The sequence below is a fragment of the Poeciliopsis prolifica genome, unplaced genomic scaffold, assembly GCF_027474105.1.
Source record: "Poeciliopsis prolifica strain line A6 unplaced genomic scaffold, Auburn_PproV2 SCAFFOLD007, whole genome shotgun sequence".
Classification (NCBI taxonomy): Eukaryota; Metazoa; Chordata; class Actinopteri; order Cyprinodontiformes; family Poeciliidae; genus Poeciliopsis; species Poeciliopsis prolifica.
The window spans coordinates 7,785,348-7,846,295 of NW_026562382.1; the positions used below are offsets into that span (position 1 = coordinate 7,785,348).

The 60,948-nt window shown below is 36.0% G+C and overlaps 6 protein-coding genes across 6 annotated transcripts; 2 read left to right on the top strand and 4 right to left on the bottom strand.

Annotated features, from left to right (window-relative positions):
* Positions 1 to 1,529: 1,529 nt before the first annotated feature.
* Positions 1,530 to 21,931, bottom strand: cckbrb (cholecystokinin B receptor b). The gene is made up of 5 exons (XM_055031542.1): positions 21,463 to 21,931; positions 10,500 to 10,751; positions 6,851 to 7,112; positions 5,421 to 5,548; positions 1,530 to 3,036 (listed from the first exon to the last, which is right to left on the bottom strand). Exons 1-5 carry the CDS (start codon positions 21,614 to 21,616, stop codon positions 2,498 to 2,500), a joined length of 1,335 nt encoding a protein of 444 aa, XP_054887517.1. The 5' UTR covers positions 21,617 to 21,931; the 3' UTR covers positions 1,530 to 2,497.
* Positions 21,932 to 27,422: 5,491 nt separating this feature from the next.
* Positions 27,423 to 33,613, top strand: pdzk1 (PDZ domain containing 1). Its single transcript, XM_055031538.1, has 8 exons — positions 27,423 to 27,488; positions 28,917 to 29,125; positions 29,249 to 29,462; positions 30,938 to 31,270; positions 31,352 to 31,548; positions 31,634 to 31,858; positions 31,934 to 32,269; positions 32,974 to 33,613. Exons 2-8 carry the CDS (start codon positions 28,919 to 28,921, stop codon positions 33,025 to 33,027), a joined length of 1,566 nt encoding a protein of 521 aa, XP_054887513.1. The 5' UTR covers positions 27,423 to 27,488; positions 28,917 to 28,918; the 3' UTR covers positions 33,028 to 33,613.
* Positions 33,614 to 33,707: 94 nt separating this feature from the next.
* Positions 33,708 to 38,899, bottom strand: si:ch73-390b10.2 (Golgi pH regulator). The gene is made up of 14 exons (XM_055031541.1): positions 38,687 to 38,899; positions 38,274 to 38,333; positions 37,992 to 38,095; positions 37,808 to 37,914; positions 37,610 to 37,711; positions 36,538 to 36,658; positions 36,373 to 36,453; positions 36,173 to 36,282; positions 35,994 to 36,082; positions 35,470 to 35,562; positions 35,247 to 35,342; positions 34,770 to 34,859; positions 34,501 to 34,566; positions 33,708 to 34,412 (listed from the first exon to the last, which is right to left on the bottom strand). Exons 1-14 carry the CDS (start codon positions 38,726 to 38,728, stop codon positions 34,206 to 34,208), a joined length of 1,368 nt encoding a protein of 455 aa, XP_054887516.1. The 5' UTR covers positions 38,729 to 38,899; the 3' UTR covers positions 33,708 to 34,205.
* A 967-nt stretch (positions 38,900 to 39,866) lies between these two features.
* Positions 39,867 to 50,240, top strand: zgc:113337 (uncharacterized protein LOC503741 homolog). The gene is made up of 7 exons (XM_055031543.1): positions 39,867 to 40,003; positions 40,711 to 40,791; positions 40,881 to 41,201; positions 42,369 to 42,698; positions 45,930 to 46,214; positions 47,114 to 47,215; positions 48,575 to 50,240. The coding sequence occupies exons 2-7, from the start codon at positions 40,719 to 40,721 to the stop codon at positions 48,580 to 48,582; spliced, it is 1,119 nt and encodes a 372-aa protein (XP_054887518.1). The 5' UTR covers positions 39,867 to 40,003; positions 40,711 to 40,718; the 3' UTR covers positions 48,583 to 50,240.
* A 1,653-nt stretch (positions 50,241 to 51,893) lies between these two features.
* si:ch211-214p13.8 (B- and T-lymphocyte attenuator) lies at positions 51,894 to 55,597 on the bottom strand. The gene is made up of 6 exons (XM_055031545.1): positions 55,526 to 55,597; positions 54,161 to 54,484; positions 54,039 to 54,077; positions 53,849 to 53,971; positions 53,733 to 53,764; positions 51,894 to 52,335 (listed from the first exon to the last, which is right to left on the bottom strand). The coding sequence occupies exons 1-6, from the start codon at positions 55,581 to 55,583 to the stop codon at positions 52,030 to 52,032; spliced, it is 882 nt and encodes a 293-aa protein (XP_054887520.1). The 5' UTR covers positions 55,584 to 55,597; the 3' UTR covers positions 51,894 to 52,029.
* A 2,077-nt stretch (positions 55,598 to 57,674) lies between these two features.
* LOC129361207 (B- and T-lymphocyte attenuator-like) lies at positions 57,675 to 60,471 on the bottom strand. Its single transcript, XM_055031954.1, has 7 exons — positions 60,465 to 60,471; positions 59,782 to 60,105; positions 59,660 to 59,698; positions 59,469 to 59,582; positions 59,338 to 59,369; positions 58,390 to 58,536; positions 57,675 to 57,710 (listed from the first exon to the last, which is right to left on the bottom strand). Exons 1-7 carry the CDS (start codon positions 60,469 to 60,471, stop codon positions 57,675 to 57,677), a joined length of 699 nt encoding a protein of 232 aa, XP_054887929.1.
* Positions 60,472 to 60,948: the final 477 nt, after the last annotated feature.

Consider the following 60,948-nt stretch of genomic DNA (forward strand, 5'->3'; position numbering starts at 1 on the left):
AAGGGAAGAAATCCAGACAATTTAACAAAGCTCTGAAATGAAGTCTTTGTTGTATTCAGAAACATGTCCCATACTCAAAAATCCCTATGTCTAAATTTAAAATAGAGGTTTCTACTTTTCCTTTGGCTTAATTTATGATTGGATGTTCTATAGCAGGACTGTCTTTTTCTTTAAGATGAGAAAGCTTCACAGAGGGCCTTAATTTCTGACTTTAGAGGAGTACTAGTCAATTTTGGTATTTTTCTACCCATCTTTTTGCATACCTGGTATTGGACATTTCATATAGATCAATTTGAATCCTTCTTTGGAGATGCTTTTTCACAGAATTGTCTACCAATGATTTGAGACATTTTTAATATTTTAATTGTATCCCACAAGAACCATGGTTATGTGACTCCAACAAGTTATATCAGTCAGAAGGAGGTCAGTCAGTATGAAAAGATTATTTATCGGGACGGAATAGAAATAATGTTGGTCAAAACTGTGACACTAAATATGAAATTGTGGTAGGATTTGGTTAAAAAACAAACTGACAGTCACTCAATCATTATGTCTCATTCTCCTAATTAGCTCTATTCTATTATATGGAACAAAATAAATTGTTTGCTTTGTCTTGCTGACTGGTATTTTTATTTTATTTACATTCAAGAGTCATGATCAGGCAATTAAACCTCCTGGTTATTTCGGAAAAAATTACTGTTGGACTAGCAACTTTTTTTAAAGAGTGAGCACTGGGTGACTCAGCTGGTGGAGATTTTCTTTCCTCCATGTTTTCTGTCTACTTACGATTCAATAGAGGCCAATTGTGCAAAAACAATCTCTAAAATAAAGTGATCTTTCCTCAAGGTGCATCGATAAATTGAAATGTTTTAAACAGTTTTATGACTATTTTTACAAGTAACATGATTCTCACTTTCTGCTTACAATGCAAGCACTAGTCAAAAAACTTGCTTCAACTCTTGAAAAATAATTAAAGGGATAGTTCACATTGTTTACAGACATCTGGAAACTGTCACAGTGAATTTGTCTGAATGAAGAAATCATTGGAGTGGTGAAATATTTATAGCTAGTCTACTTGGCTTTATTATAAAATAAAAAAAAACTGAAAAGTTATGCGGCACAGTTTAGGTTAATATTTCAGATCACATTTGTGATTGTTTTCTCAACTACACATAAGTGAGACTTTGCTTGAATTAAGTTGGCCAACTTAATAATAACCAGGTCAGGAAGTATGGAGGAAACTTTTGAAATTGAGGATAAGTGGTATATTTTTCCAGATCAGAAAAGTTGATCTGTCCCATAATATTAACATAACAACACAGATTATTAAGACAGCAGTGACAGAGACAACAGTGTCTCTAGTAAAAGTGTACATACTGAGTTGTATTGCACAAATATTAAGATTTTTCAGCTTGAAATGCTACCAATTGTTGAAACTTGCCAAAAAGAGATGTCAACTTAACTTTCACATCTCTGTCTTTACTTTTCTAAGAAGTCGCTTGATGAGAATCTGTTAAGAATCTTGTAAAAATCTGAACTATAACCTTCAAAGCAATAGTGGCATTTTTCCATCTAAATTTTCCTTTTCTTGTCCAAGTTGCAGCATGAAAACCAACATTTATTTTTATTTTATAATACACGATACATCAGAAATGAAAAAGGCCCAGTTAAATTATGCTCTTTCATTTAATATGTTCATTGAAATACTAATGTTTTTACACAAGACATATTCTATAGAAACAGAATATGTGGCACAGATTGGGTTATATAGTTTTTCTTACACCGTAGCAACAACAAAATAATAGAAGAGATTAAAAGTTTCTATTCCTAACATATTTTCACAGAAGAACTGTACAATATAAAGTTTATATAATATTTCCAAGTGGCCAACATTGCTCTGCATGTTTTTGAACATTCAACCTACTTCATCAGCTCTAATAAGCACATTTTATAACTTGAAGTATTTTTTTTCAGTTCAACTCCACATCTAAACTCTTAAACTTTCCATCTTCCTGCTACTATGACGCCAGTAATAAATGAGGCAGATCGACACAAAACGAAAGCAGCATTGTTTTCATAAGCAGGCACTTACGCCACAAGGCAATTAAAGTACCATCATTAACACATTCAGTTTTACTCTGACAGCAGAATATAAAACACAGTTTTTAAGAAGATTGACCTTCTGTAGCTACATAATGACATGTAACTAACAGCCTTCCTCTGTCATATATAATATAGTTTTACTCCTTTTCTTGAGTTTAAACCACAGCTATAAACCCACATGCACCACTGCAAAGATTTAAGCTAATAATTTGCCTTCAGCCACTCTGATAAGAAATAACTACAAACTGCATTTTTGTGCTTTTTTTGTAGCTCTATAAGGGTATTCACACTGTATGATTGCGTTTCATTTCATGTGTTCTACGATTGCACCTATGATTATAGCAATGGTCTAAAAACAAAGGACGTGGGTATTGTGTTGCTGTAGAAACTGGCTTCAGCAGGTTCCCATGGTACTGACTATGGTGTAACTGAACCTGGACATGGACGCCCCGGCTGCCAAACCGTCCTCCTCGTTGTCACTCGGCTTACAGCGGCGGCAATGTTGACAGCAAGGCGCAAAGCAGCAAGAGAAAGTGCCGAGCAGGGCCTTACGGAAACGCATGTTCATGAAGCAGTAGATGATTGGGTTGACGCAAGCAGATGTGTAGCTCAGCAAATGGATGAATGCAATGGGCGTCCCAGAGAGGGCACGTTCGGCGGAGACGTTATCAAAAGCCCGCCAGGTGTTCACACAGTACAGAGGCATCCAGCAGAGAAAGAACAAAACAACGATGACCACTAGCATACGTATGACTCGCTTCTTGGCCTCCAGATTGGCTCCCGATGTGTTGCTGCGGGGTCTGTGTATCTTCATGGATTGGGTTGATGTAGACATGGGGTTCATCTCCATTGAGCTTGGGCGCACACTAACATAGCAACCATCTTCATCATCAGGATTATTCGGCCCACAGGAAGCAAGCCCATTCTTCACATCTGCAGGAGGACAGCAGTGTAAGAAGTTTAGGTATTTGTATGGTTATTAAATGCAGTGAACTGCTTTATTTTGAATTTGATACACTAACAAGCAGAAGAAATTTTACTTTTATTAAACATAATGGTTTTGCTCTACGAGGAAGAGAACTTTACCACACTCCTCAACACTCCTGTTGAGCACCGTGCTGAAACCTAAGGTGTGTTATAAAAGGTGTAAATACTGAGAAATATATAGATAATATAACCTACATAGTTTTTACAGGAAATGTCTTTAACCCTATGACAGGATAGAGAGAAAAAATGGTTTTCAATATGCATTAATTCATGTTAAATTTAGTTGTGTTTATTCAAATGATGTAAAAGTTTATTTTTAAGCTTGACCAAAGTGCTTTAGTACTTTAAATCTCTGAAGGAAAAGTCCAATTCAGACTACACATTTTATGTTTATTATATTCCACAGAAAGTTTTTGTGCACTTGAGAATATTAAACATTAAGACAAATAATCTTATGACAAATATGGAGGGGAAAAAGCTCAATATCAACATCTAATATTACTATTTTGTATTCAAAAAGGCAGATAAAGACTTTGGTTAAGTTAGAATGAAGCATTTGAAACATAATGTATTTTGAGTTTGCAAGATTATACATGTAAAATTATATAATTTGGTAGTTTGACCCTAATGACCAAACTGTCCTTAATAGTGTAGCAGCAAAATATAATTTACTTAATAAAATGCTTTGAAAATTAAGCAATGCCTGTTTGTTTGTTTTTTTTACTGTGAAACAAATGTTTTCTTCCACTGGTTTAAGAATACCTTGAACTGGTAATTATTATAATTGTCCCTTTTCCCTCTAGCTGGCTGATTGATCTTTGTGGAGACACATGCACCTATTTGTATGGTTTATTATGAATGAGTCATGGTTCTTTAAAAACCAGCTGCTCAGCTTAATGAAACAAAAATAAACTTGCATTTTCTGCTGAATGCAGTAATCACTCATCAGAGGATTTTGAAATATCGGTAATATTTAGTAATAATGTTTCTTCAACAAAGAGAAAAGCCCAACAATAACATTTGGAGAGCCGCAAGCTTACAATTTACTAACAAAAGATGTTCGTTTGGAACGTAGATGAATGTTTTTCCAATTACTACATTGTACTGTTCCCGTTTCCTTCTTATTTGTCTGTAATATGTTTGTAGAAGAAAAAAGAATGCAAATACTCCAAGCCCACAGTTTTACAAGAAAATTGAACTATATAACCCCGCATTTCCTTGAACTCTCCCCTCTGGCTATTATTACCAGAAATACTTGTTTATCTGAAAAAAGTTTGAACTATATGTAACACAATGATGAACTGTTTTTACATTATTAAAAATGATTCATAATTACTAAAATAAGCAATTCCACTATATCTCTTGAAAGGGGTCACTGGGTAATAGTGCAGGTGAAAGACACAAAATTATTCTATTGCCAAAATATATTTAGAATCAACTAATCTCAAATAAGTGGAATTATATACTTAAAAAACATAGTTTTATGTTTAAAAATTCATAAATTATAAAACATATACAGAAACTAAACCCTGTTAAAACAACAAATTACATATTTTACTTACAAAGCACCATTTTACAATTGAAAAAACTTGTTTGAAGACTGTATTAGCTTAACACAACAAATCCGTTCAAATATAATATTAAGACTCCCGCGGTCTTAGCACTACGCTCAGTTGGAGCGCAGACAGCTCGGAAGTGTCCTGTCAGAATGTCAATTCTTGAAACCACACAGAAAAACCTCAGAATGACACACCTGAGGTCAGTGCAGCCCCGCTGGGCTGTGCATGGGGTAAAAAGCTTGCAGTGATAAATCTATAATCTAGAATAAAAATAATTCAATAACTGCCACAAGCTTTAACTTCAGGAGGACTATGCTTGCAACAGTAGTTCTAATTATCAGAACTAAACAAATAATCATTCAATTTATTTACTTGATTTTTTTCATTCCTCTAAAGGTTTGTGCTTTCAAAAACAAATGCAAGCTTGATAGTATGCGCAAATCCAATCTACAAACAGCACACCAGCAGGATTGTGTCAGCAAAATGAGGAGAGCATAAATAAATAACTGCCATCATGAATATCATGAATATGAGAGACACATTCTGATTATCAGAAAGCCCAAAATTCTGGCAGGAGGATTTAAAATGTAATGACTGATGTAATGACCCCAATGTGATTTACCAAACCTGTGACCATATCGCAGGTGCTGCTTTTTACTTGTATGTGCAGCACATTTGAAAAACAGGCACAAATGCTAACCTAAAATTGTCTGAAGTCACTGTGCCGAAGAGGAAGCATCAATAAAATCAATGTAATAAATAGTAAATTACCAGTAGATTCTTTGTTGAGGGCGGTCTCGGATCGGATGCCTCGATAAAGCTTCCTGGAGATCAGTCCATAGGCAACAATCATCACCACTCCTGGAATCGCGAACAGCACAAGCAGAAGAAGAACATACCTACAGGGGACACATTTGGAAAAGTTGACAAACAACTAAGAGTGAATAAGTCCGCTGCTCTTGTAGTTTAGGTTTGTGCTGATTTCTGTGCATTGGAGAGGTGCTTGTGCTCTTGCAAGTCAGGTGCAGTCATAGTTTTGTGTCGGATCTTTATTTTTTCGACATCTGCTGGTGTCAGCCAGCGGGTGACCCGTCAGCTGTTTGGTTCGCGAAACCACGAAAAAAGTGAATAAACTGGTGCTCATTTCCATCAGAAATAAATTAAAACTCTTCAGCTGTCTTGCAGTTGCTCTATAGGCTGAGAGACCAACATTGCTTTTGAGTGTGTGGCCACTTGCTCGCACCCCCTGACTGGTAAAGACTTTAACCAGTCAGAAGTCTGACTTTTAAGACAATTAAGACTTTCAGAAACTTATCTGCTGTTGTTCTATCTCACAACGGCTATAATAGGATGCAAAGTTCTGGATAATTCAGAGTTAGTTGGTTTTAGTGAAGTGATCAAAGGCACGCATCATTTCTAATTACATCTCATTACTCCAGCAGTATTATAAACACAGCAGAACACCCAAACATCAATCTGCATGCACCTGCATGCATGTGTGCTGTAAGTATTCTCTCATTTTGACGTTGTTTGTTTATGTCCTCCCTTCTTATTGATTTGTCTCTGAACAATTTAAAATGGGTTCAACAAAAGATAAACAAAACGTGTAGCACTGTAAACAGAGTTGGAAGCAATCATTTTGGTCCCTTTTGCTTTATCTCAAAACAAATTACTGGAGATGATCAATTGGAATAAATCATAAAGAAATCTAGAAAAATGTATTTCCAGTTTAAATTACTATAAAAATAACCATGGACTCTTAGAAATTTCTGTAAATTTACAGGATTATTTCTTAGAGTGTGGGTGAACTTGTGAATAGGAACATAATCAGGTACATTTTAATATTTTACTGCTCACATGGTTTAGTTCTTTCTGAAATAATTGGTATTGTTTTACCACAATTGAAAGCCAATAAATAAACTTTTGTTTCACTTTCTTTCTTTTTTTTTTTTTTTACAAACCTTAGATTTTAATTGATTATTCACCTCCATGAATAATCAATCCAGAGCTAATTGAAGTCTGGACTGAAGTTCTTTTATCACCAACATGTTTTTTGTACATGTGTTGTTAACAGAATCATGTCATGTAAATATAAAAGTTGCTAAACAAGTTGAATCTTCAAAAAGTTGCAGATTTTCCCAGTTGGCTTTCATCTCCACAAGAGCCTACCGAATAAAAACAACTTAGAACAAAACACTCACCAGGTCTGCTCTGCCGTTGCGACAGGCCACTTGTGGCGACATTGGTGTGCTGTGGTGTTGTCAGAACGCTTGAATGGCCTGAGGTGACTGATGATCGGGTAGGGGATCATGATGATGAAGGCCAGCACCCATGTAACAGCAATCACACGGTAGGCATGGGACTGGGTCTGCCACGCCCGGGACTTCAGAGGCTTGCAGATGGCACTGTAGCGCTCAAGGGCTATGGCAACTAGGTTAAATGTGGAGATGCTCACTGATGTGCCTGCAGGAGAACAAAGCGGGTCATCTAAAGGGCTGAGAAAAGATTCATCTCACCACATAAACAGATATTTTCTCATTTTAATGAAATAAAATCACTGCAAGTCAGAATAGGTAAGAAAATGTGGTTAATGTTAAAATAATATCTGAACCTACAACCAGGCTTGATGCTGTGCAGCCAACATGTGGAGAAGAACAGTGTTGAGGTAAATAAATTGGGCAGATATATGAATGTCATGGTGAAGGAAATCATGTGACTCTCTGCCAGCGATATGATCATTCATCTACCCCCTAAAAGGACAAGACAGGAAATTATTCTTTACCTCCTTTATCCATGTCCTCTGTGACAATATAAGCTTCATACGCAGAGGACAGGAAGATGGTGGGTAGAAAGAAGACTCAGAGGTGCTTGTTTAAATCTTCAAATGATGGTTTACAACACCAGATTGTTTTGCCTTTCTTTTTCCTTCTACTTACTTCGTTGCGTTTTATGACAAACCAACTCTTAATGTCTGTTAATGGGGAATTTTGGCAGACTAACAAATTATCAGACAGTTTAATACTTTCTAATTATAAAAATCTGAAAAATTAGCTGTGCATTTGTATTTGGCCTTGTTTACTTTGACACTCATGAAGATTTCAGACATCATGAGACCAGGCCGTTTTTACAAACTGAGTGACCGTGCAAGAAGGAGACTGGAGAGAGAAATCACCTATGACTACACTGAAACGTTATAAGCTGCAGAAGCTGAGACAAAGGGGATGTTTTAATTCTTTTACTTTTTATGGGCACTATGTTTCTCTTCATAAAAATATTCTCTACAATTAGAGTAGAACAACGTAGTACTAACACTAAGAATCGTCATCATGCATAGGTAACTTAGTTTCCAGCAGTCTCTTCTTCAGATGCATAGACAGTCATCACTCATTTGCAACTCAATCACATTACTCAAATGTCAAATAAATTCTTCATGCAAAGCGACAGTCCTAATAGCCTTTTAAATTTTGGGCTTTCCAATAAAAAGAATAAAAAAAACAATCTGACCAACTCAAATGTTTTCCCATCCAGTCTGTACGGGAATATAATTAGAGACTTCTTCATGACAATAAGAATACTGTCGCAGTAAAAGAAAAAAAAACTCATTACACATCTTGACTACTGGAAAATTACCACTTAGGAACTCCAAATTGAAGCTACAGAAAATATATATCAATGAACCTCCCACAATTGGAAAAGGTGATGAAAATAGTCAGTGGATGTGCAGCCACTCAATAGTGATCGACCTCTTTTGTAATTTGATTGACGTCAGGTCAGGAAACGTGCCACCTTCCTGATTACAGGAGCTGCATTTATCTGGAGTTTTATTGTAGCAAGACAATGATGGGCTACAATGTCTGAAGATGGTTTTGTTCTCTATTCATTTTCTGCTAGAAGCAAGTCAGTTGCTGCTAACGGCAGTATTATAGTTTAGAAAGAGTCATTTTCTTGTATAAAAAAAGGACTGTTACTAAATTAGACAGGGGAAGTTTCCTTTTCCTTTTTCCATTGTGGTTTCAAAGAACTCTACAGTAGATTTTCAAAGTAAAAAATTACACATTTTGTTTTATGCAAAAATTGAGAAAAGATGTCTTTCCCACATTCCGAGACCTTGGAACAGCTCTACATGTAAACGACCACAGGAAAAAAACACGACACTTACAATGGGAATTTCTACCTTTCTGATTCTGGACATCAGTGGACATTTTTTTAAAAATATTTTAGGTAGGCTGTACTTTGTTTTTAGATAATGAGTTGATAAAATTTTACTTTTCTAGTAGGCAGTGGGTTCTGTCCAAATTTAGGATAAAAATAAAATTATACATATTTGTCTTCCTTGGCCTTTTGACCAACCCAAACCAGGTTTGGTGAAAAGAATATAAAGTTAATCCTTTTCACCATTAACTTTATATCAGATTATTGATGTTGGTCTTTGTCCATTTTATAGCCAGGCAAAGTTTAAATGCTTCACCTTGGCAGGTGAAGTTATTTTGATTAATAAACATACTTCTACTGCTGCAACAATGTTTCATTACCGGCTGCACCATTTCTATGACAGATTTAATGCCAACACATTGGGACTGCTGGAACAGAGCATGAATATTGAGTGGTTGCCATTGGTCAGAGCTACAAACTACATCATAGTCATAATCATGACACTCAAGCCTGGCATGACTTCTCCCCCAGTAACAGAGGGCTCTCCTAGCAGTGGTCAGTAAGATTACAGGAGACATTTTTTAAGTTTTCTATTTACAATGTAATGTGAAAGTCCACAGATCCAGATTTACTCTATTTACAAGGAAAAGTTTAACGTTTATAGGTATGCATTACTCTAGTGTAGATTCTCAGTTATCCAAAATGTGACAATCAAAAGTGCTTAAGCAAAAGGCACTTTTGATTTGGACGTCACTTGTGTGAAGACAAGAAAGAGTTGTGACATCGTACCAAGAAATCTTCACGAAATAAAAAAGTTTAGTTGCCATTTCTTGGGACTGCAAAGAGAATGAGTGTCTAAAGCTGATCTGCAATATGTTATTAAGCGTTATCGAGTTTGAAACAAAAAGTATTCAAGGATTAAAAAGGCTCTCATTGTACTAAGAGCAATTTATTTGTAGATGTAAGGAGTACATTGATGACTAAGAGCAAATTTGTGACTTATCTTCCAATGTCCTCTATTTATTGCTGGAAAAGAAGATAAAAATATTTCAGCAATTTGGAGTTTGAACATTTTTCTTTGAGCATCATTCCGAATATGGTAATTTATGCAAAATCTTGATAGAAATAGCTTATAGTGGAGTCATTTTTGAATCTCTGTTAGGAGGCAAATGACCCTTCATCTGCAAGTGCTCATCCCAAGGTATTTTACCACAGTGTTTAAAATTCAGTGAGATCTGATATAAATGACTTTTCAAAGTACATTCAAATAAAAATGATTCAGATATGAAGAGAAGGTTACAAGGTGAACATTTTGCTCATTACAAGCAAAGGACATATAACTTTGCAATTGAAAAAAAAAATAAAATAATAATTAATCCAGGGTTTACCACATGTATACCTCGGTACAGGAATGTCACTGCATAGTGAATGGTAAGACACGTTTTCAAAGTTTGTTTTACAAAGAAAAATCTGAGCACCCATTACTCTGATCTCCATAAATAAAATGCAACCAATAGCTTTCAAAAGTTACCTACTATATTCAATTGTGTGTAATTTTGTAGAAAGAAAGAGGGTGTGTGTGAGTTTGAATTGTCTTAAGAGAACAACTTAACATAATTTAGACTCCTGCCCGTACTCTCCTTGATGCTAATGGTCCAATTGAACTTCCCCTTTACCCTCAAGCTCCTTGTTACTCACCCATAAGATAGGTCACTATCTTGCACATCAGAGCTCCAAAGACAAAGTCCTTGAGAATGCTGGGGATCAAGTTGAAAGGCATGCAGAATATGGCCATCATCAGGTCGCTCATGGCGAGAGACAACAGGAAGGTGTTGGTGATAGTGCGCATGTTCTTATTGAATGTGAGCACCACGATGATCAGCAGGTTGCCAGAAACACTTGAGAAGAAGATGAGCGAGTAGAGCAGGATCCGGAGTGTGTGGTCCTCCTCTGCACAAGAAGAACACGGGACATTAAAGAGTGCAGGTCTGAATGAAAATGATATATCTTATGTTTTACATGTTGAAATTCAATTTGTTTTATCGAACAGCCTGGTATCAAGACTTGTGTGTGTGCAACTTCACAGCTTATTGTTTCTGTTTCCTTGAATGGGTGTTAATGAACAGACCATATTAATTATCCTGCTAAGTCTTTGTAAAGGAGAGTTTGTTATTGGAGTGGTGGCTCCAATATCACTCCTAATCAGAAATGATATACACCTAAATATGTTTATAACTATCACAGTATGGCCAAAGCTGCAGTGAATGTATCATTAAATGTATCATGAAAACACAACTCACTGATGCTTTTGAAAAATTCAGGATCATAAAATCTAGCGGGGACCATCACAGAGGAGATCGTATTTCCTCAGTAATAGTTTCCTTTTATTGGTTTCTCAATAATTAAATATAAAGTCCTTCTTGTAACATTAAGCCCTGTGCTCAATCACATCTTGAAGATTTCATAGTTTCACTTCTACCCAAGCAAGCACTTTGCTCCCAGGCTTGGGGTTTATTTGTGGTTTCCCAACTTTTTAAAAAGTAGAATGAAGCATTGACCTTTCAACATTCAGGCTCCTCTCAGGGTGAGCGGCTCCAAGTTTTGGACTTAGCGGCAGACATTCTGTCTGTCTTCAAGATTAGGCTCAACAAGTCATAAATAAAAAAGACAGTACATGACTGGCTCTTAAGACTATTATTTGTCTCTGTAGTTATTACACCATAGAGTCAATATTCTGATCTCCACTTTGTATATATATGGTCATATTGAATTAGAATATTAGTAACTTAATCCACACATTATGAAACACATTAAACACATTATGAAGCTCACAGACATTTGTTTTCAAGTTTGTATTTTTGTTAATTCTGATAATCTTCTGCTTACAACAAATAAAAACAACATTTAGGATCAGAATATTGCATCAAATCAATAAAAAAATAATAATTATACAGAATTTGGGCAAATAAAAAATATGGAACGGTTGTTATTCCCAGAAAGTACTTTTGTTCTGACAAATGAGCATCATCAGATCGCCAATACAAATGAACAAACTCTTATATATAGAAAAGTTTGTTCATTTGAATTTGTTGTGCTTTGTGTCTTTTTGCTGATATAGTTGATTGGGTTTTTTGTTTCTTTGGATTTGTGCTTTTTTGTGTCTCTATCCACTTTACAACTCCATGTTTATGTATCTCCTGAACTTCTCCATTGCTCTGCTGCTCTGATAAACCAAACTGAAGGCTTGATGCAGTCAGGTTGTTTCCTTAGCGTTTAGAGTAAGTATAATCATTATAACTCTGTATTTGTGGCATTGCATTTAATATATTGATCTTTTTCTCACATCTAAAAGAATGGGAATTTGTGTCTGTATTCACTTTGATAAATGGAAATGTGATTATTTCATGATTTTAATTAATTCACAAGACATTAAAGTGTTAAAAATCCATTTACTTTTCTAAACTTTTATGGGTTTTTTTGTTTGTTTGTTTGTTGTTTTACTTTTACCTAGTGCGGTTTTGGAAAAATATTTAGTTTATTTTGTGTTTTCGAAAATGGTCACTAAAGTAGTTTCTCCCTTGAATACAAATAATGTAACATACAAAAATTCAATCTGAAGCCTGATGGAGTATCATTGTATCATATCCTCTAAAGTCTACATTATTTGCTTTTGCCTTCAGTTCGATACTTGCTTGGCCAAAACACACTTTGTAAAGGTTATCCACCGTGTCTGTATCCAGGGGGATAAGAAATCCCTGTGTGCACCACCTCAGCAGGACACCACACACATGAGCTGCAATTTCCACACATGCACAGGTAGCAACATGTGCAAACACACACAGGACTACAATTCCAACATTTCCACAATAAAATCAGGTTAATTACATTTGCCAAAATATGCAGCCTTCTCAAATTCCTATCCAAAATATATTGCTATCATCACATTCAATATGTTACCATTTCTATGAAGGGTACTCATGCAACCTAAAACACCTGATATTTGATCCAGACACTCTCTCCAAAGGTGCAGTGATCTTCAATGGGTATAGTCTGGTGGCGTTATTTTCATAAAACATATGCAGCATCATTCAATGCAGGCAAAGTTTTCCCTAAACTTCTATTTGCAGAAAACAAAAAGCACAATTTCCACCCTCATCCACTTTTAAAACCATAGGGTTTGGATATCGTAAAGGACTTTTCATCTGCATTTGATCCGTAAAAAGACATTGGTTGGGGATTAATCCATATTTAATTTGCTGGTTGCAATCCTTTCCCACCGACAGGCTGCAGCTGGTCAGCGATGATAACACCTCCTCCCCAGTGATGGCAGCTACTTGTGGCGATACACAAAGACATGTTAGCTCTCCACCACTGCTTGGCATTTACACTAATGACTCTGTTTCTACAGTGCCAATCCATGACTTCATCAAATATTATGACAGAAAAGGTCTGATTGAACTCATGACAGAAACTTTGCCTGCATTGAAAGATACTGTTTCTCTGAAGGGTACTCATGCAACCAAAAACACCTGATGTTTGATCCAAAAGCTCTCTCCAAAGGTGCAATGATCATCAATGGGAAGAGACAATACTCCGGGGTGCTGAGCTACATACCAGCAGGCCACATTACACAAAAAAGCTCTGACAGCCAGAAATGTCAACAAGTTAGTCTATCTAAGTGACTGGTTGAAGGTACTGTAGATTAAATATGACAGCAGATATGTCAGAAAAGCATTTGAAGTGTAGGAATATAGTTTATTTTCTATGGCTATATTTTAATATACCGGTTTGTTGAATTTAGACAGACATAAGACCAGAGCTGCTTTGCTGTTCACATTTTTAATCACATACATGACACCTAATGAGACATTTGAGTTAACATCTCTAAAGTAATATTTGAAACCAGACTTTTAAACCTTTCTGAAACAAGGTTTTAAAACTGAGAATCTTCAAATGAAAAGTTAAACGTAGTGATTAATCATTTTCCCAGAGTGTGAATAATCTGATATAATTGAGGTATACATAGACACTTGTAAAGTGTGTGTAAATACACACTTTATAAATAAATGACTCCAAATCTATAGGGGTAACATTGTTGGCATTTATTTCTTTTTAATCTAAATAAGCTAAATTCCTCAAAGCTTTTCCTGTGAGGTTTAGTCTAATTGGCCATCATTAATCAATGCTTTCTATTAGATTAAAGTAATAAGCAGTTAATAGTAGTACGTCACTGATATATTGACACTAAGCCTTAAAAATACAACATACGGTAGCAACTGTATGGCTTGTGTCAGCACAGCTAAGCTTCTCCTGAACCATATTCCATATTTTTGTATTTTGGTTCTCAGTAAACTCCAGATTTATACATACATGACTTGTGCACAGCTTGCTGGGAAGCATGATCCGAACTTCACTTATCTGCCTGCTTATTATAAAGAGTAAAATCGTAGCAATGTTCAGTTATAAAAAAAAGAGATTTTAAACAGATGAATGGATCACAACATTTAACTCAAGCATGTAGTTTCAGTGAATTAATCACAAAAATCCAACCCTGAACTGTTTTTGTATCACTTGCAGGCTTAGCAAAGGATTTAGCCACAGACCGGTCAGAAAAAAGTCAGCAAGTCAGTCTTTTGCTGTCTCTTTCATCTCTCTCTCTCTCCCCACATGCACACACATCTACCGACATGTGGCTTCGCCATCTGTCACACAACCTCCCCTGCAAATATAAAGCTCTAATATGGTGGCTGTGCTGCTGAGAGAACATCAGGGTTACTCCATGGAAGCAGCAACGGTAGCAACTTAAGATGTTTAATTTGGTTTTTGTGTGTCTGCGCTGGAGCGTGTGCCTACATCTGTGAGTGTATAATGAAAATATACAGACACATGATTGGCAAAAGAAAGAGAGCGTAGCAGTCTGTTTCAGTAGTGTCACTCTTCCTCTAGCCTAATGAAATATGTTATACTGGCTTTTGATTAATCAAAGCCAATTAGCTGTTCCTGTGTGCGCTGTGATAAATCCCTTATGGTTTACCTTTCTCGCTAATTATCTCACTGGCTAATAAAAGTCAGTCCGGTTCAGTTTATTTATATAGCATCAAGGACCATTGAGAAAAAGTAAACAGATCATGATTAGTTTTGCACATCTGTATCGCTGAATTCTTTAGTTTTTTTAAAGACAGCACTGGGATGGATCCCATCCAGCAAACACCATAACAAATAAACTGGTTACTTGCAACGACACCAGAAAGATAATTGTAGTAAAGGCATTAAGATTTTGATCAGGAGTGGACTATGTAAAGATATTTACCATACTGTATGATCAGATTGTTGGATAGAGTATGAACTCTAGTCAATAAAGTAAATAACTGTGCAAGTACGGTTGAGTGCCAATACTTCTGAAAACTTCTGGTGCTCTGGTTCAGTTGACCTCACTGACAAATGTAACAGTGCAGGGAATTAAGACAGAGCTTGCCAAATGTTTAGCAACAAATCCCAACAAGGAAACAGAATGAGGCTTGCGCAATCTAACCCCTCTGGGAATAAGTTTGAACTAAGAAGGATGAGACAGAGAAAAACTCCCATCGGACTCAAAGAAATCCAGTAAGTGATAAACTTAAAATGATGCAGAGGGCACACAAGAAGTCCACTTTGTGGCTGATGAGGAGTGTGTGTCACGGACGTACAGCGAGGAAGCAGGAGTGTGGTCCCGTCAGACCGTCAGTTCCCAGAATCCCCCACACACACAAACACACAAAAAAGCTTGTAAAAGTGCATATGGGATAAGTGCCACCCTGTCGAACTGCACACATGGTAAGAAGCTCATTGGGTCCAAATGGCCCCGTCTCTTAATGTGAACTTTATACAGTCGCCAATTTTTATATGAACTACTTCTCAGTCCAGCGTTTCTAAGGGTTGTAAACAGTGTAAGGTACTGAAGCATAATACTGAAGTGTCAGAATGAGAAGCAGATTCTTAAAGAAACACAGGGCCAATTTCAAGGCATCAATTTACAAAGTCAAATTTCTCTTAAGTCATGTTTCATATACCTGTACATCATTTTTATAACAACTGAAGGCAACATAGTTATTTGATTGTGCTATAAAATTGCATACTTTGCCTGGAAAATACATAATACAGGTCCTTTAAGAAATATTTGCTTTATTATCAAGACAAGCAACTACCACATTTTATTGGAAGTCATGAATGTCAGGCATAAGCAGCAACATTTTTCATTACACTTTGAAAAATATTGTTTGTTGTTAAATGTACCAAGACTTAGCCCTCATTCAGTTTCTTTCAGTTGTGTGTGTTTCTGTGGAATATTGTTTTTATTCTCATATTTTTTTTTCAGATTTTTCAGAATACAGCTTTCAAAAAAATGTCTTACAAACTTGAACTCCTTCTGAGAAGCACAATGGAGTGTGTAACACAAGCCATACTGCAAACAAAGACATGATTTGTAGCAGAAAAATGACCGAGGGACAACAAAAATTCTGGAAACAGCCAAGAGCTCTGACATGTTTGAGAAGCAGAGAGACAAAATGTTATGAAGTGTTAAAAAAATGACTGGTTTATAAATCCATAACAGTATATTTGAGTTGTTTTGTCATTACCTGTGGCTGACAACATGGGAGACAGAGGTGTTTATCTGGAGAGCCAATGGGGAAAACGTTTATAGGCTGCCAGGTTTGTTAATATTACAAAAAATACAAAATATGTGAAAAAATATTGATACTGAATATTCTGCTAAAGTATGGAAAATGGGTTTCCATTACATAATTAAACCATTAAAAAGTATTCCAATTACATATGCTGTGGAGTCTAAATATAACTTTGTAAATAGGTATATTAAAAGCAATACTAATGTCACACATAACTTTATCTGATAATAGAAATGCATCAGACAAATTGAAGTGCTAGTAATGAAATAAAAAAAAGATTAATGCTCTCATTTCAGTTAGTCCAGTTAAATTGTATGAAGGTAAATCACTTTTTAACTTTTTAAATGATCTTATTAAATAAAATATAATGAAAATACTGATAATATTGTCTCTCTTCAGATTTTTGTCAAAGTGTTCCCTCACGCTATGATGGCTTTGATATCAGCAGGGGCTTCACACGCGACTATATTTATAATCTCACGTTCTGTTTTTAGGCTCTTTCATTATGCAGGGCTTCTTCAGACAGTGAGACAAGATTACTTGTTTTTAAGAAAGGCGTGGACAAAAACAGTAACAGTATTGCAAATGTTTGTCCCTTATAGCTTCTGCTTCCCAACTTTTGCCCTTTTTTGCATGTTATTGCTGCTATACTGAAGGAAAAATGTTAACAAAATTAAATCTTTGTTTTAATATTGAGAAGATTTGGGTAACATCTTCAGTACACAGTAAAAAAAATAGATCACAATCAGTATTTAAGCCATCTGATGTTATTTGTCTTAGAGGTTACCCTTAAAAAAAACAAAAACTCAAAGCAAGACAAACCCAAACAAGTAAAATCTTTTCCTGCTGACTTGCTCTAACTCATAATTTTGTGTATTTCTTTTCAAAGTACACCAATAAATAAATAAAAATAATTAGATTATTATATAAGACCAACAAAAAAAAGATTATTTTAAAGAGACAAACATTATCTGACTTTAAATTTTTTGCCCTGCCCTATTCACTGCAGTATCAATGTATTTAAAGACAAAGCTGGAACACTGTTAACTCCAACAGTTAACGTATCTTCATGCAAAATAATAATGTTAACATGTAACAGCAGTATTAATGACTCAATTGAAAAGCCAACCACCATAAAAAAGGTTTTCATAATATGTGCAGCTAAACTTTGAATTAATAAATAATGAGACTCATAATCCAGCCATAATCATATAAAGTTTAGTCTATTTCTCTTTCTGATCTGCTATGCAAGACTTCAAGAAAACCTGGCAGTGCTCCTGTAGGTGTTGGTAAATGTCACAGCCGGGAGCTAATCCAGCAAGATAAATGCCATCTGCGCCTTGTCACTTGGCCATTAGGAGCCCAGAACAGTTGATTGATGTAAAGAACAAAACCGCTTTCTATTGACTGACATACTGTAGCACACAGTCCACAGGGACTGTGGTCACAGTAGTCAACGCAGAAAACAACATGTTGGTGGCTTTTGTGTTCAGAGGAGGAATGTGGTTAACACATTAACCCTCAAAAGGCAGAGTGACATGGAAAGGTGTGAGGAGTGGAGCAAGAGAATCACATGTGACAATATAAGAGGTGGAGTTTTCAAGGAAAAGAAAAAAAAAGGAGTGTTTTAATAAGCGCAGTTTATGGGTGCCAGGCGGTCAAAGATACTGAATGTTTATCTGATCTGAGCCACATATTGATCGAGAGAGTATGTGGAGTACAAAATAACATACTGAGGATGGTGCACAAAATATCTCTGTGTATTTAAAGCACTGAACAGCCTGCAGGATCACAGCACAGAGCTCTGCCAAATAAAGGAGAAATCCTTCACATACATCTTACACATACTGACCAGGGGAATGCTGCAAGTTGTCACCACACCCTGGTTACATAGTACCAGCTGCAAACAAAGTGTGTGATGTTATCACAAGGGAGAGGCCTTTCTGTGTAAAAATTGAAAGTTGTCTGGTATGCGCAGGTGTTGTTGTTTGCTCCATCTTTTCACATGGTTTGTTTTTAAAGCTGACTGGATCAGTTAGGTCTCTGCAGACACTTCCATTCCCAATCAGCAGCCCTACTGGCTTGGCTGTGACACAACTCAGTCAGAGCATTGGAGAAGTGATGGACAGAGACAGAAGAAAATGAGTGATCCATCTTTGAGAGTAGTGCCATGACTAATTATGATGACATCGACTAAATATTGGCAGACCACGGTATTTGTTTTAATCAGATGGTGAATTAAGTTGACTTGCAGACGATGGATCAGTTTGGTGGAGTTCAGTGGGCTAAACACAGAATGCTCAATGTCTTTAACTTTGCTGATGGATGCAGGAGACGCGCAGTAATTGGTTCATAGCACTAACTTTGGATAAATTCATTAAGTCCTTGGCCAGATATCAGATTCAAAACATGTTGTCAGACAAAAGCTCAGAGTGGTATTTGCAAATGTTTATAAAATCAAATGCTTAAAATTGAATAAATGTATCCAAATTACTTTTTTGTTGTAAATTTTTATCAAATCTTACTGAGAAGTAAGATGAGAATGAAGCAAAACAATGGTTTTTGTATCAAGATAATAAATCTCTGTACATCAGAGAATAACATATTGGTCATATGTAAGATAAAAATACTAGTAGTACCTCCTGTTGATTTATGTAATATAAGATTGCGTTGACAAGCTGCATTCTTTAAAATTGCAATATGTCATGTCCTATAGTCATATTTTGCATTAGCATGAACTTTAGTTGTGTTTTTAAATATGCCTTACACTCCTGACACTAGAGATTCTGTGGAGCAGAAATGTTTACAGCATTAGTCCAGAAAACCTCTATCTGGACTCCAATTAAAGCAACTGTAATATCAGCATTGTGTTCGAGCATAAAACAGTGCTAAAGCTTTTTCTATCAATATCAAAGTCTTATGTACATTTCTGAATGTGTTTTATTCTGGAAAGAAATATCTGTCACATTGTACTTTGTGCACTTCTTCAGCCCTCCCAGGTCACTGCAAGCCCGTCTTTGTCTTTCATGCTGTGAGAGCATCTTCCACAGAAAATCTCCCACTGAAAGGTACATGTGGTAACAACTGCGAAAAAGGTTCAGCCCAACAATGTCTGTGTGTGAAAAGGAGTATATATTCTTTCAGGCCCCAAGTCAATACAGAGCTGACATTGGAAGGCACCCAGTGATTTGATTAAAAATTGTAAGTTTTTAATGCTACGAAATTAGAAATGTGAAAGTTTAATTAATGCTTTAAATGCAAGGTAACTTTAAGGTCTTGATCTTTAATGCAAATTGTGCATTCTGTGGATTTATGCTCCATATTTTGGCCCCTGACCTCTGCTCCTCCAGGAATTAATCAATGGACTTTATGAGTAAGAATTTCTGTCATTCATATGGACCCAATATATTATTGTGTATTTATGTGCTTCTTCAAAGAAGAGAACCTTGATCCTTTCCATTTGAAAAAAAAAAACTTATACTGCAATAGAGACTATTTTGCACATATAGTATCAGACTTGATTAAAATATGGAATTAGTGTTGTCAGTCTAATTTTAGGAAGTAAAAATAGGAATAAGAAGAAATTGCACAAATGTTGAAGGAGTTGATTTTTGCAGTATTTGATGTGACGTCTCAGTTTTAGATTTTCTTTTTTTTTAATCTATGTAAAACTAGAAACAGCAAGAGGAACCAGAAGGCACAACCCAGATTTTACTCTTATTCTCTCTGCAGCGAAGATTAGCAATGGCAAAACCCTATTTAACCGAGACCTGACATTACAGAGATTTAGCTACAAATGTAAAGTACTTACTTTTATGAGTATTTTGAAAAATGTTCTATTTTTTAAAGCAGTTGCCCTTTCAGCTCCTGGACTGTACTTATTAAAAATAAAAACTGATTTTACTGTCAAAATCAGCACAGTGTGATGATTACTTTTGACTGAGTGTCCACACAAAGCATCCATTCAGTTTATCTATGCGCTCTGATACCTGCAGTCACTGGTATAAGAATGCAGGTATTATGCAGTCTTATATTTTATACCCTCAATGAACTGGTGACCCTTGATGAACTGGTCACCAGTTCATCAAGGGTCACATCCAAAACAAGCTAACACTAATACTAAGACATTAATTCTGGAAATATAAAATTTCAATGTAAACCTGTTATCATTACACAACAAACTGCTCAAATGTAGAAGATAAGGAAAACACAAAATACGATAAATGTATGAAGTTTGTCCTGATAAAATTTTATTGTGAAGCAAGTTATGCTTAAAAAATGTACTATAACAATAAGAAATGTACATGAACTTGTCCATACACAAAGGTCATAAATTAGTTTAAATGTCTGCTTTTGGATTAGTTTTTATTGAACTAATAAATGTTTTATCTCAGACATATGCAACTGAATGACATCAAAGACAATGAAATGCAAATTCATAAGCACCATGTGCAAAAGGTTTATTATATATTAAAATCTGGGTGTGGACTGGATTAACTTGCCCCCTGACAGCTTCATGTCAAGCAACTCTCCTGTTTGTGACTCATTATATTCAATCAGATCCCCTGATCTGAGAATAAAGAATATTCTTTACAATATTCTTTATTCTTTACAATAATGGAAAGTTGACATTTTATTTAATTGTTATTCAAAAAAAAACTGAAAGATGAAAATCTGAAACAGACTGGTGGATCATGAGACACACTCCAGATGTGACTGCTTTTTAAATCAATTAATCCCTTCTGTGACCATTAGTATCACTTTTACTGCATTTTGCTTGACCCCTCTTCAACTAGAACACAACAGATTTTACACGTACTCTGCAACCACTGCCCATCAATTCCCCTCCTTAAAAATAAAACTGGGGGATAAAGCAAACGCATCTCTTCTTTAACAGAAACGGCAACCCACTTTTTTAGTTGGACTTATATTAAGAACTTTTTGCAGAACAAATTGTTTTTGGTTGCATTGCATGTGGTTATCTCGGTGCACCTTACCTTGCCTGACTTGCTGTGGTATGAGCAGCGTGGAAGCGTTGCCACAAGAGATGTTTGCTGCCTCCAAGCTCCCATTCACCGCTCCGCTCTGCATCAAGTCCTGAAGCACTCGGACGCACTCTATAAATGTCTCATTCCGCAAATCAAGATCCATGCCGCAAAGTTATCTGCCTAAAATATGTTAAAGCTGCCAAATGAAAATGTTCACAACCTTCTGTCTGTATTCTGCGCGAGTCCGAAGTGCTAAACTAAGTGCCATGCTCCAGCGCACTTACACAAGTTACGAGTAATTACCAAAAAATAGAAAAGGAAAGAAAAGGGGAAAAAAACATGTTTCTCTTATAATCCTTTCATGCCAATGTGCAACTAAAGATTCATCCTGTTTGGTGCTATTTGTGAGATCTGTGCGCACTGATGGGAAGGAGCGCGGCGCTACGCAGGGCTTTTGCCAACAGACCTGCACGCAGACAGCAAGCGGGCAGCGCAAAGGAGAGTCGATTTCTAATGTCATAAAGCGTTTGAATGGGTGCGTGTATGTGGGTGGGTGTGTGGGGGAGGGAGGGGGAGGGGGAGGGGGGGTTTGTGTGTTGGGTATGTATGAGAAAAGGGGAGGCAGAGAGAATGAGATCAGAATTCATGATTCTGTTGATTTATGACGTTGGTTTATGATTAGCCTAATAAAAAATAACTCTTTATTTAAAGAATAAATGTGCTATTCGTGGTTCCAGATTTAAATCAAATTATTTAAGTAAAGATGATCCTGAGACATTTAAGTTTTTTTTTTTTTTTTTTTTTTTTTTTTTTTAATCCAATTACAAATAGGCCTATTGAATGGAAAATATTTAATGAAAATGATTCAATCAGTTTAATGAGGGACTTGTAAAGTCTCTCACTCATTAAAAGAACAGCATCTCAGCCTAAATAATCAATCATCTCATAGCATTTCTGAAATTTTCTACATATTTAAAAGATGCATGATAGTTTTAGCATTTTAAGAGAGGGTGCGTTAATACAGCGTTTTATCCGTCCACTTGACATCCAGACAGGATTGCTGTCAGATTTTGATCGAAACATAAATGTTTTCTCTTGATTTAAAACAGATAGATGTCATGTGCTACTTTGCAGAAGCCAAGGAAGCAGTTGCACAAGCTCACCGGTGCCCCCATGTGGCGAGAAAGTACACCACTACTATTTTCTTTCCACCATTGAAGGTTGTTTTTTCCTATTATTTTTTCCAAATGCCATGTTTCCCATTAACAATATTTTTTAACCTGTTTCTTTTTTATATTTATTTTATTGCTCACATAAATAAATCAAAGTTTATGTGAGCAATAAAACATCTATTAAAAAAGAAAAACATTGATGTAGTTAATCAATTTTGAGCATTAAAGAGAGGTGGCGTTTTTAGAGAAACTATATTCAATCCTATTATTGCAGCTAATAATTCAGTCCTTTCTAACGTCTAACAAAATCATCATGTCAGTAACACTGAAAGCTGAGTTTTATTGTAATTGTAATCAACCAAAGGAGGCACGGGAAGACTAATAACTATCAGAAAATTATTCACTCAAAATTTGATGAATTTATTTTGTAATTAAGCTTATTTACAGCATGATAAAATAGTGTGATTTTCATCAGGTCTATTCAGATCTCTTTTTTCAAACAAACGCAGCCAAGGCCATTTCTTTCAGGCACGTTCTTTAGTTCTGTTGAACAGAATTTTCTGCCTTTCAACTTTAGAAAAGTTATTTTTTTAAAGAAATTGCTTTTGGATGGCTAGTATTTTGTTCTATATTGCAAAGTCTTTAAGTTTTATTTTGAGATGGAATAAGGATAAGGACATTTAATTTTCTAAAATCTCATTCCAGAGATTTTAAGCAGTTAGTTTCTGGATGTGTATTATTTTATGTTCAATTCTGGCACAGAAATTTACTGAAAGGTGTTGCTAGACTGAAGCATTCCAGTCTTCGAGGGCCAGTGTCCAGCAACTTTTAGATGTCTGTCTAATCACACCTGAGTCAAATCATCAGCTCAAATGAATCTGAAGAACTTGACTGCATGCTGGGAAGGTTCTTCTGCTTTTTGATTCAGGTGTGTGGAACCAGCAACACACGTAAAAGTTGCAGGATACCGGCCCTCCATGATTGGAGCTACAAACCCTGGACTCAAGGAAAGATGAATGGAAATGCATGTCAGATTTATCAGATTTATATCTGTTCAAAAATTGGAGTATATGAATATCTTATAACATTGTAATAATCTCAACTTAAGGCACGCACAAGATTGTTTTTCTCTAACTCTTCTGTTTGTACATTTGGGAGATTAAACTGTCGCTCCTCCTGAAGCCTCGATGTTGCTGCAGGGCGTAGACCTCATCTACTTGGCCTTTAAACACTCAAGGGACTCCCAGAAGAGAAGATAAAAAAATAGGACCATTATTTCAAGCATGGCCTCTGTAATCTCTCTCCAGTTTTGAGTGGCTGCAGCAGGTCATGTGCAGAGCCTCTTACCCCAGATAAACAAGCCTGTGAGGATTCCAATCAAGACAAGAAGAGAGACTAGTGCTTCCTTCTGAGAGAGGTAATCGCTGCATAGCGTGGAGCATTGATTATGGATGCTCCAGTACTGATGAGGACTAGCTGAATATAATCACTACTGGGGTGGTACTTCACAGCCCATTTCTGCATGTTTTGATGCACCAATATGTCCATACTTTCTTCACGTTTCTGTAAACACCCTCCCATTTTGTTATAGATCAAATGAACAACTGCAGCCCTGGAAGGCTCATCAATACAGACATTCATCTTCAGGGGAAGACATTAAACGCAAGCTGATGGTAGGTGATGGATAGTGAATACATCAGCACTAAACCGAGCTAAAACAGTTTCCTGTCTCCTATCTGTCCTCTCCTCCTCTACTGTTTGGCTCGTGGACTCCTGATATCGATTGCTAAAACACTGTACCAGGTCGGTAAAGGGGGGAAAAGGCTGCTGGGTGGGAGTCATGTTTTGTCTCGTAATGGGGTATGCTCAGATCACTGGCCCAGCCCAGGCTGAAGTGCTTTTGTTATGGAGGTAAACACGGTGATATAGTATCTGGAAGCACACTCATGCTTCTGAGGCTTCCCCGGTTATTCATAAACACTGTTTTCATAAGATTTGTTCTACCTGAGAGAAATAAATATTTAAATTAGCTGATTCTCTGCTATCATTCCAGCTTTTAAGCTCATAAATCTTTAATAGGGCTTAGCTTGTGACCATTCCAGAAGCTAAGTGTTTACTCCTTCTGAAAAAGGGTTTTTGTGCTGTTTGAGCATTAAAAAAATTAATAAAATTAAACATGTATGATCATTCTGATATAGATGCAGATCATCATGAATGATCTGCATCATTCATCTGCACTGAGGTGCAGATGATAGATTATTAGATAGTCTTTCGTGTTAATAATGGCTATTTTTACAATTTTGTACAACTTTCAGAAGTGCAAAAGTATCTAAACATGCCTTATTCATTGTGGCGAAAAAGTTCAATCTTTGTGACATCTACCTATAAAACTTCTCTGGCTTGGCTTTGTGGTTTGCTTGGTTTGTAAGTGACTTCAGAAGTCTTGAATTAAGAGCAGCCATGTCTTTTATGGCCCTCTCTGCTCAACTTGATGGTAAACCTGTAACCTGTGTGGAAAGTCTGATTGGTGTTCCAGGAGTCTCCACTTCACTATAAACTCCAGCCATGGTGGTTCATAGGATATTCCTGAACATCCATATCAATATCATGTCATAGGAGTTGAAAGTTTGTGTCAAATGAGTTAAACTTTCTCACAATCAGTCAGTTGTTCCAGCTGAGCTAATGATCCTAATACACATAAGCTTTGGTTTTAGAATAAAAGAAAATGATCTTAAACTACATTTTTGGAATTATCCTAATCTCAACAATACCGAAAATTGTATTGTAAGCTTTGGGGGTGAACCTTTCATACCTTTCAAGATATGGCTAGTAGCTGTGAAAAGTGTGTGATTTCTCTACAACTTGCAATCAGCTGTGGAAGGTCTATGAAATTGCCAGCAGTGGATGTATATTTGCATGTTTTCTAACCATCTGGGTGAAAAATGGTTAATTCTGAAATTAGAAATTCAACAAAGTACCAAAAACATGCAGGAAAGAACATTTGAATTCTATTTATTGTTCACTTGATAGGAATAGAGACAAAAAATTCAGACAAAAATGATCTGATATGTGTGTGTATGGCCATAGGTAATTTGCAACACTTGTCCCTAAAGACATCGTGATTATGCTATATTCTTTTTGAAATAGATAAAGGAATGATTAACTGCATGTAGTTAATAAGATCCTTCTTTTAACAATGAAGCACAAACATTTGGAATATCTTCTATTGTTTTTGTACAAGAAATTAAATGTAATGAGCTAAAGTAAGTACAGTTAAGTGTTGTGTTGTGAGATGATTTTGTTTGCATCATTATTTCTGCAGTGTGTACAAAGACAGTGGGGTAATGTGATATGTATTCTTGCAGGCTGCTGAATGGAAATTGATGTCCAGTAGGTAATGGATTTTATACATCTTTCCACCTACAGTTAGAAATATCTCAGCATGCATTAATGCTCCCTGTGGTAATGGACTGCAAAAAACGAGCCCCAAAAAATTCTGTGCAACTTATTGAAGTTCAAATGACTAAAATTGCTTTGTGTCAATTATTATTGGAAAAGTTTAGTAAAACACAACAAACAACCTTAAAATAAAGGGAGGGTCTTACTGCAGTAACATAATCATAACAATAAAAACAACTGCTTTTCTTCAGCTCATCTCGTTCCTTTTCAAAAACACGTGTTAGTGAAAACAGTTGAACATACCACATTCATAAATGAAAAAATATAGGGTTTTTTTTATAGTGTTGAAAAAATAACATTCTTCTCTGGAAAAAAGAAATCAAAACATTTCAAATATTTACCAATGCATTTTTAAGGCAATGATGCCTCAGTCATAAATTGAACATTGTTATATCACTGTTTTGTATTACACAAACAGGATTTTGTAAAGTTACTGTAACATTTTGGATTATTGTTTTTTATTTGAAGGAAGTTTTTATTTTTTATTTTATTTTTTTTTTAAATGGTACATACAAATATGCATCCACTGCTGGCAATTTTATAGATTTCACAGCTGATTGCAAGTTGTAGAGAAATCACACACTTTTCACAGCCATCAGTCAGATCTTGGTATTGTTCTGACTGGATAAAAATGGTAGAGCTACATTTTCGGTATTGTTGAGATTAGGATATTCCAAAAATTTAAACTGCTGGAAAAAGATAAATATTTTTTTTAGAAAAAAAAAAAAAAAAAAAAAAAAAAAAAATATATATATATATATATATATATATATATATTTTTTTTTTTTTTGCTTTGCTGACAAATGTGTACAAGTACTATATATATATATATATATATATATATATATATATATATATATATATATATATATATATATATAATTCCAAAGCTTAATATGACTCTTTGTTTTCTTGATAAACATAAACTTTTGCTGTCATGTCATCTAAACTGGCTCGATCGAGCCTCCTAAATGCAAAACTGATGTTTATTTACAACATCAAGATCCACAACAAATGTGGCTTCCTGGCCCAATGCATTACGTAACAAGGTAAAATCATTCGTCTTTCATAAACAAACACCATAAGGATTCTTCCCGCTTCATTTTGACTGTAATGTCTCTACTTTAATAGCTGAATTGACACCAGTGCTGTGTACCTTTGACCACTGAATGCATGACTGCTCACCTTCAGATGAAAGGCTGCACATTGACATCACCTCGACACAAAGCCAAACAGCCTTATTTAAAGGTGGTTAAATAACTCAGCTTTTAGTCTCACCTTTGACCTGTCAAAGTCCATGGAAAGATGAAGAGGTGGGAGGGAAGCGGCTTTAAGATGCAATAACAGCTAATCAGTGACAGGTGAGCTCTCCTTTGGAATTGGACGTCAAGCAGAGACAAGCTGGTGAGTTATTTTTGAATATTCTCTAATCTTAATTCTAGTTTTTAAAATGTATTTAAGGACCTCTTTAGATTTACAGAAGTGAAAGTAAAATTTGAAAGGTCAGTATATCAGGAAATCTGAGATGCTTAAATGTATGACAAACAATACAGCAACAAGAAAACAAAGCATTACTGCTTACATCAAATCTTCTAATTATGTCTGCGTTTTTAAAAACCGTGAAGTGGTTTCACAATCGCTTTAGACTCTTACAGTGAGAACAAATCACAACAGAGCTTCCAAGAAATTAAAGGAAATAATTTTGGTTGTAAACGTTAAAAAAAGAAACAAAATTGAGAGAGATTTCTATACTATAGGGTGGATGATTTTGTTCTCATGGGGTAAACTGGCAGAGAGTAAGTGTTCAAGAAAAATCATGTATCATCAGTATAATCTAAATTCATTCTGTTATCTTTGTAAATCTGAAGCACTTTACAAAGATAAATCTGAAGCTAATAAATCAGCTTCAGATTTACAGAAAAAACAACTAAGATTCATCCTTTTCGCTTTGCTGACAAATGTGTACAAGTACTGAACTGTCCTCTTAATAAAGACCCTCACATCTTTTTGTATTTTCCCTCTGAAGTCAGTGTGTTTCACATGTCAGATGACTCAACAAAAGTACACATCTCTTTATGGCCCAGCTTTAATAACAAGCGATCGAAGGAATTAACGGGACGATCCTTATTGTGCATTCAAAGTCCATGTGGTTTTTTTATGACCTATGTCAGCTGTGTCATCTGTTAATAATTACCCAGCTCTGCTGAACGATAATGGGAGATTAACTTCTCATCTGAAGTCATCAGCACTTCTATGTTTTTTTATTTCCATGTGGTGTATTGAAAGGTTTGTGCGCAGTGTGTAACACAGGTTACGAGAAGAAGGGAAGGAAGGATTTTTAATTGTTTTCATTTTACTTGTACTGCAGGTACTTCTTAAATGTAAAGCTATTTCAGAAATGGTGTCATAATATAAATCTCATTATATGCGTCTGTTTTATTTGGACAAACCACTTGCGTTATCTCCAGATAATATTCTGTTTTGCAATAGTTTGTGTGACTTTTTTATTTTTTCCAATGTTTTTCCATGTTTCCAGCTAGTCAGATAGTTATTATATTTTTGCAAGAAGAAAAAGAAAAGCTTTGAAAAAATACTGCCTGCATTGTTTTGGTAGATCCTAGAAAGGAATACTGAACATTTTTCATAATACTGACAAACATTTCTAAGCATATATTTCCCCTGTGATTTCACTTTCTTTGTCCAGCCAATTATACATGTCAAATGTCATCACAATCTAATACGATGCACTATTTAGATTATCTCTCTATCACTGCATAAGAGTTATTAGATAAGAAAAGTAATTAGATTGTGATTCTTTTACTCCATTATGAGACATGACCAACTATAAGCCGAGGGTGATTTCTCTGACCAAGACTCCGGGTCAAACATTTGGCTTCTATCTGAGAGTGGAGCAAAATGAAGAAGGTCATCTGATCCGCTGCCTGGAAATGGGAGGCCCAGCTGAACTGGCTGGCATGAAAGACGGAGACCGCATCCTTCGGGTCAATGGAACATTTGTTGATGGGTTGTCCCACTCAGAGGTGAGCAGGCCTTCAGAGGCACAGCAGTGCATTAATCAAATCGATAATGAGTCCGACTCATTTTCTGTTTTTTTTTTTTTGTTGTTTGTTTTTTTCTGAACTACTCCGTTTTCCTTTTTTCAGGTGGTGGAGCTGGCGAAGAACAGTGGGGCATCCGTCACATTCCACATCCTGGATGAATCATCTTACAAGCAAGCAAAAGCTTTGGGGGTGAACCTTTCTGATCCCCAACTCACACCAGTGGCCAATGGAGCGGACAAAGAGCCTCCAAAACCCAAACTGTGCTACTTGGTCAAGACTAACGCGGAATTAGGGTTTTCTCTTACCTCTGTAAGAGGTAAGATATGGAACAGCATTTACACCACCGAAGATTACATGGTTTGACAATCCTCATAATATGATATCATTGTTCCCTGCTGCAGTATAGTTTTATAGACTGAACATTTAGAAGAGAAAAATCCAGCATTTCATCTGAATATGTGTTCATTTAGGTGAGGATTTTTGTATTTCTTTCGAAATCACCTACGCCTCACACATTTACGCCTCTAATTTCTAGAAATTAAATCTCACTGAAGACTTTTTTTTTGTCTACCTCTAATTTCTGAGTTGATCTGAGTTTTTGTAAACTTTAAATTAGTAATCTATAATTAGATAAAATGTGAAAATAAAACCATTTTAACTGGCCACTAAGCAGGTTAAAAATCCAAGTTTATATTGGCATCACACATTTTTCACAGAATGTAGAAAACTGCAACAAAACGATGTCCAGGTTTTCATAACAACCAGTTTTTTACCAAAACCCCTAGGATGTTATTCAAGGTAATCCTCAGAAACACCAGACTTTAAATAAAACAATTTAATGTTTTATACTGAGTTAATATTGTCTAATTAAGGTTGTATATTCTAAAATGTTCTGCTTACTTCTGCAATTGCAGATAAATTTATATTAAGGTTATTTCATATCTTTATGAGGGTTCCTAATAAGTAAGATGTAAAATGCATAAAAGTCTCCCAAAACCTACTTTCTTTGACAGTTATTTTCTAGATCTGATCAACTGTAACATCATCTTCACTCTGGGTGGAAACATGACAGCCAATAGTCTCTTGGTTTCTGTGAGAACAACTTTTATTGAAGGATAGAAAGTCATGAAGGTCTCTCAACTTAAAGGAGAGGAACTTGTTCTAAACTTTACCAGTACAAAGCCACTGAATGAAAGAACAAGACTAGTTAATTTCACCATCATTTGTGAGCGGAATATTGTTAAATTAGTATTTCAAGCTCCTTCAAGATTTTGCAGAGGTTTTGCTGTAGTGCTGATGGAGCTTTATGTTACCTAGTAACAGAGCTAGATGGACTCTGATTGGTTAAAACTAAGTACCTTTACATGATACTGGAAATCCCAATAACACCTCCTAGTTTTCAGTTCCAGATAGTTTATTTCTTTATTATTGTTACATCTAGTTGTAAATATAAAAACTTGATTAGCCTGCCTTCGAGAGATGAGTAAAACATGTGCAAGAGAAGACAACCTTGGATTTGGTGTGACTAAATATACTGTATGGTTGTTTTCTAATTTGTATAGTTCTATAGATTTTCAACTTTGTTCAGACACAATAATTTAAAAAAAAACATATAAAAATGTATGATTGCAGACCTTTAAAATACTTCTTTTTTTTCTGATGTGCTTTTACGATGTCACCAAATGGCTTTTTTAGATCTGAAGCAGAAGCCCCACTGTTTCTTCAAGCAAATAAGAAATGCTTTTCATGTGATTTCATCCATGCATCAATCTATTTTGTCTGTTTCACCAGGAGTACCAGGATTGTTCATGACTCAGGTGGACTCAGGCAAAATAGCCTACAACGCTGGAGTCAGAAATGAAGATCGTCTTCTGGAGGTTAACGGGGAGAACGTAGAAAACTACACGCATGACGAAGTGGTGAAAAAAATCAAACTGGGAGGGAAAAACTTCATGTTCCTGCTTGTTGACAAGGAAACAGACAGTTTCTATCGCAACAAACAAATCAAAATAGGATCACAGTTAGCAACAGTAAAGTTTCTCCCACTGCAACCGCGCATCATCAAAATGAAAAAAGGGTTTGATGGATATGGATTCATGCTCAGACAGGAACCAGGCCAACCAGGCAAGGCCAAAAATTAACCCTGTACGTTTCACTGCAGAGAAGGTGTTGTGGTTTAACAACATGCTCCATGATATCTTGCAGGACACTTCCTAAGTAAAATAGAAAGAAATAGTCCTGCAGACAGAGCTGGCCTGAGGGAAATGGACAGACTTGTTGCTGTCAATGGAAAGGATGTGGACAACTGCAGCCATGTCGAGGTGGTGGACTGGATCACGCAATGTGGCAACAAATGTTTCTTCCTTGTGGTGGACCAACTCACGGACCAAATGTACAAGCAGGTGAGCCACAGACTCACTTTAGTCTTTCTAGTTCTACTTACAATGCTGACAACATGCTAATATAATCATGTTTTATGTCTCGCAGGGTAAGGTGAATCCCATGCTTTTCTGGGAGGAGATGAAAGATTCCAACTCCCCACCCAGTTACACTGAAGCTTTGACCTTACCTGCTCCTGGCCAAACATCCATGCCTGTAAGAGACAAAACAGAGGAACTGAGACCAAAACTGTGCAGAATGGAGAAGACCTCAGCCGGCTTTGGTTTTCACCTAAATGGCATTGACGGGCTGCTTGGCCAGTACATCTCAGAGGTAAGATCAACAAGAACAACCACTGTCTGAGGAAGACTACTCTACAAGAACCTGGTAAAAGTCACCTCTTTTCAGGTGGTGAAAGGCGGTGTGGCAGACAGGGCTGGTCTGAAGAACAATGACATTGTGATAGAGGTGAACGGTGAGAATGTGGAGCAGAGCACCCATGCTGAGGTGGTGAACATAATCCGAAGAAGTGGCGACACTCTGGAGATGCTGGTGGCTAGCCAGGATGTCTACAAACAGCTCAAACCCACAGGTGTGAAGACCACAAGCCTTCTCCTTGGGAAAACATCCAAGGGGATGTTTGCTTCTGGAGCTGCAGAGTCTCCAGAAGCAAACAGGAAAGAGGAACAGCAGCAGCAGAAGGAAGTCAGGCCTGAAACTCCACCTCAACAGGAAAGACAGAGGGTGAGTCACACTAGTTAGTAATATTTCTAACTAGCATAGTTTTAAATGTGACTGTTCTGATCCATAGTTAAGCTCATGAATAGAATATCCTGGGATATGTTGTGCAAATTATCACAGTATCAAATCAATGAATGATTAACTACTAATTGTGAACAATTAGAACATAATTTCAACTAATATGTCCCTTGACATTCAAAAAATATAATCTAAATCATGCTACAGTAAATGTATATGATTACCTCTAAAGTCCTGTAATATTTCTCCCATTTTATAATTGTGTTACTTTGTGTTGGTTCATCACTGAAAATCCAAATATAAAACACTGAAGTTTGTGATTATGTGGCAAGAGGGCTATGAACATCTTTGAGCACAGTACTGGATGATTACAATAATTTTAAATATTACCCTTCACTGAAAGATCATTGCCTTTGTTATTAAATAACACTAAACGACTGCACAATTTGGGTCACATTGTTTGGCTGGCATAAGAATGGCAATGAAAGCTGCCAGTATATTGAAAGTATTTGATGTTGCAGTACAAAAAAACTGTATCTGAATAAAGCTACAACTAAAAAATGTTTCAGGTGATAGAGAAAAGCATTTCAAGTTTAATGCAATCCAATTACCTACTTACGGCTTTCATTCGGGTTCAGCTGAATTATATCAAACAAAAACGTTGTCTTACTTTCTGTTCTTACTTTTAGACGTCCTCTGTGTCATCAGCTTCGTCTGAAGACGGCATCGACGAGAGACTCTGAAAGGACGCCCGTAGGAACAAATCCTAGATGTGGCCAAGTGTGAAGAGCTTCTTTTTAAAGCTCTCTGAGCTTCACATATTCCAGTGACATACATTAAGAAAGATGACGACAACTAAATAATACTAATAATTAGAGCACTAGGAATGAGAAATTACCCACAAAAATTGATTCATAGCAGAATAGCTGTTCCTGGAGCTTACAGCAGAAAAACATTTGGTGCCTTTAAGAAAAACCTCATTGCTCTCCATATTCACTGAAACCTCAAGGAGGTGATTAACCAAAAGAAAAAATACAACTTTAACTTGCATGCATGGACTATATTCATTCTCATAACACAGACAATGGCTGCAAGAAAATGGCTACTAAACAAGTCGACAGCTACAGTCAAAGCTTAAAATAGATGGAGCTGTGACAAACAAAAGCTTGAAGAAACCAAATGTTCTTTTACCATTACACCCAGAAAAAAGGACCACAAAGAAAGTAAGAAAAAAAAAAAGGTTTGTAATTATCTACTGAAATAAGATAACACTTTAACCAATTTTACAGATTTTTACCAGAAGTGCCAATAAATGTTGAGGGTGCCTTATTGTTGTGATCGAAACTTGTATTGATATCTCTTTTGCAAACCTGAGATAATCATTCTCAACATAATTTAAAATCAGCTCCATATGCAGTAAGCATGTATTTTCTTTCCTTTATTTAATGTTTTGACATAAAGGTTCAAATTTCTTACATAAAATAAAAAAAAATCAACACATTCCATCTGAGTTAAGGCTGGCTTTGAGTGCCTGCTTTCTTCCAAAATTGAATAAATCTGAACATTAAAACAAACAAAAAATCACAGTGGGAAAACCTGCAGTGAAACAAGAAATGTGTGTTGTTTCAACCAGTGTGTTAAAACATAAAGATAAAAAGAATTAACCAAAATTAACACCAACAAAAAAAAACCTATTTGTTTCATTCGAATGATTTTCTGTAAATACTGTTTTCATGAGAGTCCAGTTGCAAAGTTCCTTCAGCACATGCTCCAATAGTCACCCTAAGAAAGGGTTTTTTTTGTTTGTTTGTTTTTTCCCTGATTCAGGAGTAAATGCCTCAAAAATGATTTCTGTACTTCTCAGAACTGCAGAGTAAAATTCAGCCCACGCATCAGTCAAGGCGAAACACACCACAGGTGTTCAGAGGGCCATGTGTTTTTCTGGTGCCTGCTTGTGGGCGAGGTAAAGGAAAAGGATGCTGGACAGAGCGCTGACCAAGAAGATGACGTCAAACCAGCGGTGGTAGAAGTTGAACTGGAGCTCTCCCAGAACCTCTGTCACGATGGAGCGGTACTCCAGTGGCATGCTCATGCGCATCAGCAGCACAGATGAAACAAAATACATCCCCTGATAGATTGAGATGAAAATAAAAGATAGATTCAAACTTAACTCAAAGGTGCAGGAAGTACTCTACTTTGAAGAAACACACACTCACCATGATCTGAGCGAGGACAAGCACGATGACATTGGAAGATTTGCTGCTTGATATTGCGTAGAAGAACTAAAATAAAATGAAGGTGACAATATTCAGAAGAAGGAAACTGAAAAACTAATTTTCAAGAAAGAAAATGTGCATATGTGTTAAATTGATACATAGTCTGGAGTTGACAAATATTTGGCCTCAGTTAAAACTTGATAAACTGCAGGTTAGAGGTTTTAGTCTGAATCTAAGTGTGCACATTTTAATTAATGGACCATCATTACCTTTGTAAGTGTGATAAGCAAACCTCGTATGGAAGTGACAATTATTATTCCAACCAGGATGAAAGAAATATGCTGGGACCAAAATTTCACCTGGAACACAGAAAAGAGGAGAAAACAGAATGAAGGCCAAAATCTTTGGAGTTTTAGATCGCTCCCTTTGAACGTGAACCTCTTGAACTATGTTTAACAACTGCTTTTATGTGAACATACTGAACATGACTAGCACATGGTTAACTGCAGAGACAACAAGGCAGAGAATTATCTTTACAAGCGGTCATTCCAGGTGAGCTTGGAGGATAACTTGGAGACAAACAAATTTCAGAAGAGTAAATCATTACACGTATTTGTAAGCTAAAATTCAGGGTTGATTTCAAGATTAAAGAAGCAGTGGTTGCAGAGAGGATGGAATAAATTCATTTAGTGACTGAAAGCAATAGAAAAGCTCTCAGAAATAATGAATTCAGGTGTGTTTCTTACATCAAACTGGATGCCCAAGTAGTTCACTGTTATTTCGATACCCCTCGTCACCGGATCCGTCTTTCCAACTCGATCAAACACTATGTTTATCGTTGCCTGTACATGAAAGAAAGGTTTGAGAGTAAAATCAGTGACAACACACCTTTTAAAGAAAACATATCAACCAGCAGTAAGTGATGTGAAAGTTTATGTGAGATATAAAATACTAATGCAGTGTTCCTACCATGAAGATTTTCCAAACACAATAGATGGAAAAGAAGTAACCAAGAAAGTTGAAGTATTTCCCCTGGAAGGTCTTTGAGTACTCAATTCGCTCCTAAAGAAAAAAAAAAGACAAATCACTCCCCGCACAGTGCTATGTGTGCAGCCACAGTTAACGCTGTATTTGAACATGTGTAAACAAATATGATAGTAAAGAGGTAAACCAGCCCTTAAGTGCTTTAAAGGTTGGTTGGCCTCAGTTAGAAGCATAGTCATTGCAGGCACTTTTTCCATTAATGCACCTAATTTATTTTCCATTGGAGAATAAGGGCAGCTGTCCTGATAATTGAGCTAAATAAAAAAAAAATATAGTGGTGCATACTGTCTTTCCTGATTTCAAACAAGGTAAAATTACATAAAAGCAGGACAGCAAAACATGAATTACTTAGGCAAGATAATCTGCATGTTCAGCAAATCCCAGTTGTTTAGTCCTATTTGCTTCTAATACGAGATGTATAGATAATACTCAGGCACACATTTGTTTACCTTGGTTGCTTGCAGATCCACTGTCTCCAGGAAGAGTTGTCGACTCAACTCCTCCAAAGCATCAACTTCCTGCTGGATCAAAGACAAATCTACAGCCAGGAAGTCAGGGATCACAGCAGCTAATATTCATCACAGAAATCTAAAATATAGAAATGCTTGCATCCAAGCATGAAGGATACTTTCACTGCCTGTTTGTGTAGAGGTGACACTCTTGATCATGCCCCAGAAACCAGTCTGTTTGTTTTGGTCCTCCCCTCGTTGGTACATCTGCCTCCTCGTCATGGCGATTCTTGATAGACAAATGAAAGTGTTATTTTACTTTTTGCAGAAAAAGAAAATGGTTTGAAGATTAAGATGGGTGTAGGGTCATTAATCCAACCGTTTCTTTTTGCTGACAATCATATCCATGGTTTGGAGAAGCCGCCTCTCCAGAGCAAGAATGTCACTATCTGTTACATTTCTGTGAAAACAACAAAAACTAACTGTGAAGACACACTGCCACCTTCTGCTTGAATACTGCAAAGAAACAGCCGATGGGCCTGACCTGAGGAAATAGGACATATATGTGTATGGACAGTTGACGGCACCAAACCCTGAGAGGAGAGCCATAAGAGTGACTCCGATCACACCGACACGACTGATGAGTTGCTCGATGGACAGAATCCCTGCACAAAATCAATCAGAAAGAGACATTAAACAGCAACAGATCAGGTGAATAATGGTGCGGAACCTTGCAAATGTCGTCTTTTACATTTTGCCACATTAGAAATGCAAAACAAAAACACAATGTATTTTAATGAGATTTTATGTGACAGACCAACACAAGTATCACATAGCTATGAAATGGGAGGAAAACAATCCATTGTTTTAAAATGTTTTTCTTTTTGTATTATCTGTTTCCAAAACAAATATTTGAAATGTATGAAGTACAATCTGTGGATTGTAGAAACATCTCTCTCTCCCTGCATTACAGATGCAAGTCTTTTGTGGCACTTCTGCCAGTTTTGACTGAAAACGTTCCCCAAATTCATTTTTGAAAATCCTCTACTGGCAGTCAGATTGGATGAAGTGTTTATGAACATAATTTTTCAGGTGTTCAAATATTTTAATTTAATCTATTCTGGTTCTTTGGATATATGTATAGAGCAGCTGTTCTGTTGCATAGTGAATCTGGGCAAAAAATGTAAAAATTTAAATAAAAAAAAGTGTACATACAAGAGCAATACACTTTCTGTTCCCTACATTACTTGAGGCAAACTCCAGGACATTCAATGACTTTCTTCTTGAGACTGCTATAAAGATGGTGTTTGTTCAGAAATGTTCTCTACCAAACCTCCAATGCCTTCAAAGAAAAGACGTATTTATGCCATATATAGTTGGCCTCTAAATCCAATTGGGTAAATATAACACCAGATTTCAATTATTATTTCAGAAAAAATATATATGTTTCCTTTCCCTTCCATATCTCATGTATGCACTTCTTTATGTGTACTTATGACATGAACTCCACTGAAGTTCCTTAGAAAATGTGAAAAATCCTAAAAGGATGTGAATACTTTAGCATGACGCTAACATGGTATGAAATGCAACATTTTGATGAAGCCTCGTTTACTCACCATGTTTTGGACTCAAGATTGGGAATGGATCTCCTAACTTCCAGAAGAAATACATGAAGGTAAACCAAACCATACAGGCAAAAAGGAGTCTTTGCCTCTGCACTGATAAGACAACAAGTGAATAGTTCCCCATGAGAACAGCACCTCCAAATGTTTGGTCCTAAAAGCTGTTTCTTTTTATTTATTTTTTGAACTTACATAGTCGTATGTTGCTGACAACAAAGTAACCGATATAAAAAGGCACCACAAAGATTAGAACCAGCAGAATCACATACAGATTCAACTTCCAGTGGAAATATCTGGAGCTGGGACAAAACGTAATGATTAACAAATTGCATTTTTTTTTTTACAAATATATTTCTGAACAGCAAATATCACTTACGTGCTGCTTAAGGCCCCAAGAATCTCAAAAATAATAAGCTCGAACATTGTACAGGAAAATGCAAAGGTGACAGAAAAAACCACCTGGACAACATACTGTCGCACCTGAAAACAAAAACACAGTCTGACTGTAAAACATGTACAAGTCTGCTAAAGAAGACAAACCTCTAACATCTGTAACTGTTGTGTTTCTTTTTATTAGAATCAATAAGCTATGTCTTAAGGAAATACCAGTTGTATTTCAGACATAAACCACTAAAGCTGCAAATGGAACAAGCCTTACCTCATAATCTTTGAACAGCTGCCGCATAAAGAACAACCAACCAAACCCAAAAAACAGCACCTGGGCGAAATATGCAAAAAAATAACTATTTGATAGAAAGTACAAAGACACACAGTCACTTCATATAGGAAGTAGATTGAAAAACCTTATGGACATCATTTTTTCTACAATATGGTCTCATTTCTTAATAACTGATACATGGCAAGTTGATAAATATGCACAAACACAAAATCATAATATGCATATAATGGAGCTGGTAAAAACACTTTTAATACGTACATTATACAATTTTACTTATGAGGAACTGAGCATAAATCATCTTGAAATATCTTAGAAGAACTGGTCGCATGTCCTGAAAGTCTAAGTTACCTACAGATTTAGACTGTAGGTAACTTATTTTGGTCATACTTTACCTGAGAGGTGAACATGATGACTGAGTCCACCAGGAACGACATGATGACGTGAGCTAAACAACCTCAAACACTTGGAAAAACCCCACAGCTGCAAGATTACTTCATTTTAACCCCGAGGACAAAAACACCGTGTTTCTTTAGAGCGAACCGTGTGTTATGTGCCTAACATTTTGACAACACTTTTTTAGCTGTCAAGCTACAACACAAGTCGTCACCAACATACTTCCGTCTCAGGAATATTACGTCATCCGCCATTCAAAGTGAGAAAAACAAATAAAAAAGCTTAAGTCAGCAAAACAAAACAGGAAATAAAACATTATTATTATCATTTGTAATTTTAAAACGGTCATAGAAGAATAGTCTTGGTAAAATATGTTAATATTGCCGCCATGTTGTGAGTGCAATTGTTCCCCAGATATCTTTATCTATGCATAGGTTTTAAATTAATCATTTATTTTATACATTTTATTTTTATGCTAAATTCAGAACTATTTTACGCACATCCGTTTAAAATTGGTTGTGCGTAAAATCTGCAAATTTCTTATTTTGATTTGCAGATTTATTTATTTATTTATTTATTTATTTTTGCCTAAAATATCAACATATGCAATACTGGCACGAACATGTATAAATATTAAACTATTATTAAAATTATCTGAGTGCAAACTTTCTTCAGTCGTAAAAACGGAGTCTATTATCCTTTATTTTCAAACAGTTGCCACTCACAATATGGCGGAAGAACCATTAATCACAGCAATTATTTTTATTTTTTTTATGGTTTTAACCTTTTTTCTCCAAAGTAAAACAACAAACAAAAATATTTAAATTCCCTTTATTTTATTTATTTTTTGTATTTTTAAATTACAACACAAATCTCAAAAGTAAACTAAGCTGAATAGGATTTACTATTTTGATCATTAAGTATATTTCTTTATTTTAATATCTTACCAGCTTTGCATATATGTATATTTTAAAACTAAAATAAATAAATAGATAAACAAATAAATACAATTTTTCGAATTTATTTGAGTTCGAAATGTTATATCTGCCAGAAATGTATGTGCCAGGGCACCAGAGGGCGCCATGGAACCAAAACATCAGCCCTCATCACGGACTGCATTTAATTTGTGCAGAGCTCCTTCAGTGTTCATTGCTGCCTGCGGTCAGAGGATCAGTCCGACGGGAGCGCAGCAACAAAGCATTTGGAGGAGCAGAAAATACCTCATGCCGATGGTGGATTATAAGGATGCAGGAGATGATGCAGAGGTAGACCAGCTTAAGCTGTTGGCTTTTCACATTTATAACAAGAGGCATAAGGTGAGTTTCTCTGTTAACTGATGAGATACAACTTGTAGAAGAAATGATTGCGAACTGATTTGTTCTCTTGATTGATAAAGAACTAAAAGTTTTTAGTCTGGCAGCTTTTTGTTTAGTTTATCTCATATTTCAAAATGTGATTAAAATGTTGGGAGTTGAGAAAAAAATATGCTAGACTTATAAATGCATTTTCTAAGTTTATTGAAGATTCTATTTTATGATGAACTAAAGTACAAATAATTGTGTTCCTGGAGGGAGATTTGATTTTAACCCCATTTATGTGCTCCTTGGTGGCTCAATTTACAATATTTCATATGAAACAATGCTAAGAGTGGTACTGGTGCATGGTATGAGCTTCACGGAAAAATAGGTAAGAAAGACTATCTAGAAAATATGTAACTTCACTTCAAATGAAATCAACAGAAAGGTGGATGCAACTTGGACCTTAGTAGTTGTTTCAAAACAACTGTGATTCTAAATACACAATGAAAACTGGTTTTGGAAAGGATCATGAACTGTAATAGCATGTAAAACCCCTAATGGCAACCCTGTGAAACATTCAATCTGGATCCAGAAACCAACTACTTCAAATGTGTTCCAGCACTTAACCAACAAACTCCTTCAAAAATTGATTAATGATTACAAAAAAATGTGTTCAGGTCATGATGAGACTTGAACAAATTTTCTTTCTTTCTATTTTTCCTCAGTGAGAACGATGATGATCCCTGTCACATGTAGAATAGTTCTGCAGGTGTCTTTTCTCCTCCTCTTAATTGGACAAACACATGGTGAGTAGGAGCATGCTAAGTCAAATCAATAAAATGCTGAAAAATAAAAACGCTACTTCTGTTTACTGTTTGCAAAATATTGACTTCAGGCAGAGTGACGGCGCCGGCACGTTTGAAAGCACCAGTGGACAAACCCTTTACACTGACCTGCACACTTTCGAAGGACCGTGGGGAAACTCTGAGGGAGGTCCGCTGGCTGGATGACAAGAATCAGACCCTGCTGAGCTACCAGCCAGGTAACAGAGACAGCCTGAGTGGACAGCAGCATGTGGAGCTCGCCACCTCACCAAAGGACTCCTCAGCAATCACCATTCGCAGGGTGGGCTTCCGTGACGAAGGCTGCTACACTTGCGTCTTTGAGCTGAGTCCTTCAGGTTCAAAGCAAGGACAGACGTGTCTCACTGTTGACGGTAAGAAAAATATTTATCATTATTTTTGAGTCTGATAAAGTTGGGCTGTCAAAAAGCAACTCAAGTATTTTGCATTTAGGATAAAATATATTCAAGTCTACACTGAAGTTGAGATAGCCACTGTTAGAGTTCAGATGGTAGGAGGAGATTATACTGTAGGGGAAAGGTAGAAGAGAATGGACAGAATAAGTTAACTCAATGGAGGAGCAATAGTTAATGGAGCTTTAGCTATCATAGAAATTCTCAACAAGTGAATTTGTGGATGCACAGGTGAAAGATTCATTAAGATACAAATATCAATTTACAAATAGTTACCACAATCTGAATATATATTTTAGTGTGAAGAAGTATTGCATGACTGCATCAGTACTGTAAGCACAGCTGAAAGCAGTTAAAAATGCATCAGAAAGATCCAGTGACTGAACCCTGTGTAACTCCATAATAAATTATCCCTTGCATCTCATTTGTTATTTACAGCTGATATGCAATCATGAGTTGTGCATTGATGCAACTCTTTTTGCAGTCACATAGATAACATTGTGCAGAAAGAAGAGTCATGAACTGGGTGTGTAAAACCTCCAGTTGAAACCTGAATGAGTTACAATCCCAGTGATAGTAAGAAGAGCAAGGTTGTCCTCTGTTTGGCACCGACAATATTCACGTGTATTTTAAAGACTCAGAGTGATAGATTTGTTGGGAAAGTCTTTTACAAAAGAGTAGCCAATATAAATGGGGGGATAAGTTGGCTGAAGACAGAGCTGTCAGAAGAGTGTCATAAAAGACAGTGGTCTGTATTCAGTCTTCATAGTTGCTGTCCCTGTTAACATTTCATCACTTGATTGATTTTGGATGCTTTCCCTTTTCCACTCAAGGCTTAAAACTGAAAATATGTGAATACACGTGTTCTCAACCACAGTTAACCTCTGACCAGAAACTGATGAGCGTGCTGAGACCGGGCCAGTCATGTTAATAAAGAGCTGTGCAGCAGTGGGAGAAGGGGAGCTTAAGCTCCTAAGCAAAAACAGCTGGGCGAGATTCCACTGAGTGGTTTCTGTTTGGGTACCTCATATTCTCAATATTAACATTCTCCTTTATGCACCCCGTGTCTCCCAGTTATGTTTATTATTTTTTCTGCCCTCAATCGAGCCTTTTGTATTTCATTCCCAGCCGAAGTCACATCTGAGAGAAACAAAACAGCAGTGAGTGGCAAGAAGGCATCCCTGTCATGCTCCTTTGGTTTGCCCGAAAAGGTGCAGCAGATACTGTGGAAGCACACGCCTACTCAAGGCGAATCAACTGAGGTGGCCTCTTTTGCAAAACGGAGCGACCCCATGATTGAGCCAGCTTATCAGGGGAGAGTCTGGCTCTCTGCTTCTCTGTCAGACAGTCAGCTTACGATTCAGCCTGTTGCCATCCAGGATGAGGGTTGCTACACCTGTTTCTACGAGACGCACACTGAGGGGACAAAGAGCTCTGTGGTCTGTCTCTCTACCTACGGTAAATATCTGCTCTTCAAGTTCGCTTTTATCCATCCGCATAACCAGTTTAACAATGCAACATTAGGTAAAAACATTTATTTTCCCGTCCTTTATCAAGTTCCAAGAACTGAAAAATAATTTTCTAAATAAATATGCAGCAAATATTTACATTAATAAGTCCTCTTAAGCACATTTGGGATTTGTCCTAAAAAGTAGAAACTGAGTTACGTTGGTTGCTAAGATAGACTTTTCATTCTAAAGTCACTTACATTTGAATAAACATCCTTTTAAGTTAAGTAGAAAAACATGACAAATAAGAAATGTGACAAAAAGAAACAAATATGTTCCATATTTCTAAATTGAGTCATTGGAGTCAAATTATTTATTGCAATTATATTGCTGATACTAAGTAAAGCAGGGCTTCTTTACTTTGACACAGTTTCTGATACAATAGTTTGCAAAACTGTATGTTTCTTCATTCAACTATTGCAATCTCCTTCCGTCTCAGTCACATTTACCTTTCACACAATAACTGAAACACATAGTCTTAGGATTTTACAACAATATCTTATGTTTTTCTAACTAAGGCACTAGATAAAGATAAATTTTAAGGTTTGGTGGCATTATAAAGTACCTTTTTGGCACTAGGAACAACTTTTTTTTATAAACTTACTCAGCTAACTCACACATATGTTGGATAATTTATATTTTCAGTGGTGGGAGCTAAATCCACTTATCCCAACACAGTTTTCTTCATCATTTGCTGCTTTATTTTATTGTTATTTAAAATTAAATTTTCAAGTGGAGAAGTTTTCACTGAACCTGAGAAGTAAGGATTGACTGCTAGTTTCAGATTGTGGTGGCAGGAAAGGAAAGCAGATTTATTAATCTTCTCTTCCTTCTCAATGCAAGATGCTTTAATGATGCAGCAGCGAGACCAGAGTTCTCTAGTCCTGCTTGCATACAAACACTGAACAATAATGTCGACGTGCAGAATGGAGCATTCGAAAGAATGATGGAGGCAGTGAGTGACGTCCTGATGCATGACTGTGTCAGTGTTCGCCGCACACAGTGATTTCCTCTGTGCTTTGTCTGCCTCTCCTTTGTCCTCTTTTGGATTTCAACTTTTCTCCCGTTCCCATTCGCTTTTATTAGTTTCAGAGAACAAATGTGCTTTTGTTTGAAACTGAAATGTACAGTACAGTATTTTTAAATTATTTATTTTACTTATGACTGTGCATGATTAACATTTTTATTTTTTTGTTCCTGCTCCCTATTTCTGCCAATATTCTTGTTGGATTCTCTCCACATTGGATGACATAATGACCTCTGATGTTTTTTCCCCCAACTTTCAAACAGTCTGTGAACAGCGATGACCAAAACAAACACAAATCTAACATTAATCATCTTGTGGTGACAGCTCGAACCTGAACCCCTGAAGCCTGGAAATTACAACCAGATCCAAAAATACTGACACAAAAGCTTTGGGTTTTATAGTGAATATTTGGACACAAAGTACAAATATTTCAGCCTGTAAAAAACATTCAAAAGTTTTAGTTTTAACATTGAGCCCTAGAGATAGTAGGACATATAATTTTAAATCTTCCATTCACAATTCATGTGCACTTGCTGATCTACAGTCCAGCATTCATACAAATAATAAATTGTGATGTTGCGCTGAAGGCTCACTGTTGAAAAGAGCTGGAGCTTTTTAAAGAGACATGGGCCCAATTTGAAGTCGTTAAATAGCAAATTGAAATGTCTTTTAAGTCATGTTTCATACATACAGCATTTTTATAACAACTGAAAGTGATTTAATTGCATTATGTGTGTGGAAAGTGCAAAATGCAGCCTTTTTAATCCTTCCACTTACTGCTTCTGAAATTACTTCTTTGATTTCTGGGCGTTGAGCTTTGGAAAATTCTCTTGTTGGAAGATGAATCGCCACCCCGGCCTGATGTCCAAGTTTCACAGTATGTGTGGTGTAAGCCAAATAATAGGCAGGGCCTGTCTTAGACAGAATGTTTGAAGTTCAGGCCCAAATATCTTTGCTTTTTTTTTTATTGCAACAGAGTTCTGTTCTTCTGGTCTAACAATTTGAAATGTGTTGTGCGAAGTTCAAGCGAGCTACCATGACCATTTGTCCACTCTACCATAAAGGCCTTTGCAGTACATGACCAATGGTTGAGTGTCGGAAAGCAAAACACTGAACCTATGGCAAACTGATTATTGGGTTTTTTGGTCTCCTCTCTACTCCGAAATGTATTGGCATCTGTGAAACCTTATATAATGTGTGTTTCATTCCAGCTCTTGTTCAATCATAGAAACATGTTTTACGAGAACAAAATGAACCTGAGCTTAATTCTGAGTAACAAGGGAAAGGTTTTTCATAGTCACGCATGTGAAATTTTACTTATTGACTATATTTTGTATTAACCTTTTATTCATTCTGTCATTGTAGGGTTGAATTTTGCATGGGAAGAAATCTAATCAAGTTTGGCTAAAACATAAAAGGTTCAAAAATCGTTTTTATCAGACACTGTATGTGAGCATACTTAAATAAACTAATACGTGTCAACAATATACCATAATACAGTATTCATTATTGCATGTTAGCATTAGGTTTTTTATTTCTTTAAATTGTTTGCTGAAAAATGTAAACTGTGTATGTAGTGTAACATTAAAAACAATTTGATGGCAACATAATAGCCTTCCCTTAATAGTCAATATAATGTTATAATGCTTGGTTTATGATCTGAATTTTTAGTCCCGTTGTTCAAATCCACCCTCACAAACCGGTGCTATCCAGACCAAAGGTGGGAGAAGTTCCTCAGTCAGAATACTGAAAGGAATCTATAACCATGAGAGCCAAATAACTGTGGCTGAAAATGTTCTTGCCAAGAACAATCCTCTCCATTCCAGTGCGTCACATTCCTCACCCAGCCTCAAGAACAAAGAATTGAAAACAGTTTAAGATTTAGTGATGGATCTTAAGAAAACAGAAACTTGCATGCCTTGGTTAATTCAAGTTTTTATCCCAGGTATCATGTGTATGATATATAATCACAAACTATTCCAAGATATGAGTTTAGATAGTTAATTTGGCAAAACAATATATTTAGGGACATAGATCAAGTTCCTTTCTGTTGATGTTATTTTGTCTCAATACAATAGAACATTTCTCAAAGTTGAGAAAACCTTCATAGCATTTCCTCTCCTATTCTGACTTGGTTTCGTTGTCTTTTTTCAGTTCTTCCGAAACCTCAGGTGAGCTACAAGACCACTTCTCCAGGCGTGATCGAAGCCAACTGCACGTCTGTATCTCGGCCTCCGGCAGAGATTGTGTGGAATGTGGAGACCGACAACCGCACCATAGGCCCCCCTGTGAACGTGCATCTCCATCAGGAGGACGGGACCACTCTAGTCATCAGCACGCTGACCGTCCGATCAGGGCTGCTTAAAGATGTGTCTGTCAAATGCTTGGTGCATCACAAAGGGCTCGAGTCACCCATTGCTGTATCCATGAACACTAAGAGTAAGTTATCAATAAACAACTGCATCTTTTGTTTATGTTATGTCTTTTCTGCAGGTAATATCTTAATAAGTATCACCTTTTAAATGCAGTTTTATTGATTTAAATAAATGAATACATACTGTATGATTGCAGCAGAAAACTGCAGTGACGTTGCTTGGCTGCCTTTATTTCTGCTTCATCGGGCACAAAAACCATCTGAAATAATAATCCATTAAATTTGAATTTTAGGGGCTAAAATAGCAACACAGGTTAGTTCATTACACTCTGGTTAAACAAGATGAAAATGAGAGTTTAGCTTTATGATCATGTAAACTCTTGCAGGAGTTCATATTATTGCAGTGACTGATAACAGCAACCTTGTCCCCCATCAGTCCTAAATCTTGTTTAGGATCAAAGTTTTGAAATGTTTTAGTTTAGATCTTCCTACTAAGAACTTCTGAACCGGTTGCTTCTTTAAAAAAAATATATGTCAAAGTACTTTTTAAATCTGACAGTATCCAAACAAATTGATATCCGATAATAATATAGAAAGATTAATTAAATATTTTTGTGTCATTTGTCAAAAAAGAAGCATAATTTATGACCTATCTACTCATAAATAGGAATCAAGTTGAGTGTAATATCAGACTCTAAACTGGTATTCATATTTAGCTCAGGCATTACTGCTGTGGTTTTTGCCAGCCTTAAATTCACCTCAGTTCACTGGGTCAACAGTGCAAAAGGAGAATAGTTGGACGGTAACACTATAAATTTAACATGCAATTGAATTACTGACGACCTGAAACAGCAGCAGGGTTCAAATTAGTGCAAAACAGACTGCACACATTTCAATTACAAGTTTTACAGTTTATGGCAAGCAATGAATCTCCTGATCAGGTCTGTTTTGTTCCCCTTTTTAGTTGGCACAGCTCTCACCATCCTGATCTCGGTCACCACAGTCGCAGCTCTCCTGGTGATGTCCTTGTGCTTCTGCCTTTGGAAGTGTTTTTTGCGTAAAGAAGGTAAGCGCAGGTTTATACTGGTTTTCTAATGCATGAGTATCTCCTAAGAAAAGAAATACCCTTCAAAATTAATTGATGTTTGTACATTGTGGAGCAAGATGCCTAAATCTGATTGTATAAGTTAAAGATCAATAATATTTTAGGAATTTTCAGAAAAGTAAAAGAAACCTAATAAATTCCCCTAATGCGTCCAACAGCCGTGCTCTGCAAATATTCTTCCTAACATGAGATTTTATTTTAAAATAAACATAATTTAATGTCTGGGCTGATTCTAGTGTGTTGCTTGGCAAACCACTCCAGAAACAACAGATTCCTGTTCAGATTCAGTTAGGTAACTGTGCATATGTTGTTACTGGCCAGAAAAGCAAGTCTCAGTGACCAGTGGGCAAGTCCAGTCATGCACTGACATCATTTCCAACCAACACACTTTAAAATAACCTAAAGTGTTTGATGTTGGGTGACTTTTCATTATGCTAACATGCAAAGTGACGCATTTACCCAAATCAGGACTTCTATACAACACCATGACTTTTAGGAGAACACTAAATAGCACAAGTCTAAAATCTTATTCAATGATATTCAATTCAAAAATACATTATTTCATTAGAAAGGGAATTGAAGTGTTCTAATTCACAGTACCCAGGTATCTTCAAGGTGTTGTGGATGTTGGTGCTGTGCGCAGAAAGGATGTCCAGTAGCAGTCAGTCTTGCAACCAATCTAAAGATCCTCTGATTGAAGATTGTTGCTGTATAATAGTTTCATGTCCGCCTTTCTAACGAGCAGAGATGATGTTTCACAGTGACTTCCTCATGACCCCATTAGATGTTGGCAAACACTTCTAATCTAACTCAGTCAATTTTGCTGTGTGACATTTTTACTCAAATTAATTAAGAATGCATCTTTACGAACCATCTCTGCTTGTATTTTAATTTCCTTAAGTAGCAACATCTCGAACATTCAGCAGTTTTTACTTTAAGGCGGGCTTTTTTAAATGTTGCTTTGATGTTATAATGAAATATGCAGTTGCACTCTCTTCATTATGTTTGCTCTGCCTCTCCCACAGATAATCCTTCTGCTTTGGAAAAAAAAAAACATGTGAAGGAGTGCACATATTTTAAATATGCCAGGAATTCATGTGTGAAAATGACTTACCCGGTTTGACTAAATGCAGTGAAGTAGTTGTCCTGTAAGATTATTTACAGTGACACTTAGTTAGAAAGTTGCTTCCCAGAGTTACAGTTTCAGAGCTAAACTAAAGATCTGGAATAATAAAACGGTCCCAGGAGACGACATAGGTCCACAGTGACAGTTTCCTCTAAAATGTTTTTTGTGAACGCTTTGTACGCTTTTCTTTTCAGACGATTAATCCGAGACGCAAGAGCTGAAAAGAGGATCTTCTCAGGACCGTCCTAAAGAGAACTTTTTCCTGCCATATCCTCATCTCTCGTCGTCGTCACCATATCTACTGCTATATGGTTGGAAAGGGAAGATGCTCTCAAATTCCTTAAGGGCTGTCCAGCACAATCCTATTCATCATCACCAACTGGGCGACACTCAGCTTTACTCTGACTCTTCCATAGTCTCTTCTTTTTTTTACTATTTTTGTTCATCTAAGCTCTGTAATTGATTGAGTCGATGGCTACACATTCCAGAACAGCAGAGTCTCTGTGCGGCTGAGTTGAATTATTTTGCAGAACATTACATGCCCTCAGAAAACCTTTCTGTGGTCGTCTCTGTTTTTTTTTTTCATGAACCTCAAAGATGTGTCTTAATGTTTGCTATTTTTCATACTCGCTAAAATGCAATAGAAACTCCAAAAAAAGCAAAACATTTGAACTTGAATGAAGTTTTAACATTACAAATATTGCAAATCTTGTCTTTGAATTGTAAGATTGACAGCTCATTATTTTGAGAACTGGGAAGGTTTATAAAAATGTAAGAAATTAAAATTCTTATAGTAAACTGTAAACTGTCTTCCAAAAGTATTCATACCACCTTGAACAACAAATTTTAAAGTGTTTTCTCACAATTTCATTTAATAGATCAAATCAAAAATAATGGATAAATGTGAAGAGGAAGGTAAATAATACGTTGGACGAGCTCAGGTCGACCAAGATTTGTCTCAATCCCAAAAAACACGTAGAAAGCTTTGGTCAAAACCAAAATGTTTTCCTAGATGCAGTACACTACATGTAACAGAAAAGTATCGCTGCCCTTTCCCCACAGGGAAACATGAAGGTGGCAAAATCATGTCGTGGAAATGCTTTTCTGTAGCTGGGACAGGAAGGTTTGTTAGAGATTAACTGGGGCAAAGATTTACTGAGCTTGTCCTGCTTTTGGAAAAACTGGCAAAAGCTTCAGTGTTTGCAACATGACAAAATGATAAAAAGTTCAAAGGTCATGAATACTTTTGTAAGGCACTGCATTCCAAATGTTTTTTCCATAACTATGATTTTTTTTTTTTACAGCATTTTTTTTCTTTTTTTATATTGTGCGTGTTTTTTGTTCAATGTTAAATTCTCCGGTCAGATGGTTTGAATCAATTTCAAAAGCATTTTAGTTGCCCCTGAAAGAATGTGTGTCCTGCTGCTCACTGTGCAGTCGGACACTTTCTGTCTGAAAGACCTAAAAAACACGACTTGAGCACTTCAGGTTAAATAACTCAAAGGATCTCTGTCCTTTATAAAACCCCTCTCACTTTGGACCAAACACACAGAAACATCAAAGCATAAAAGAAAATGCATTGATGCTTCTAGTTGATCTTCTGAGGGTTTTTCTTTTTTTCAGTTTTAACTGGTTTTTATTATCAAAGCTATTATAGTTACTGAAGCGAATGATTTGCATTTTTTCTTGTTTATTGATGGTGTAAGACATGGAAGTCGTCAGAATTATGTTAGGAATATCATTCCTGTCTGCTGAAGGCTTTCAATCACACAAAAATACTGTATTTCAATGAAGACACATAATAAAAACCATCACATGTAATATAACTGTAAAAGAATAAATAAATGACTGAAACAGTAACCGTGGAGCCTCTCTGTCATTGTTTTTTGAGCTATAGTGCTGTATCTCTTTAAGATCAAATGTGCCAAATCTGCCTGCCAGATGCTTTTTTTTTCATCTAAGCCAGAGCACTGAAGTTGGATCTTCTGGAATGATGAAAAAAAGATGCACCCATGTGCTCTCAGAAACTTTCACCATGCCTTTCTTGCACAAAATGCACGTGCGGTATTTAATTTAGCACTTGTGGAAACAGACAAGAAATAATTCTTGATTACGTTAGCCAGGCTACTTAAGTCAGGAATTCGTGTTACACCACCATGTCTTTGACATTATGCCAACCATTTCAGAAATGATTTATGTAGTTAGAACCACTCAGACTTAGACTCACGTAACTTACCTCAGCAATATGAAGCTTGTATGTGTGTGTTGTATGACAGCTTATTTAGGAATGTGTGTGTGAAATAAACTTATGTGTGAGACATTTCGGAGAGGTATGTGTGTCTTATTGCATGTGTATATTTTGGATCGACTCCATTTTGCTTGAGGTATGCAGCTGGGCAGATCATGCTCCTGGTGGTGGTGTTTGGTTCTGCGATTGTAAAAAGCCACCCTCGCTGAAAAATCTATAACAGTCACTACGATCACATAAGTGATCACGTTGTCAATCTGTCGCAGTGAGGATGACTTCTTTGTTCACCAGTGACTGAAATGCAAACGGCACTTCTTGTGTGACAAAGAAAGACTTTAACAGTTTGATCTCAGAGGTTCTGGGTGCCAGACACTGTCGCTGAAAGAAAAACTTTCCACACAGCAACACAGTGGTTTATTCCTCCAATGGAGAATTCATATGCAGCTGTAATCTCAGCTCTTCGCCTTTCACAGCATCCCACTGGGGGAACTAAAAGGTCTGGCGTTTTTTTGTATTTTCATCATGACATTTTATTGAGTTGCAGCGCATCCAGAAGAATGCTTGGAATAGATTTATTAAGGAACATTGTGTTAGATATCATCAAATTAATATTATATGTCGGCAAGATGAGCAAGTCAGGTCACAGCTTTGCTTCCAAAATGTATTTGATTTGTAGCAGCAGCTTATTTTTTTTTTACAGTGATGTAACAAAAAAATGAACTAAATTAGAAAAGAATTCCAGCTTGAATTTCTTGTCTTTGTCTATTTTGCGTTTCTAACTTTACATCTTCTCTTTCCACCAGTCCAGACCAACTCAGTATTACTTCATCTTTATTTTAAACAAGGGATGGAAACCTTGTGCCTCCACTTTTACCACCTCAACTCTTCCGATCTTACTCAAACATCTCTGCATCAAAACCAGACATGATCATTGCAAGTCTGACTTCTATGTTACTTCCTGTAATCTTGAGCCAAACACACTCAACTGTGGCTTACAAGTTAGGAAATTTGTGTCAATGCGGCCATGATGACACTCTGTATGTTATACAGGAAATGTGTTTTAGAATGGCTTTATGTGTTTTTTCTTGAAGTTCCTGTTTGAAGTGATATAACATTTCTGGCATTTAATAACCTTTAAGTGCTAGTAATGCACAACACATATTTGTTAAAAAAATAAAATAATGATAATTATCCCTGAATTGTTGACACTATAATTACATAAAATGATGAACAAACAGGAAAAAACTATCCTTTGATGGCTCTCATGTCTACTTCAAATGTTACAGCTTTATGACCACAAACTCTTTCTGCACTGACACTTAAACCGCACCGTTCCATGACGCTTCCACACGAGTATGGATGTTTCTAAGTTATTCTTAATCAGTGAAAAGTACTCAACTTTTAAGTCACATTGATAACAGCGTAATTTGTCTTTGTGTCGTTTTTACATGTGTAGTTTCTGACTGTTGTCCCACGCTGTAGGGGGTTGATGACAGCATACACTTCACTTTTAGGTGCTTCTGTTTTCACTGTTGAGTATGTAACAGTCTGCTGGTTCCCAGTTAGAGCGAGTCCAGGTGATGTTGATCTTTCTGGTTTATTCGAAGAATAGATGTCATTCAGAACAGAGGTTGGAGTTCGCAGGCTGGGAGAAGAAAGGGCGATCGTCTTGGGGAGTTCTGGTATCATATGTGTAGATATTTCCTGCTAGAGGAAAATAAAATTTAAAAATATTTTACTTTATAATAAGATTATAAACTGTACAACTACTTCAAGTGAAGAAAGTCGAGATGATCTTAAACTCTCACTAGAAAGGTTTTTCTCTGCTTCTTTCTACTGGGACACCTGCATTAGAACGTCTCAGCTAAAATCTACCTAAACTTTTTTTAGATCTAGAGAGGTCTTAATATTTGAAGCCTTAATGTAGCGATGGAAACACCGTCAGTATTTTTATCAGCTGCATTTATTTCAACTGACCACTGACTGAAGCCTCAGGTTGTTTTTTATAAATCATGCTGCAACTGATCTTATTAAACTGTTTAGTATTTGTTTTGACATGCCTTTCTCATTTCCCATCAGAAACAAATAGTTTCAAAAATGAAAATGCATATTACAGAAGATTCATGCTCCATGGGATAAACTTTTTAATAATCCTTATAGTAAGACCGGGTTGTTCTGAGCAATCTTCATAGACATGCCGCATTAAGCTTAGGTTGCTGGAGGAAAAGCTGATCGTTTCTCTGTCCTCTCATCTACATGTACTGCATTATTTCCGGATATTTTAAGTTTCCCCTCAGTTTCATCGAAGCTACATCTGGTAGCTGATACCTTCCTGGAGGGCCATATCAGTTGCACCAAAACAAGTTAATGTTCTCCTTCTCCTGCCATTAACTTTCTTTTCCTAGTTTAGTGCTTCTGTTTATTCTTTGCTTTGGCTTCTTAAACACCCAGTCGGTTGTGGCAGATGGGAGTTCAGACTAAGCCGGGTTCTGCTGGAGGTTTCTTTCTGTCAAAAGAAAGGGGGAGAGTTTCCACTCCACTGTCACGAGATGCATTTCCAGTATGAGGGATTGATGGTCACAACTTAAGCTATTTTCTGCTGTTGATACATGCTCACCCAGGTAGAGTAGATATTTGTACAAGACGCAGTGCCTTTCATTTAACTCTCATTCAGTCTCCCGTGTTTCCATAACTGCAAACCTTTTAACCAGCTTTAGTAATAAACTGAATATGACAGCAATGTTAGATACCGAGGAAACGCATGTATGTATAATTGGATTGAATTGACTTTTTTTTGGAATTGGTGCTTTTTAGATTACATAAATAAACTGAATTGAATTCAATAGACATGTACTATAAAACATCTCCAAGATGCTGTAGAGCACAAGGCTCTGCAGCATCTTGCAGAGCTGTATTGTGGCGTAGCTTTCATCTGGTGTAAAGGTTGTTTAAAAGACTTTGTCTTTTTGATTATGACCCAGCTTTACAAACTATACATGATACATTTTTTGCAAACTGACTACCTCAGAGTTCTTGTAATTGTTCTAAAGAAAATGTGAAGTTTCAAAACACTAAACAATAATTCATTACGTAAACCTGATTACCTCTTGGTTTTTGTAGTTGCGGGTCCACGTTCCTATGGAAAACAAATTTAAAGGGGATTAAAGATGCAAGTAGTGCAACAGTTACAGAAGAACCACAGCTAAATTAATAGTCTTACGTTTGCATCCATGAAAGCACATGAGGACCAACACGATCGCTGCAGCGATCAGAAGTGTAATGGTAACACAGATCAGGAGGATGGATAGCGAGGAGAGATCATCATCAATGCTGCCTGAGCCAACTGCATGAAAAAGTAATGTTAAAATATCTGCAATATTAAATGTGTAAAATTACATTAAGCTTCTTACCTGCATCATCATCAGGATTTTCTACTCCTTTGTTTGATTCTTGAGCAATAAAAGAAAACAGATATGATTCACACAATGAACCAGATTCTTGCATTTCATGGGTAAATCTTGGAGAAAAATACCTGAAACTGAGATGTTGATGGAATGGCTGACTACTTCGTTACCGTGTCCTGCAGTACATTGGTACAGGCCGTCATCATTAATGGAAACCTGCTCAAAACTTAAATATGAAATCACATTCTCTTTGTCATATTTCTGTGTGATTTTTATGTTCTCCGTATCTGGAATGGCTTCCCAGTTCGCTAATGTGGCAGAAAATTTAAACCAGCCGACATTGAATGACTTCCCACAGTGTTGGACGGGACACTTGACTGTCAGATTCTGTCCAGGGGAAACACGTTTTATTTCTCTTCTTCGTACTTTAGTCGTCACATCACATGAAGAAACTGTAATTTCAAAAGATTATTGTAATTTTAATGACACGATTTCAAAGTTATTGTCAAGAACAGTTTATGTTATCATACTGATTTTGATTAAGAAAAACATGTTCATTACTTCAAGATATGACATTAATTCCCAATTTTGTTGACCTAAACAAGGACATTTCTTGAAAAATATGGTTTGTTTGTTTGTTTGTAAATGTAAGCAACAAAAGAAGTTTCTATTAATGAAAATATTTTGATATCACACAAACAAACCTTACGTGAATCACTTTTTAAAAATTCATCAAATTGTCTACATTAACCTAGAGATTATCAAACACAAAACTATTCACTAACGTGTATATATTATTTTATATTATGTTGTCCTCTTTATCAAGACAATAGTGGTAGAACAAAGACATGGAAGGAAAAAAATTAAAGAATTAAGGACTCTGAAATGTAATTAGTATTGATAATTCATTTAAACTCACAAAAAGTCAAAGCCAATTGGAAAATTGGGTGAAGCTCTTGCTGTTTACAACATACTACATCTACAACATAACATGTTTACCAAAAGACATCTGATGCAATACGTTTTTACCAATAAATAATATAAAATAAAATAAAAATGATATTAAGGTTCTGGAGATATGTTTTTCTAATACCAGAAAAACATTTGTTTTTATTTATTTAGTTATTTTTTGTTTATCAGATTTCAACAGAAAATATAGTTTTGAAAAACATGTAGAGATGTTTGTGTATTCAAACAATAATCATCCAGTAATTATTTGAATATTTTTTATACTTTTTTTTTCTTTTTAATATTTAAATTGACTTCTAATCTAAACCTCATCAGTGAAACAAACAAGATAAATCAATTTAAAGTTTTTTTGTTTCTTTCTATTTTAATTCATTTTAACTGAAGAAAACTTGCCATCTGGCAGCTTTGCTGTCACATAAATATTGAGTCTCAGTCACACTGAAATAAAATTTCTTCTGTTGCTTTCTTGACAACCTTACTAAATGAAAACAAAAAAAGTTAAAAAAGAAAAATAAAAGCCTTACCTTTATTTTCTCTGCTAAGGCAAATAAACGTAACACACCAAATTATCAGGAGCTGCATGGTGCATCATACGCTCATCACAAAAACTTTCAAACAAGGTGCTGCAGGTTCATTTTACTTGTGACAAGTTAACCACTTCCTGACTTCGACCACCCGGCACATGTTTTTCAGTTTACCACGAGGTTAAAAAATTCCCCGTGTGCAAAGATAGAAAGATGAGAAAAAATGACGCATGCAAAAGTTATTTTAGCATTCCCAAGATCAACACGGATACATACCTGCACTTGATCATTCTTATGATGAACTTCAGGTCACTTTTACTCAGAAACATGCAAAAAATTATCACTGCAACAAGCAACATTTTACCAGAAGCTCAGCAGTGCAACCTCACGGTTAAACATTGATCAGAAGACCACAAAAAAAAAAAAAACTTCATCTGATGGTTACTTTCGAGAACTGAGAAGACACCTAAATCACGACCAGAAGTCTAAACCATTTACAATCCAGAGCCATTTTTCCCTGAGTCCAGTAAAATAAAATTTATGTAGAGCCACAACAGTTTTATGATTGTTTCAAAAAAGACATCTAACTTTAGATAAATATCTATTTTAAGACATTTAATGTCATGTTTAAACAACCACCATCTTATATCTATTAATGGTTAAAAATGCAACTTATACTAAAAGAGAGCCAAAGCATTTTCTTTGATGGGATGTTGATATAAATGGAAAATGATGTCTGATGTTTTCAAAATAATGACAAGGACAAAACAGGTCTAAGAACTAATTCTTTTGAGCTTTATTTTGTTGTGTATTTGTTTCTAGATCTATATTTAAAAACAATAATTTAATGGTTCTAATTTTCAGCTAATGTTATTTAAATCTATCTGGAAAGTCTAAAGAGCCAGTAATGTCGACTGAGTTGTATTTCAGTAACTTTAGGTATGAAATGTTGTAGTCACAGCAAAGTTTTTCCTTTTTTACACGTTAATCAAACAGAATCAGTACTTTTTTCTCATGACAAATTTCAAATAACCCAAGAACTCCAACAAGCTCATCATTTTAAGAGAAATCGTCCACACAGAAACAGAGGGACTTGTTTTTGTCTCAGAGTATTCATGTTTTAAATGTGGACCATCAAACTATACAACACATTTTATACCCCAAAACTGGGGGCACAAATCCCTTAAATGCTTGACTTTATAGAATTGGTTCAAGATGAAACCCAAACTTTTTGAAAGGATTAGGATTAATGTTTATTTAAGAAGAAACAGGGACTTTCTGTGGAATTGACTGAAAAACGTTATGACAAGTTTCTGACCAGACAAGTAACAGAAGAAGCGATTTTCCTTTTTCCTACTATTTCCCACACCATAAAAGCATCACCTGGTGTGAATAGACTGCCATGTTTTTTTAGACTTCATGCCCTCCATGAAACAAGACAAACTGCTTTTTTTTCTCAACAGTGCCATCTTGTGTAGACTATTAGGTGATGCTGATTGTGTGCCTGTGTGTATTTATGTTTTGATGAGAAAAATATTCAAGTAGAAGACATTTTTTTTCAGTTCTTCATTGTTGACATCTGTGATAAAGAACAGGGCTAAAATCTTATTATTTTTCATATTTTTCCACGCTTCATGTTAAACTAGTTTTCAGTTTTCAATTTGAAAAAAATCTCCTTAATACTTAATTTAAAATGTATCACTTTTTCTTTTGTGTTGCCACAAGGTTTCTTTTCTGTATCCACTCGCGTGTTTGTAGAGGAAAATAAAAACTTCCACAGCACTCCGAAATAAGGATGCAAAACAAAAATTTATTCCACAGTTTTTGTGAGATATCCTTTACAAGAGCAGTTGTATTTTATCTAACCTTCACAAACAACTACGGTTGAAAAACCGTGTGGCTCTGTAGATAAACTAGCAGCGCCTTTCCTTTCTTCCTTGTTAACGCTACAGCGTGCACACCTCATTTGCATAAATTGCGAAATGGACACTTAAACTATAAACATACAACTTAAAATAAAACACTCATTGACAACAAAACATTACAAAATTAGCTACATGCAGTACTAATAATTCTTCCTAAACTTCGATAAATTCTCTTATTAAATTACATATTAAACAAAATGTTTTTACAATAACTGAATATTACTTCACATTAACTTGGCCTCCACATCTTTCATCTCACTCTGAGGACAAAGGCTCAAGCAATTTTGTAAACCCATGTCAGATTTGTCTTAAACAAATTAGTTTTTCAGTTCTTCTTCATTTCTCAAGTCTCTGTAGTATCATAAGCTCTCTCACATGAATGACCTGCCAAAAGCATCAGGAGCAACATCTGCCATTGATGAATATGTTGTACAGGAAATATGTGACAGAATGGTCATGTGGGCTTTTTCTTGATATTGCTCTTTGAATTTGCATAACATTTTAAATGTTTAATAGTCGTAAGTAAAAGTAATGCAAATATTATACCTGTTTAAAATAATAATACTTTCAGTGTTTCAAGTCCCTGAATTGTTGAGATTATAACATGAAATGATAAATGCACAGAAAATCTATCTTTTATGCCTCTCATGTCATGTAACTGCCCTCTTTTGTACTGTCACTTAACCAACATCCAATCCATAAGTTGATGTTCTGCACATCTATGCTTGTGTGGATCATTTATACTTCTGCACAAGTCTGGATGTTTCTGACTTATTCTCAGAGAGTGAAAAATACTCAACTTTTAAGGCGTTGATAACAGCAATTTGCTTTTTCATCCTGCTTACATGTGTAGTTTCTGGCTGGTGAACTACATTGTTGGTAGTTGATTATTGTATACACTGCACAGTTAGAAGCCTGGCTATGAGCGGCTATATTTGCTGCATTCCCAGTGAGAGTAAGAGCAGGTGATGGTGATGTTGTTCCTGGTTTACATGAAGAATAGATGTCGTTCAGAACTGAAATCTGAGTTTTCAGGCTGGGAGAAGAAGGGGCCCTTGATTCCGGTGTCTTATGTGTGGATATTTTCTGCAAGAAGCAAATAAAATAAAAATAAAAAACTTTACTGTACATGAAGATGATAAACTGTACAATTACTTCAAGGTGAAGAAAGTCAAGATGATCTTAAACTCTCAGTGGAAAGGTTTTTCTCTTCTTCTTTCTTGTCCCTTATATCATAACGGATCCAACAATAACACCTGGATTCGGATGTTTCACCTAAAATCTACCAAAACCTTCTGTAGAGATAGAGGGCTGATGTGTCTTTACCATGAGTTGAAGCCTTGAAGTAAACGCTTCTGCATTTGAACACACCACTGATTACACTGAGACTGTTAAGCGTGAAGTTGTTTTTTATGACTCCTGTTGTGTTACAAACAAATATTAATACCTTTGAGTTCCAACTCAAGAGTTTTTCTATTCTTCTTGATTTTTGTTCTCTCTAGGTGGTTTTTTTCAGGCTCTAGTGTCCCCTATATGACAGTAGGCTGACAGGAAGGGGGTAAGGAGAAGTGGTAAGACATGAGGCAAATATCATCGGGTCCAGGAGTCAAACCCGCGACAGCCGCATCGAGGACTAAAGGCTTCCAAATGTAGGTCACGCCACCACAGCACGCCCCTTGATTTCTCATTTCTAAATAAGATGCCTGTATTTCATCTTAACAATTGATCAATTCAGTCAATGATTACATCTTATTTAATGGTACTGCAAAGTTTGCACATTTTCTGAAACTAACTATACCATCTCAGAGTTCTTGTTATTTTCATTTACCTAAAGAGTAGTTTCAAAATCCAAACTAAACTCTACTATGTAAAATAGATTTACATTACCGCTTTGTTTTTATTGTTGCAAGTCCAAGTTTCTGTAAAAAAAAAACAAAAAAACAAACAAACAAAAAAAACAAGTTAAAGGGGACTGAAGATGCAAATAATGCAACAGTTACAGAAATTAATAGTCTTACGTTTCCATCCATGAAAGCACATGGGGACCCACACTATCGCTGCAGCGATCAGAAATATAATAATAACACAGATCAGGAAGATGAATAGTGAGGAGCGACCGTCGTCAATACTGTCTGAGTCAACTGCATGAAAGAATGATGTTAAAATATCTGCAATATTAAATGTGAAAAAAATGCATTAAGCTTCTTACCTGCATCATCATCAGGGTTTTCTACTCCTTTGTTTGGTTCTTGAGCAATAAAAGAAAACAGATATGATTCACACAATGAACCAGATTCTTGCATTTCATGGGTAAATCTTGGAGAAAAATACCTGAAACTGAGATGTTGATGGAATGGCCGACTACTTCGTTATTGTGTCCTGCAGTACATTGGTACAGGCCGTCATCATTAATGGAAACCTGCTCAAAACTTAAATATGAAATCACATTCTCTTTGTCATATTTCTGTGTGATTTTTATGTTCTCCGTATCTGGAATAGCTTCCCAGTTCGCTAATGTGGCAGAGAATTTAGACCAGCCGACATTGAATGACTTCCCACAGTGTTGGACGGGACACTTGACTTTCAAATTCTGTCCAGTGGAAACACGTTTTGTTTCTCCTCTTGGTACTTTAGTCGTCACATCACATGAAGAAACTGTAATTTCAAAAGATTAATGTGATTTTAATTACAGAATTTCCAAAGAACCGTCAACTCATGTTTATTTTGATTTTAATAAAGTGTTCATTGCCAAACGTTGCCAGACATTTCCAATGAACACTACAGAAAACACTACAGAATTATTACAAGGTCTTTTTTTGATATAACTATTGTTTGTTTATTATTTACAGCAGAAAACATACTTTTTAAAAACCTTTAGAGCTTATTAAAACATAAATATCCAGTAGCTATTTAAATCTTTTCCTAAAAACTTGTCTTTTTATTGTTTTAATCGGCTCCTGTTTTTACCTCATCAGTGAACCAAATAAATAATAAATCAATTGAAGGAATCAAACCTGCCATTTCTGTCACGTAAGTGCATAGTCTCAATTATGCTCAAATAAAATGTTAAAAACTAACATTTTAGTTTTAACTAAAATGTTAAAACTAACATTTTAGTTAAAAACTAAAATGTTAGTTTTTAACATTGAAACTAAGTAAGCTGAAAAAACCAAAAGCCTCACCTTCATTTTGTCCACAGATGCAGATAAAGGTAGTAAACCAAATTATCAGGAGCTGCATTCTGTCCATTGTCCATCATATGCTCAGTACAATAACTTTCAAATAAGCACCTGCAGGTTCATTTTAGCTCTGTGACCACTTCCTGAACCACATTCTTGTCTTCAATCATCCAGTATGTGTTTTTCAGCATAGCATCAGGTGACAACATTTCCCATGTGCAAAGATAGAAAGAGAAGACATATTTTTACACACGCAAAAGTTATTTCAGCATTCCCATAATCGGCACAGATACATACCCACATTTGGTTGTTACTTTTC

Bases quoted from the DNA above. Each gene is read 5' to 3' on its own strand.
- zgc:113337 (XM_055031543.1), top strand. From the start codon at position 40,719: ATGATGATCCCTGTCACATGTAGAATAGTTCTGCAGGTGTCTTTTCTC. The intron at 40,792-40,880 runs GTGAGTAGGAGC...TATTGACTTCAG, and splicing joins CTTAATTGGACAAACACATG to GCAGAGTGACGGCGCCGGCA. The intron at 41,202-42,368 runs GTAAGAAAAATA...TTTCATTCCCAG, and splicing joins GACGTGTCTCACTGTTGACG to CCGAAGTCACATCTGAGAGA.
- si:ch73-390b10.2 (XM_055031541.1), bottom strand. From the start codon at position 38,728: ATGTCGTTCCTGGTGGACTCAGTCATCATGTTCACCTCTCAG. The intron at 37,915-37,991 runs GTAAGTGATATT...GTTTTGTCCCAG, and splicing joins CTTGGGGCCTTAAGCAGCAC to CTCCAGATATTTCCACTGGA. The intron at 34,860-35,246 runs GTAAGAAACACA...TCTGTGTTCCAG, and splicing joins ACTTGGGCATCCAGTTTGAT to GTGAAATTTTGGTCCCAGCA.
- si:ch211-214p13.8 (XM_055031545.1), bottom strand. From the start codon at position 55,583: ATGCAGCTCCTGATAATTTGGTGTGTTACGTTTATTTGCCTTAGCAGA. The intron at 53,765-53,848 runs GTAAGACTATTA...TGTTTTCCATAG, and splicing joins GTGCTTTCATGGATGCAAAC to GAACGTGGACCCGCAACTAC. The intron at 52,336-53,732 runs GTAATCAGGTTT...ATTTTCCTCTAG, and splicing joins GCAACTACAAAAACCAAGAG to CAGGAAATATCTACACATAT.
- pdzk1 (XM_055031538.1), top strand. From the start codon at position 28,919: ATGACCAACTATAAGCCGAGGGTGATTTCTCTGACCAAGACTCCGGGT. The intron at 31,549-31,633 runs GTGAGCCACAGA...TATGTCTCGCAG, and splicing joins CGGACCAAATGTACAAGCAG to GGTAAGGTGAATCCCATGCT. The intron at 32,270-32,973 runs GTGAGTCACACT...TCTTACTTTTAG, and splicing joins CTCAACAGGAAAGACAGAGG to ACGTCCTCTGTGTCATCAGC.
- cckbrb (XM_055031542.1), bottom strand. From the start codon at position 21,616: ATGGATCTTGATTTGCGGAATGAGACATTTATAGAGTGCGTCCGAGTG. The intron at 10,752-21,462 runs GTAAGGTGCACC...CTTCTTGTGCAG, and splicing joins ACCACAGCAAGTCAGGCAAG to AGGAGGACCACACACTCCGG. The intron at 7,113-10,499 runs GTGAGTAACAAG...GTTCTCCTGCAG, and splicing joins GATAGTGACCTATCTTATGG to GCACATCAGTGAGCATCTCC.
- LOC129361207 (XM_055031954.1), bottom strand. The intron at 59,370-59,468 runs GTAAGACTATTA...TTTTTTTTACAG, and splicing joins GTGCTTTCATGGATGGAAAC to AAACTTGGACTTGCAACAAT. The intron at 57,711-58,389 runs GCAAATATAGCC...CTTTGTCCTCAG, and splicing joins TTACTCTCACTGGGAATGCA to AGTGAGATGAAAGATGTGGA.